This window comes from Hyperolius riggenbachi, chromosome 4 (genome assembly GCF_040937935.1).
Source record: "Hyperolius riggenbachi isolate aHypRig1 chromosome 4, aHypRig1.pri, whole genome shotgun sequence".
Lineage (NCBI taxonomy): Eukaryota > Metazoa > Chordata > Amphibia > Anura > Hyperoliidae > Hyperolius > Hyperolius riggenbachi.
In genome coordinates this window covers 174,211,463-174,272,410 of record NC_090649.1, presented here as the reverse complement: position 1 = coordinate 174,272,410, position 60,948 = coordinate 174,211,463, and the positions used below count along the sequence as shown (strand labels likewise).

The window sequence follows — 60,948 nt, the reverse complement described above, 5'->3', positions numbered from 1 at the left end:
ATGATCTACTTACTGCAAGGGACAAGGGTGATTGCTCAATTCTGATTCTTCTTGACTTGTTAGCAGCATTTGATACTGTGGATCATGAAATTCTTATCCAGCGACTGAAGAATTACTGTGGCCTAAGGGGTACTGTTCTTAGATGGTTTCAGACCTTCCTATCTGGCAGGACACAGCAAGTATGTCTTGGCACACACTACTCTAATCCAGTGCCACTTGCCTATGGAGTTCCACAGGGTTCTGTACTATCACCATTACTCTTTGCAGCCTACATGCTCCCACTGGGCAAAATAATCCAGAACTATGGCCTAGGATACCATTGTTATGCAGATGACACACAACTGTATCTGTCCTTCAAGCCTGGCACCCAAGACCCATCAGCATCCATAAATGCATGTCTAGTGGATTTACAAAATTGGATGAACACCAGCTGGCTGAGGCTGAACTCTGACAAAACAGAGGTGTTGGTGGTAGGTGGTCCACACATGATGGATAAAGTTCAAAACGCTCACCACCTCAAACTAGCAATTGGGGGAGATACTGTACAGTATAAAGACTCTGTGCGAAACCTTGGGGTGATCCTGGATGGAAATCTAAAACTCAGACAGCAGGTATCAGCTGTCGTCAAGTCTTCCTTCTTCCATCTAAGAAATATAGTGAAAATCAAACACCTTATCCCAGCTGAAGACCTACCTGCCCTGGTTCACGCATTTGTATCCTCCCGCCTAGACTACTGCAACGCCCTGTTCATCGGATCTACAGATAAGGCTCTGCGCCCCTTACAGCTAGTACAGAATGCTGCAGCCAGACTCCTAGCCAATGCCCCCCGCAGCTCACACATCACCCCAGTACTGCAAACTCTTCACTGGTTGCCAGTAAAATGGAGAATCAATTTTAAGATCTGCCTGCTGACATTCAAGGCTCTACACCACATGGGACCCAAATACATAGCGGATCTATTGGAACTTTATGCCCCTTCACGCACCCTCCGCTCTGCCAACAAGATGAAGCTGGTTATTCCCAGGATACACTTAACATTTGGTGCTCGGGCCTTTTCCTACGCAGCCCCTACTCTATGGAACTCACTTCCACAATCAGTACGAGAGGCTCCTTCTCTGGACAGCTTTAAAAAAAGGCTAAAAACTCACCTCTTTTCCCGAGCCTTTGAGACTGCATAATGCAGGGTCACAGCGCTTTGAGTCCTCAGGGAGAAAAGCGCTACATAAATATTATTGTTATTGTTACCACCGGTACTTTCCTTAAACTTTTGTATGGGGAAGAGGGCAGAGGGGGGAGCGCTAGCGGAGGGGGTGGGGGGAATTTCCGACCCCCCCCCCCCCCGCGATCGGGGCATGCTCCCCCCTTATGCCTGCGACCCCATAGGGCCCCCAAAAGCGGGATGTTCGGGGAGTTCGGGGTTTGGCCCGAACATGCCGAACATCGCGGTCATGTTCGGCGAACTTTCCCGAACCCGAACATCCAGGTGTTCGCCCAACACTAGTCCCGGCACACTTGCGGATCTGACTACGGATCTGGGTGCTCCCACATATGTGATCGCACGCCAGACAAAGAGCAAGTGAACAACCAGCAGTATATATACTCTAGGACCTTTCCAGGACCTCCCTTATTGCTGGTCCAATGGGAGCAGTGGAATTTGTCAGCTGACCCAGCTGGTCAGCCGAATCCCTTCTAACTGCTATTTAAACTCTGCCTCTGTGCTCGCGCGCGTGTAAGTCTGAATCTTGGTGGACTATCAGTCCCAGCCACACCAGTACTGTCTTGCAATGTATCCAGTGAACTGAGTGCGGGAGCCGCCTCCAATGTGGATTCCGCCGTTCCCAATGCGGATTCCGCCGCTCTGCCTAAGCGGCATGCTGTGTTTTTTCCGCGTTGTGACGCCATGCTGGACGCGCAAACAGCCGCCTCGCCTTGAGAGACAGCGGCTTTTCCGCGTTTCATCACACCTATATAATAAAACCCCTGTGCCTCTGCGTCCTGTCCCTGTGTGTGTGTGTGGGACAGGGAGGGACTGCTTCCAGAGTCCAAACTTGACAGTTTGCTGTCTGAGAACCTCATTGCATTGTGGGAAATAACAGCTTTTTCCAACTGGCAAGCAAGCAACATCTCCCTGTGTGCATATCCTTCGGACGTTGTTGGGAGTCGGGTGAGCAGGACGCATCGGTATGCGCGTTGCTGGGTTTTAGTGGCCGCGGCCTAGCGCCCGTTTTTTAATGGGCGGGCCTTTTTACTAGCACTACATAATAAGACTGATCATGACGTCAAGCAGTTGCACTTGCCATTGCCAAGACGATAACAGTTTTCCAGATGCAGGCAATATTTTCTTGCCAGATTATGACAGTTTCTAAATCATCACTGTTGCTGAGCAAAAAAAGAAGAAAAAAGAAACAGCTGTGGTGTATGGTACAAAAAGTGTCTAGGTGTCTAGTAGAAACTACTCAAGTGGCGGACTCACACAGATTTTCAACTTGAATCCCTGAGCGATCGCAATTTTGGCCATAATGGCCTCTATGTGATCACTCTGCGCAAATCGCAGAAATGCTTCAGGACTCGTAACTGTGATATGAACTAATCCACCAGTGATTCCAAAGTGTGGCTAAAAGCGCTGCAGTGGTTCCTAGCCCTTATGCTGTCTTTGGATATACCATGGCCTAGAGAAATTAGAACCATCAGAGGCAGTGGAGTGCAGGGTGATCTTTTGCAATCGAGAAAATTGTGTGAAGACTTTTTTTTTCACACAATGATCAAATACAGGTATATTTAGTAGGCAAATGCATCTTTATTTAAAACAATACAAATGCACCTCATATAAGCAAATGAAAATTCTGTAAACTGTCTACCATGGCCACAATTTTGGTTATTAACAGTAAAATTGTTTAGCAAAATTCACTCTTTACAGAGGTAACTACTGGATCGCCATTATCAAGAGGAAAGTTTGCTTCCTGAAACAAACTTTCCAACATTTACAGTACTCAGTAGAGCAATGGGTTAAAGTTTTAGTGTTTTCTTTATAAGTGTACTTAAAATGTCTTAAATGAGGGTCCTTAATGAATAATGCAATATGTCGATACTTAATTAGTGATTTAAACTCCATTTTATAAGATAGGCATGCCACTTCCAGCATGTACAGTATAAGCTGTTATTCTGTGCTGTTACTGATAGTAAACTGCAGGATGCTGCACTGTAGTTGCGTGCTAAGAGGCACTGTTTTCTAGCACAACGGGCGGGCTTCATGACTAATGTATTATATTTAATGTGAGCTAAAGCTCACCTTTAAAGGCCAAATTATAAAAGATTTTTCACCTTGCATGTATCTTGAAATGGTGGAATTGTGTTTTATTCTTGGGAGATTAGCATAGAAAGAGAGAATAATTATTGTAATTACTGTAAAAATTGGTTATACGGCATTGATTTAGTAAAAATGTAAGACAATCGAGAAGGACTGTAATTGCAAAAAGCCCTTGTTGAAGCCAGATCAATGGAAGCGGGTGTTATGATGGCCACTAATGTGCCAATCTTTTTCATCCAATTTTACCAAATCTATGTAGTATAAGGGTAAATTGAGTGGATATATTGATTGGATAATTTAGGTAGTCTCTTCTATTACATAGAAATGGTAAGATTGGATGAAAAAGATGGAGCATTAGTGGGTACCATTAGGAAGGAAACAATTCCTCTGATTCGCCAATGCTTTTCATATAAGTGACAGCGAATCAGCTTTGCTTAAATCCTCACACCATTATCCAGGGTTAGAGTTCATGACATGATGCTTATCACTTGCTTTCTCTATTCTCCAGATTGAGCTTCTGGGATGGGGAGGGAGGGACCATAAGACTACCAGAATAGGAAGCACAAGAGACCAAACTACAATTCCCAGCAGTATTGTAAAAAAGAGGTGGCCGGGGCTGGTGGCAAAGGGCAGTGAGAGATATTAAGAATGTAGCATGGAAATAATCAGTACATTTGTTTGCTTAAAGGCAACTCGGCACCCGAAAATGAAAATCTATAAAATTAATCTTCCCATAAGGGAGGTTTATAAAAGAGTGTGACCACAGGGGTGGAGAAAGTTGGGATGATCCGCATTACCTGCTTATGGGGGCTGCTCAACTGGCCACCCCCGACCTTATGGGATTTGTCTTCTTCCCCAGGGAGATACCGCAGATTCAGGCTCCTGGCAGTGTTGTACGCCTCTGACTGCTGCAATGCATGCTAGGAGATGTAGTCCATCTATTTGAGTACATTTTCAGGCCAGGAGATGTACTTACATAAATGGACTACATTATGCTATTTGATGCGCATGACACTGCCAGGTGCTTCAAAATGCTGCAGCTGCAGTATTTCCGTGTGGAAGATGGCGGATCCCATACAGACAGGAGGGCCTGAGGAGCAGCGCCCTGTAGGTAAGTAATGCCGGTCACTCCTGCTACCACCCCTCCAACAGCACGCTCTATTATGAACCTCCCTTATAGAGAAGTTCATTTTATATATTTTCATTTTAAAGTTCTTGAGTTCCTTTAACTGAACAGTTCACAGCCCAACTCATTTATATTCAGTTTTATGCACAATTTATATGTGGAAGCATGTGTTAATCATTATACTGGTACAACCTGCTGTATGTAGTTCACAGGAAGTGGGATTTCAAGACCTTACTTTTTCAACAGGAAAGTCAGCCTGTGCATCAGTATAGATACAACTCCGGGCACACAGCTATAAAACAGATTTTAACATTTGAAAATGCAGTGGCAAAAATAATTTACATTTAACAACGTGTGCTTTCAGAATTTTAGTTTTGGGTTTGGTAGGGCTTCAACAGCGACAGCAACAAAAATTCCTACTTGCCGTTCTATATCTGTCATTGTCTTTGAATAATTGCTATTCTGCAGCAAGCTTTTAGTACATCTGCTGTAAAAATATTAACTGTGGCTTTGAACAGTTAGTGACAGATGTCTTTAATAGAGCCTCAGAGGGAGGACACTGATAGTTTGTCACAGGCAGCAGCACTTGGTGCTCTTCAGAATCAATGTGACGTGCGAGTGGTAAAATCAACTCAGAAGGCTTCAGGTGCAGGTTGTCTGACTTGGGACTTTGTTTGTCTGTAACCACCATACTGACTTTTCCATCCATGGATTTCAATTCTTTTGTTCCTTCATTTCCTACAAGATGCACAAAATACAGTTTAACAATGGCTACTGAAAAAAGTTACATGTATTCTAGTTTCATAAATGGTAATCATATAGGATAGGGCTTCAAATAAGATGCAACATTTTTTTTATAAGCCACAAAAGAGGGGAAAACCATCAGAAAAAATAAAATGGAGTGTGTGCACAAATTGCCTATTCTTTTAAGATCTTTTCATCTGAGTTATTGCTTTTCCAAGATGGCTGGCGGTTAAAGCCTGTATTGAGGCTTAATCACCTCAGCTTCAGTATGAAGTAAATTATACCACTTCTAGTAATTATGACGTCACAGGTATGAAAACCCTGAGCATGTGCTAACCTTCTAAAGGTGGCCATACACTTATTGATTTTTACTGTTGATTAATCGATGGCTGATCAGGAGCAGCAGCAGATCAACTGCCCATAGTGTTGCGCTGCAATGAACAGTGCAATTCTGTGGTTTGATAAGATTTTTATTCGATTTAATGCTGAAATCTATGCCTAGTGTGTGGAATTCAAAGACCTAACAACAAAAGCTGTTTAGGTAATGGATACAGGTTTGATCCAGTTCTGTATCATGCCTGAAGAAGAAACTCAAAGTTTTTGAAAGTTTGTAAATAAATCTTGTACAGTTGGTTATTAAAGGTATTACCTAAGCAACTTTTGTTGTTATGTCTTCGGATTCTCTCCATGACTAACACCGAACCACATACAACTAATGTGAGGAAAGAATAGATCCCTCTCTTATCAGATTGGATTTTAGAGGGATCTATTTGATGGTGGCATTAACCATCTATAAGTGTATGGGAACCTTAAAGAGGGGCGGGGAAGCCTCTGGATCTTATCAGTGCTTCCCCCGTCCTGCTCCGTCCCACAGCGCCATTGTTAGAGCTCCCCGAATGGCAGGGATGTAAATATTTACCTTCCCGGCTGCAGCGCAGGCACAGTAGCGGCTCTCAGCTTGGAAATAGCCGATCCCAGTCGGGTCCGCTCTACTGAGCAGGCGCAAGTCTCCTGCGTCTGCGCAGTAGAGCGGTCCCGACTGAGATTGGCTATTTCCGCCTATTTCCGAGAGGAGAGCTGCAACAGCGCCCCTGCTGGAACAGGGAAAGGTAAATATTGCACAGCCTGACAAATTTGTCAGCTGTGCTTTCTGTGGGCCAGAGCGAGACCGCTGCGGGACGGAGGAGGACGGGGGAAGCCTTGATAGGATCCAGAGGCTTCCCCCTCTCGAGGTGAGTACCCCCAGGGGCATTTTTTCTTAGTACAGAGTCTCTTTAAGTTGTCTCATGAAATCAGTATGTCCCATCAGGTCCGTATACACACTCTTTGCTATCTAATTTCGTATTGGCCGCACCACGGGGTGGAGAAAACTTGATAAGATATGAAGTTTCCCATCAGGTAGGTGATTCTGATTAGAGGAATGATACAATGGGGAGGGTCATTTAAGATATAAATATGGAAGCGACCCACAGTCTTATAGTATGTCTTGAGCATAGTCCGAAACGCCGAGCGTTACTCTGGCTCAGCATGCTATACCATAATTTTATTCTAGATGTTGATTTAATCTTATGCATTTTTAAGGATGTTTAAATAAGCATTTAACTTTTAGGATGGCACGGGTGCCCACTGTTCCCTTATCCCTGGCAGGAAAGGTTTCATGTGAAAAATCTTACCATTGTGCATCTTCAGCTTGTGTTTTTTCAGATTTTTTATGTCTGTATAGGAATTTCCACACACTTCACAAATGAAAGGTCGTTCTCCTAAAGTCAAATAGTGTAAAAAAAAAAAAGGCAATTTTAGAAACCATAAATATAGATGGACGTCATGCCGGCATGTTTAATAGACATAACGTGGAGTGAGTGAACTCTCCTGGGTGCATTTGACTTTGTAGCCCAGAGCTTGTGTGCTTCAAGGCAAACACACTGTGTTTAGTTCTCACTTATACATGAAACTCCCCAATCCAGTGCTAATAGTTTAATGGGTCAGTAAAATTACAGCAAGAAGCAATTTACCTTGAGCTGTAAAGATTCAGCCTAAGCCCAAAAACACAAAATGACAGTTCTTGACTGTCAAAGATGATAATCTAGTAAGTACACGTCACCTGTAATCACCGACATTATCATTAGTGACTTGTTGTGTTGGATCACTAACAAGCAGCACTGGTGTTCTTCTATTATTGCCCCCACGACGAGACACCTTCTGCTTGTCTTCCACTTCCCCCTCCCAAAGAACTGAGCAGTGTGTGTGTAAGCGACTGTTCCTAAGGGCTTGAGCCCACTAACGCAGCAGTTGTCTCTGCTTTTCAGTTACACATTGATGTTACAGATGCTGAAAAGCGGACAGAAGCGGACACAACTGCGTTAGTGGGCCCAGGGCCTAATCGGTCACTCAAAAAGTTTACAAACAACAGCTTCAGGTGACAGCTATTACAGGTGACAATGCAGCTTAAAGAGGAACTTTAACTTTTCCCACGTGAAATCTTTACCTGGATCAGCCTCGGAAGAAGCACCGCTGTGCGAAACGGCTGTTAGGCTACCGTTTTTGCCCTGCACCCACCACCGCCACCTTTGATATGGTAGGACATCCTCCTCTTGCAACTGTTTGAATGCACAAGATGTTTGTACATGACGATTTTACTACAGATGATGATGTTTTGTACTTACCTTTTTGAATGTCACAATTTTTGATACAGCAATGGCGATTTTATTCACAATCTGAAGCACCATTAAATCAGTTATTACTGCAGTGCCTGATTCAACTGTTTTTCTTTTCTGATGCTGATGCAATGTGTATGTTTCGCTATTTTAGTCATGAGCACGCAGTATCTGTTATAATATCAAGGTGGCTTATAGAACATCCGTCCAACCTTTCTCCCAGTTACACGGCTAGAGACTCTGTAGTGCCGGCAACCTATCACTTTTTGATTTGATCTCAAATAGATCATCAGGAAGGTCTGTGTAGCTGATATTGTGGTGAAACCCCACCCACAGTGTGATGTCATGATCATGGTCAGTTTCCTGTCTGAGAACCTCTTGCATTGTGGGAAATAACTTTTTTTCCAACTGCCAAGCAAGCAGTATCTGTCTCTGTGCGCACACACACACACACACACACACACACACACACACACACACACACACACACACACACTTACTTCTCACTTTGTACACAATGTATTGATTTATTTTTCCCCTCTACTACTACTACTACTATCTCTTTAACCAGTTAGGCTTTCTGTGGGTAGTACATTTTGGTAAGAATTTTTTTTATTCTAAATGCATTTTAACGGGAAAAATAAGAAAATAATGGAAAAAATGTATTATTTACAATTTATTATTTCGGCCATTAGTTTTAAAATGAAACGTTCTCCTGTGGTTAAAACCAACATTTTGTTTGCCCAGTTGTCCCGATTATTAACCACTTGAGGACCTAGGGCTTTCTACCCCTTAAGGACCGGCCACTTTTTTTCCATTCAGACCACTGCAGCTTTCACGGTTTATTGCTCGCTCATACAACCTACCACCTAAATGAATTTTGGCTCCTTTTCTTGTCACTAATAAAGCTTTCTTTTGGTGCTATTTGATTGCTCCTGCGATTTTTACTTTTTATTATATTCATCAAAAAAGACATGAATTTTGGCAAAAAAATGATTTTTTTAACTTTCTGTGCTGACATTTTTCAAATAAAGTAAAATTTCTGTATACATGCAGCGCGAAAAATGTGGACAAACATGTTTTTGATAAAAAAAAACCCATTCAGTGTATATTTATTGGTTTGGGTAAAAGTTATAGCGTTTACAAACTATGGTGCAAAAAGTGAATTTTCCCATTTTCAAGCATCTCTGACTTTTCTGACCCCCTGTCATGTTTCATGAGGGGCTAGAATTCCAGGATAGTATAAATACCCCCCAAATGACCCCATTTTGGAAAGAAGACATCCCAAAGTATTCACTGAGAGGCATAGTGAGTTCATAGAAGATATTATTTTTTGTCACAAGTAAACAGAAAATGACACTTTGTGAGAAAAAAAAAAAAAAAAAAGTTTCCATTTCTTCTAACTTGCGACAAAAAAAAATGAAATCTGCCACGGACTCACCATGCCCCTCTCTGAATACCTTGAAGGGTCTACTTTCCAAAATGGGATCATTTGTGGGGTCTGTTTACTGTCCTGACATTTTGGGGGGTGCTAAATTGTAAGCACCCCTGTAAAGCCTAAAGGTGCTCATTGGACTTTGGACCCCTTAGCGCAGTTAGGCTGCAAAAAAGTGCCACACATGTGGTATTGCCGTACTCAGGAGAAGTAGTATAATGTGTTTTGGGGTGTATTTTTACACATACCCATGCTGGGTGGGAGAAATATCTCTGTAAATGACAATTTGTTAATTTTTTTTACACACAATTGTCCATTTACAGAGATATTTCTCCCACTCAGCATGGGTATGTGTAAAAATACACCACAAAACACATTAAACTACTTCTCCTGAGTACGGCGATACCACATGTGTGGCACTTTTTTGCACTCTAACTGCGCTAAAGGGCCCAAAGTCCAATGAGTACCTTTAGGATTTCACAGGTCATTTTGAGAAATTTCGTTTCAAGACTACTCCTCACGGTTTAGGGCCCCTAAAATGCCAGGGCAGTATAGGAACCCCACAAATGACCCCATTTTAGAAAGAAGACACCCCAAGGTATTCCGTTAGGAGTATGGTGAGTTCATAGAAGATTTTATTTTTTGTCAAAAGTTAGCGGAAAATGACACTTTGTGAAAAAACACAATTAAAATCAATTTCCGCTAACTTTTGACAAAAAATAAAATCTTCTATGAACTCACCATACTCCTAACGGAATACCTTGGGGTGTCTTCTTTCTAAAATGGGGTCATTTGTGGGGTTCCTATACTGCCCTGGCATTTTAGGGGCCCTAAACCGTGAGGAGTAGTCTTGAAACGAAATTTCTCAAAATGACCTGTGAAATCCTAAAGGTACTCATTGGACTTTGGGCCCTTTAGCGCAGTTAGGGTGCAAAAAAGTGCCACACATGTGGTATCGCCATACTCGGGAGAAGTAGTACAATGTGTTTTGGGGTGTATTTTTACACATACCCATGCTGGGTGGGAGAAATACCTCTGTAAATGGACAATTGTGTGTAAAAAAATCAAAAGATTGTCATTTACAGAGGTATTTCTCCCACCCAGCATGGGTATGTGTAAAAATACACCCCAAAACACATTGTACTACTTCTCCCGAGTACGGCGATACCACATGTGTGGCACTTTTTTGCACCCTAACTGCACTAAGGGGCCCAAAGTCCAATGAGTACCTTTAGGATTTCACAGGTCATTTTTGTTTCAAGACTACTCCTCACGGTTTAGGGCCCCTAAAATGCCAGGGCAGTATAGGAACCCCACTAATGACCCCATTTTAGAAAGAAGACACCCCAAGGTATTCTGTTAGGAGTATGGTGAGTTCATAGAAGATTTTATTTTTTTCTCACAAGTTAGCGGAAATTGATTTGTATTGTTTTTTTTCACAAAGTGTCATTTTCCGCTAACTTGTGACAAAAAATAAAATCTTCTATGAACTCACCATACTCCGTACGGACCGTGAGGAGTAGTCTTGAAACCAAATGTCTCAAAATGACCTGTGAAATCCTAAAGGTACTCATTGGACTTTGGGCCCCTTAGCGTACTTAGGGTGTAAAAAAGTGCCACACATGTGGTACCGCTGTACTCAGGAGAAGTAGTATAATGCGTTTTGGGGTGTATTTTTACACATACCCATGCTAAGTGGGAGAAATATCTCTGTAAATGACAATTGTTTGATTTTTTTACACACAATTGTCCATTTACATAGAAATTTCTCCCACCCAGCATGGGTATGTGTAAAAATACACCCCAAAACACATTATACTACTTTTCCTGAGTACGGCGGTACCACATGTGTGACACTTTTTTGCAGCCTAGGTGCGCTAAGGGGCCCAACGTCCTATTCACAGGTCATTTTGAAGCATTTGTTTTCTAGACTACTCCTCGCGGTTTAGGGCCCCTAAAATGCCAGGGCAGTATAGGAACCCCACAAGTGACCCCATTTTAGAAAGAAGACACCCCAAGGTATTCCGTTAGGAGTATGGTGAGTTCATAGAAGATTTTATTTTTTGTCACAAGTTAGTGAAAAATGACACTTGGTAAAAAAAACCCAATAAAAATTAATTTCCGCTAACTTTTGACAAAAAATAAAATCTTCTATGAACTCGTCATACACCTAACAGAATACCTTAGGGTGTCTTTTTTTCTAAAATGGGGTTACTTGTGGGGTTCCTATACCGCCCTGGCATTTTACAGGCCCAAAACCGTGAGTAGTCTGGAAACCAAATGTCTCAAAATGACTGTTCAGGGGTATAAGCATCTGCAAATTTTGATGACAGGTGGTCTATGAGGGGGCGAATTTTGTGGAACCGGTCATAAGCAGGGTGGCCTTTTAGATGACAGGTTGTATTGGGCCTGATCTGATGGATAGGAGTGCTAGGGGGGTGACAGGAGGTGATTGATGGGTGTCTCAGGGGGTGGTTAGAGGGGAAAATAGATGCAATCAATGCACTGGGGAGGTGATCGGAAGGGGGTCTGAGGGTTTGGCCGAGTGATCAGGAGCCCACACGGGGCAAATTGGGGCCTGATCTGATGGGTAGGTGTGCTAGGGGGTGACAGGAGGTGATTGATGGGTGTCTCAAGGTGTGATTAGAGGGGGGAATAGATGCAAGCAATGCACTGGCGAGGTGATCAGGGCTGGGGTCTGAGGGCATTCTGAGGGTGTGGGCGGGTGATTGAGTGCCCTAGGGGCAGATAGGGGTCTAATCTGATAGGTAGCAGTGACAGGTGGTGATTGATGGGTAATTAGTGGGTGTTTAGGGTAGAGAATAGATGGAAACACTGCGCTTGGGTGGTGATCTGATGTCGGATCTGCGGGCGATCTATTGGTGTGGGTGGGTGATCAGTTTGCCAGCAAGGGGCAGGTTAGGGGCTGATTGATGGGTGGCAGTGACAGCGGGTGATTGATGGGTGGCAGTGACAGGGGGTGATTGATGGGTGGCAGTGACAGGGGGTGATTGATGGGTGATTGATAGGTGATTGACAGGTAATCAGTGGGTTATTACAGGGGAGAACAGATGTAAATATTGCACTGGCGAATTGATAAGGGGGGGTCTGAGGGCAATCTGAGCGTGTAGGCGGGCGATTGGGTGCCCGCAAGGGGCAGATTAGGGTCTGATCTGATGGGTAACAGTGACAGGCAGTGATAGGGGGTGATTGATGGGTGATTGATGGGTAATTAGTGGGTGTTTAGAGGAGAGAATAGATGGAAACACTGCGCTTGGGTGGTGATCTGATGTCGGATCTGCGGGCGATCTATTGGTGTGGGTGGGTGATCAGTTTGCCCGCAAGGGGCAGGTTAGGGGCTGATTGTTGGGTGGCAGTGACAGGGGGTGATTGATGGGTGATAGGTGATTGGCAGGTGATTGACAGGTGATCAGTGGGTTATTACAGGGAAGGACATATGTAAATATTGCACTGGCGAATTGATAAAGGGGGTCTGAGGGCAATCTGAGCGTGTAGGCGGGTGATTGGGTGCCCGCAAGGGGCAGATTAGGGTCTGATCTGATAGGTAACAGTGACAGGTGGTGATAGGGAGTGATTGATGGGTAATTAGTGGGTGTTTAGAGGAGAGAATAGATGTAAACGCTGCGCTTGGGTGGTGATCTGATGTCGGATCTGCGGGCGATCTATTGGTGTGGGTGGGTGATCAGATTGCCCGCAAGGGGCAGGTTAGGGGCTGATTGTTGGGCGGCAGTGACAGGGGGTGATTGATGGGTGATAGGCAGGTGATTGACAGGTGATCAGTGGGTTATTACAGGGAAGGACAGATGTAATTAATGCACTGGCAAATTGATAAGGGGGGGTCTTAGGGCAATCTGAGCGTGTGGGCGGGTGATTGGGTGCCCGCAAGGGGCAGATTAGGGTCTGATCTGATAGGTAACAGTGACAGGTGGTGATAGGGGGTGATTGATGGGTAATTAGTGGGTGTTTAGAGAAGATAACAGATGTAAACGATACATTTGGGAGGTAATCTGACGGCGGGTTTGCGGGCGATCTAATGGTGTGGGTGGGTGATCAGATTGCCCGCAAGGGGCAGGTTAGGGGCTGATTGATGGGTGGCAGTGACAGGGGGTGACAGGGGGTGATTGATGGGTGATAGGTGATTGGCAGGTGATTGACAGGTGATCAGTGGGTTATTACAGGGAAGAACAGATGTAATTAATGCACTGGTGAATTGATAAGGGGGGGTCAGAGGGCAATCTGAGCGTGTGGGCGGGTGATTGGGTGCCCGCAAGGGGCAGATTAGGGTCTGATCTGATAGGTAAAAGTGACAGGTGGTGATAGGGGGTGATTGATGGGTAATTAGTGGGTGTTTAGAGGAGAGAATAGATGTAAACAATGGATTTGGGAGGTGATCTGATGTCGGATCTGTGGGCGATCTATTGGTGTGGGGGGGTGATCAGATTGCCCGCAAGGGGCAGGTTAGGGGCTGATTGATGGGTGGCAGTGACAGGGGGTGATTGACGGGTGATTGACAGGTGATTGACAGGTGATCAGGGGGATAGATGCATACAGTAAACAGGGGGGGGGGGGGGTCTGGGGAGAATCTGAGGGGTGGGGGGTGATCAGGAGGGGGCAGGGAGCAGGGGGGGGGATAAAAAAAAAATAGCGTTGACAGATAGTGACAGGGAGTGATTGATGGGTGATTAGGGGGGTGATTTGGTGCAAACAGGGGTCTGGGGGGTGGGCAGGGGGGGGGGTCTGATGGGTGCTGTGGGCGATCTGGGGCAGGGGGGGGGGGAGAAATCAGTGTGCTTGGGTGCAGACTAGGGTGGCTGCAGCCTGCCCTGGTGGTCCCTCGGACACTGGGACCACCAGGGCAGGAGGCAGCCTGTATAATACACTTTGTAAACATTACAAAGTGTATTATACACTTTGTATGCGGCGATCGCGGGGTTAACATCCCGCCGGCGCTTCCGTATAGCCGGCGGGATGTTGCGGCGAGCGAGCGGTGACAGGCGCCGGCGGAGGATCGCGTCAAGGATGACGCGATCGCTCCGCCCATGCCCTTAGAAGGACCGCCGCCTCTGTGGGTGAGCCGGTCCTTCAGGGCTCCACTTCCCGGCCGCCTCTGTGCGTTAGGCGGTCGGGAAGTGGTTAAACCGTTTAAATTATGTCCCTATCACAATGTATGGCGACAATATATTATGTGGAAATATAGGTGCTATTTTCCAGTTTTGTCCGGTCCATAATTACAAGCCCCTATGTAGTAAAGTTATAGTAATATTCCCTAATAAAGTATAAAAGCTAAGTCCCTAAATTACTATTTATGTATAATTTTAAAACTTTTTTTGGGGGGGGGGGGGGGGGAGGGGCGTTTTGGATGTATAAGTTATTTATTTTATTAATATTGTTTATAAGTGTATGTGTATATATGCGCCTGTATGTGTATTTTTACTTTTTGGCCACAAGATGGCGCTAGGGAACACATTTCCATTTAAAGGGAAGGTTCAGGGAGGGTGGGTTAAAAATAAAAATCAAATTCCACTTACCTGGGGCTTCCTCCAGCCCGTGGCAGGCAGGAGGTGCCCTCGCCGCCGCTCCGCAGGCTCCCGGTGGTCTCCGGTGGCCGACCCGACCTGGCCGGCTGCCAGGTCGGGCTCTTCTGCGCTCCAAGGCCCGGAACTTCTGCGTCCCACGCCGGCGCTCTGACGTCATCGGACGTCCTCCGTGCTCTACTGCGCATGCGCAGTAGTTCTGCGCATGCGCAGTAGAGCCCGGAGGACGTCCGATGACGTCAGAGCGCCGGCGTGGGACGCAGAAGTTCCGGGCCTTGGAGCGCAGAAGAGCCCGACCTGGCAGCCGGCCTGGCCAGGTCGGGCGCGCCACCGGAGACCACCGGGAGCCTGCGGAGCGGCGGCGAGGGCACCTCCTGCCTGCCACGGGCTGGAGGAAGCCCCAGGTAAGTGGAATTTGATTTTTATTTTTAACCCACCCTCCCTGAACCTTCCCTTTAATAGGAAGGGTTTACTTTTTTTTTTTTTTTTTTACATTTGGTTACACTGTGACAGCTTCCTGTTTTATGAATGGACGCGGCCACTGTTCGCGGTCACATCTATTCATTCCAGGCATTGCGATTGAGTAGAGGACCGCTCGGTCCTCTTCCCCAATTACGAAACGCGGTGATCCAATGGTAAACTGTGGCGGGAGTGGCGCGCACACGTGCGGATCGGCGGCAGGAGCGAGCGACTTATTAAAACGTCCTGTTGCCGTTAACAGGGTAAAACAGGACGGTTTAATAAGTCAGATTGCCGTTAATAGGCTGTAAATATCCAGATGCCATGTTGTCGGAATTATAGACCATTCTAGGTATTGCAGTGCTGCCATGCTTTTTTTTTTTGACAATATTACTTTGTAAATGATTTAGTCTGTGTATGCTCATTGTAAAATCTTTCCTCACCCTGAATTACATTCTAAATTTATCATCGGTGGCAACATTTTTACTGCTGGCAAGGAGCATCCCTGCTTGAGTATTCCAAAGTGAGCAGAAACACCACCTGGTCTACTATAGTGCACAAAGAGAGGAGACGGCTGCATAACTAAATAGCCTAGGCTAAATATCACAAGGAGGGCAGGGACTACATACCAATATACAGCAATATATATAGGACGTGTATCTGATGCTGAAACCAGGATAATTAATGTAAAATTGTGTACTATGCATAATTTAGTACATTCTTCTATATGTAGTTGCGGTGCCTGTTTAAATCCCCACTCTACATGAAGTAAACCAGCCTGACAAAGCTCACAAAACAAGTAATATATATTACCTGTATGAGACCGAAAATGTTTATTTAGCTCCCCAGAGGAAATGAAGCTTTTGCCACAAACTCCACAGATATAAGGCTTTTCTCCTGCATAATACAAACAAAATCATTAAGTAGGCAACAGAAAATCATACATTATTTACCATATATACAGTATATTAAAGGCCTAAAACAGAACCATGGCAACATTTTAGCTTGTAAATTTCATGTCTCTGCTTTATCGTGGAGTAGAGGTGGAGAGTCTTATGTGATGGGCAATGCAGCTCTTCTTCCAGCAGACACTATTGATTGTCCTGTGATATTTAAAAGTAACCAGGAAGATACAAGTTAGATACTCAACTATGGAGAGTGGAGGCTCTGGTTCCCACAGAACCTTCCAGGTCCTCTCTCCATCCCCTCGTTTCAGCACCAGACCCCAGGGAAGTTCTTTGACCAGTTTGGTCAAAAAACCTCTTCAGCCCTCCTCAGGCAACCTTTGGAAGTACCTGTGTCCCAGAGTACTCCCGAAGAAGAGTGGATCCATACTGCATCCCGAAGAAGAGTGGATCCATACTGCATCCCGAAGAAGAGTGGATTCATACTCCACACGCCTGAGTCTAGGCTCGCACATGCAGAGTGCAGAATTCGCACTTTTTTGGAAGAACTTGCACCCTGAGCCTGCCCATGAATCCGGAAGGCATGAATATTCAATGGGGGACAGGGGTGGATCAAGGGAAGGGAGATAGGAGAGTTATCCAGAGCCTTCCCTCTTCATAGATGAGGTTCTAATTTTTTGCAGCTTGTTTCAGTATTGCGTTAACTCAGTATCATCTGTATGGCATCTCAGTGATTAGGAGTGGAAAAAAGGCCTAAGTTAGAGGCATATATGAGGTGCCACTATTGACTTTGTTAAAGTGCTACTTTCCTAACTCTCACACTTTTCTTCTGCTTCTTCCACATCTAAATAACTGCCTGGAAAAAGGATGCAGTATTTCAGGATATCAGACTCATTCTGACCAAAACAAGCTGTACAATTGCTTCTGGTATGTGACTCCAGTTATGTACACACATTTAAATTTTGTCTCTTGAAATTATTGTTCACAAACGTCTAGCATGAGTGCAGACAGAGCTGGGACAAGGTCCTCCAGCACCCAAGGCTGAGACACCAAAGTGCGCCCCTCCACCTCTCCCACCCCAGCTGTCACACACTGATTGCTATTAGACTAAGAGGGCCACAGGGCCCACAACCTCCCAAACACCTTAATATCTAGTTATCTGGCTTGCAGTCACTGCTTTGTATCCCCTTTTCTTATTTCTTTCTGCTTCAAACACAATTAGGAATGACAGCTGAATGAATTGTGCTCCCCCTCCTACACTGCGCCCTGAGGCTGGAGCCTCTCCAGCCTATGCCTCGGCCCGGCCCTGAGTACAGATAGCACTGGCTTTCAGGGGTGCCGGATCATACTTGGTTGACTTTTAGCTTTGTCTACCACCTCTCCATAAAACAGAACAAGCTGCTCATCTTCCAATCTCAAACAAGCTTTAAAATAATCACAAGTTCACTTTAACCTTTTGCCGACCGTGTCATGCCGATGGGCGTGGCCGCAGCCCCAGGACCGCCTAACGCCAATTGGCGTAAAGTCCTGGGGCTCTGTTTTGAATGAGATCACGCGCATCTCATTTTTGGAGGGCGGAGCTCCGCCCCCTCTTCAGTCTCCAGTTAAACGGCGTAATCGCCGTCTAATTACCCGTACAGCGCTGCGATCAGCAGCAGCGCTGTACTGGGGACAGCTGTGTGACACGGCTGTCCCCTCCTGAGGCACGGAGGTGATCGGCTGTCATAGGCTGAAGCCTATGACAGCTGATCACAGGGATTGGCCGGCGGGGGGGAGGGGGTATACAGCAGGGGAAAAAACCCCACAGTTTTTATTTTAAAAAACAAGCACAAATAAACAAACAAACACTGGGGGGGGGGGGGGGGGGGAGGAGGGCGATCAGACCCCACCAACAGAGAGCTCTGTTGGTGGGGAGAAAAGGGTGGAGGAATCACTTGTGTGCTGTGTTTTGCGGTCCTACAGCTTGGCCTTAAAGCTGCAGTGGCCAATTTAATGAAAACGTGCCTGATCTTTACGGGGGTTTAACACAGCAGTCCTCAAAAGGTTAAAGAAAACCTGAGAGTTTTGCGATGGTCAGAATTAGATACTGTACTTACCTAGAGAGGTGGACGCAGCTGGGTCCTTTAGCGGCTTTCTCCATCCTCAATCAGAGCGTTCTACTGCTAAGACCGCCAAAGCAGGGCTGCACTGTGCCTGCATAGCATAGCAGCACAGACCCACTCGTGCTATGGGGGAAAAGCCGAGTTGATCGGGTCCATGCTACTATGCAGGAGGCTTGTGCATGCACAGTAGCATGGGCCTAATCGAGCTCGGCTTTTTCTGCCGAAACACGAGCGGGTACTGTGCAAGCCATCGACAAGTGGTTTTGTGGAAGGACACAGCTGGAACAGGTCAGTGAAGGAAACCTCTGGATGGTACAGAGGCTCCCCTCTCCTGAGGTAAGCACCTATTTTGGGCACTTTTTTCTCACAGGTTTGCTTTAAAAAATGCTTATGAAAAGTACCAAAACATGTAGGACAGAAGTATGAAGAAAGTTGAGTCAACTAAAAAAAAAGTTTCTATAAAAATATCAAAAGTTTTTTTTTTATTCAATATACCAATGCAAAATACAAGACAAACACACAAATTAAAAAATTGCCAGGTGGCCACCAAACGCACATTCGGCGCTGTCACAACCTTACACAACCAACAAGCTTATGAAAAGTATTCTAGAGTATTTCATGCCAACTTCTTCTCAAGACTGAATGATCAGGCCTGGCCTTGCATTATTTCCCCACCTGAATGTTTCCTTGCATGTGTAATTAGAGAACTTGATACAGCAAATGATTTCCCACACGTGTCACAGACATACGGCTTTTCTCCAGTGTGGCGGCGCACGTGGTACGTCAGTGTGCTGGCCTGTGCAAACTTCTGGCCACATCGGTCACACACATATGGCTTTTCTCCACTATGCTTCCTGTCAAGAAACAGTCATAGAGCTGCTCAGCATCACATCTTCTCAGAAAGGGCATCTATGCAACAGTTTATGCAAGGAAGCAAATTCCAGCCACAGTCCCACATTTACCATTAGAGGAAACCAGGCAGAAAACTAAATTCATCATCTATTATTTGAATTGGTCATGTTAAAAATAAGATATTATATCTTAATGCAGTGCTCACCAACACAATCATTTACATTTAATCTGCAGATTTCATGCTACAGGCAGGCAAGTTCAGAACTGCACACCAGGTAACCGCCTGACAAATGTACCTGTAGAACAGGTGGAGCCCTCCTGACAGGCAGGCATATTTCTGTGAGGTAGGTGGGTGGGATGGGGAGTATCAGGTGTATCACTGGACTATATAAATACAGTAAACTGCACTTGTACTGTCAGTTAGAAAAATGGCATGCAATCTGCAAGCAGCTTGCAACTAGGCCAATCATATACACTTCTTGTCGATCCAAAATTACTTGCATCTCATTGATACAGCCATAGAAACACATACAAAACTGACAGGACTGGACCAGAAATGTACAGATTTATGTGTGAGCACAGCCATAGAAACACATACAAAACTGATGCCACCATTGAAAAAGTGAAAGTACTCCTTTTTATGTGTGAACCAAGCCTTTTTTTTTAATCAGTTTTCTATGGATGTGTTCGCATATAAAAGGTATACATTTCTGACCCATTCAGGTAAAACTGATGCAAAACTGACAGGACAGGATTGGAGTGGAATGGAAATGTACAGATTTCTGTGTGAACCAAGCCGATGTCTTAGACAATGGCACCAACATATACTCGTTGCCTGTGAGCCTTGAGTGCTGGCTAGGGGACCAACCATTTGTGAAGTGTGATACAGATGCATCAAGACGCAAGTGCTCTTTCCGCCCACATCTCCCTGGCTCAGTAGCATCTCTTGCTCAATTAATCGGTCAGCCGTAGGTCACATGAATGCCCCTGCATTCACCCATGTGAATAGGGAACTGCTGGGGAATGCTGACAAAGCCATTGCAAAGTGTGTTTCTTTGTTTTTATAGCAATTCAGAGCTAGTGCATAAAGAGAAAAGTAATTCACATTCTTTGTGAACTAATCCCTCTGGGAAGCTGCATTCACAGGGAAGGTATAGTTGTACCTATATGGGTATATTTTACTGACCTGACATGAATCTTCAGATTGCTTGAAGTAGCGAATTGAAGATTGCACAAGTCACATTTATACGGTTTCTCTTCTCCATGATGCATTCGTCTGTGAAATATCAGCTGACATTTCTGTACAAACCCTTTATCACAGAGTTTGCACTGGTATGGCTTTTCTCCTAATAAAAAAACAAACAAACAAATAAGAACAATGTCTTCAACACAACCATTTTCTAAACGACTTGGATGTCTGATTGTATGTTAGAGCTTCAGGCTTGGAAACCCAGGTATCAGAAAAAAGGAAACAAAAAAGGGCACCAGGAGAGCCAATAGTGTACTGTAGTACAATGGGTTGCAAAAGTATTCGGCCCCCTTGAAGTTTTCCACATTTTGTCATATTACTGCCACAAACATGAATCAATTTTATTGGAATTCCACATGAAAGACCAACACAAAGTGGTGTATACGTGAGAAGTGGAACGAAAATCATACATGATTCCAAACATATTTTACAAATAAATAACTGCAAAGTGGTGTGTGCATAATTATTCGGCCCCCTTTGATCTGAGTGCAGTCAGTTGCCTATATACATTGCCTGATGAGTGCTAATGACTAAATAGAGTGCACCTGTGTGTAATCTAATGTCAGTACAAATACAGCTGCTCTGTGAGGGCCTCAGAGGTTGTCTAAGAGAATATTGGGAGCAACAACACAGTGAAGTCCAAAGAACACACAAGACAGGTCAGGGATCAAGTTATTGAGAAATTTAAAGCAGGCTTAGGCAAGAAAGTAGGAACAGTCTTACCTCAAATTAGGAGGCTGAGAATACTGAACCTTATGCTGGGTACACACTATGAGATTTTCTGGTCGATTTACTGTCAGATCGATTATTTCCAACATGTTCGATTTGCTTTTCGATCGTTTTCCGAGCATTTTCCGATCGATTTCCTATTAAAGTACACGGAAATCGATCGGAAAATGCTCGGAAAACGATCGAAAAGCAAATCGAACATGTTGGAAATAATCGATCTGACAGTAAATCAACCAGAAAATCTCATAGTGTGTACCCAGCATTATATATTATTTAGTGTCTAATAAATTCTTAATCTCCTAATTTGAGATAAAAGCAAAAATCTATTAACCCTTCGCACTCTCGCATGCAAATGTTCAAACAAATGCATTCACAGATTCACTCATCCAGGCACAACTGTTATCCCTACAGCTAAGTTAAAAGCCGGGGTTTTAGTTCACAGAAGAATGCATTCTTATGCTTTGTCACCTATACTGCGCAGAAGTACCCAGGTAAACATAGGTGTCCTAACTCTGGCCCCGTAACATGCAGGATTAGGAGCACACATCCTGACGTCCTCTCCTGGGACAGACAGTGCACCTTACCAATCGCACAAGGGAGCTAACGTTATGTGTCCATGTGCACCATGCACATACACCAGCATAAGCTGTGTGCATGCTGCCAAACACATACAGGGGAAGGAGGGAGTGCACTGAATTAGACCCTAGCCACAGGGGTTAGTAACAAGAAAAAAAATACATATATCCAGGCACATCGCCTCTAGTTAGGACATTAAATAAGTTATTAAGGAAAGGGAGGTGCTGAAGGGGATGTAGTTAGAAAACAGCAAAAATCTATTAACCCTTCGCACTCTCGCATGCAAATGTTCAAACAAATGCATTCACAGATTCACTCATCCAGGCACAACTGTTATCCCTACAGCTAAGTTAAAAGCCGGGGTTTTAGTTCACAGAAGAATGCATTCTTATGCTTAGTCACCTATACTGTGCAGAAGTACCCAGGTAAACATAGGTGTCCTAACTCTGGCCCTGTAACATGCGTAGTGCAGATACCCCCTTCAGCACTACTAGAACTAGAGGCGATGTGCCTGGACATATGTATTTTTTTTCTACTTTGAGATAAGACTGTTCCTACTTTCTTACCCCCACTCATTACACCAGTGTATCGAAAATTTGGGGTGCCTCCTCCCATCCAGCACTATCTCATCCCCTGCCACAGGGGTTGTCCCTGCGATTGAATAGAGTGGTCCTTTATTTTTTACCCACTTTGACCCCCCCAAAAAATGCTGAAATTTGTATAAGCTGCCCCCATTCCCCCATACAGAGCGTATTTGAATCAGAGTACGTCAGAAGAGTGCCTGTAATCTCTCCTGGCCCCGGCAGCAATACACGCTTCTCCCCTGCGGGATCAAACCATCAAACGTCCTGCAATGTCAGTTTATCTGCCAGTATACAAGGTCTACACTAATAGGGGAAAATCAAGCTTTTAAAAGACTATTACATGAAAATGTTTATTCACATTAAGTTGATCACCCTCTTATGTAGCATGCTTACAAAAAAACCACAAGAAAAAAAATATAGCTCTTATGAGACATATAGCTCTTTAAGACGTGGTTTACCTGTATGGGTCCGAACGTGTGTTTTCAGCTGGTTACACTGAGTGAAAGCTTTTCCACATAAATGACATACATAGGGTTTAACGCCCTTATGAATCCGCATGTGACGTCGCAGGCTGCTGGCTTCTGAGAAGATTTTACCACACATGTTGCATGTGGGTTTATTTCTGAAGAGTGTCTGCGCAGTCTCTTTCACCATGCCTTCTATTCTGTGTACATCACCAGAAGCACTTGTAATGTTAGTTATACTGTGCTCTTTCAGTCTGTTATTTTGTTTTGACTGCATGCATTTCCCCTTACCCAGTGTGGATTGTGCCATGGAATCTTGCTTTGTAAAGCTTTCACAACTTAATGCAGCTGTGGCGGATGCTAAATGATTTTCCTTAACATGGAGGGGATGTTTGGCCAAAATGTCTGCCATTTTATTTGTATCTGTGCTCAGAGCAGGAGGAGTGAATGAAGCTGGAGCCTGCTGCTCAGTTGACTTTTTAAAGCATTTTTTATAGGTCTGTAATGTCCGCTTCCATTTCTTGCTCCTAGTTGGAATCTTATTTGAAGCATTTTTATCTAAATGTGTAATTGGGATTGTTTCTGTATTGCTTGCATTCTGCGGGTGAAGAACAGCAATGTCTTCATGAGTATCCTGGCAGTGCTTAGTTACAGGAGTCTGAAGAACACAGACTGTTGTCACCATTTTAGGTTTGCATATTGATAGAGCTTCATCCACCCTCAGATATTCAGCTGCCAGACATATCTCTTCTATGTCACATCTGCACGAAATAAAATTGACTTTTAAAAAGCAACTATACTTTCTGTTTAAAAAGAATATTGCACATTTTATTGATACATAAACTTCTTGGTAATGTAACCTCTCACAACCTCAGATCAGCAGGATCCATAAACTTGGTTACTCCAAAGCCAGAGCTTTCAGCCATGCTTCCACTATCCTTTGGAATTCCCTACCCCACTCAGTAAAGACACCCCTATCCCTGGAGTTATTCAAATCCAGATTAACCCTCCTGGCGGTAACCCCGAGCTACAATGGGGTGCCTGCGGCTCTCGCGGGATCGCAGCTAGGTAACGTATAGCGGCAGCGATTGGGGGGAATCAGAAGGGTGCGGGGGGACTTGGGGAACAATGGTAGCTAGCCTAGTGCTAGCTACAAAGGCTACAACTAATTTGTTTTAAAAAATCCCTCCTGCAGACGCAGCTTTAGAAACTGCATACCGCCAGTAGGGTTAAAAAGCCATCTGTTTAGCCTGGCATTTGCGAACTTTCAGAATTCTTCCTCTGTAGCAAAATTTACTAATCAACCAAATACTAGTCTGAGCCATGCTTATGAGCGCTACGGAAGTCCTACGGGAGATAAACGCTTTACAAATGTTTGTTGTTGTTACCTTAGTCTGCTGCAAGCTGTCATTTTCTAGACTTGCTGAATTATGTTTATGTGCAGCCATGGCAGCAGTCCTCTGTTTGGTGGGTGCAACAGCTCCAGATTTGTTTATACCCATTTCCTTCTGCAGTGAGTGTTTTATTAATGTAGACTGATAACATCTCTATATTAGAATTTCCACTGCCTGTTCACAGGCCATGTAGAGGCACAACCACCTACTATTTCCTGTGCCACTAGTCAAGACAGGCAGAGGAAAGCAGACAACAGAGCTTAGAAATCTTTGCTGATATCTTGGCAGTGCCCATAGATGGCCTGAAGAGTAATGGCTGCTGCATGTAAGATCACTAGGGTGATGGTTCATGGACCCAACGCTGTATAGATGCATCGCTATGCGGTTGCCTAGCAATGTATCTGTACAACATTGGGGTCTGCAAACTATGTACCATAGCATCCAGTCGCTACAGACTGCTGATAATGGTATACTACATGCCCAACAAGTGATGGTATCTTTTTAATCAGGATGAGCCAATTGATGAATGTTGAGGTGTTTTACAACTATGGCCCTTGTCAAATTAAAATTAGGAAGGATGAAAATAAAATGCATGTAAAATTCCTGTAAAAATATTACCCAAAGAAAGCCTAGACCAGAGGTGCCCACACTTTTTCGGCTTGTGAGCTAATTTAAAAAATTAGCAAGTCAAAATGATCTACCTATGTACAATTTTAGGAGCACTTTTGTATATACAGAATGGAAAATGTAGTGGGGTCGAGATCTACCATGAAGTCCTTCACGATCTACCTAATGGGCACCTCTGGCCTAGACTGTCCTGAAAAAAGCAATAGATGTATTACTTTGGTGGCCTAAGTAATAAAAAGTTATCAGTAGCGACACAGCTGAAATGCCAAAATTGTCAGAAATCATTAGGGGTGCAAACCCAAGAATGTGGAGTGTTTAAAAACCACCTAAACTGACCCCATATCTGTGAAACTACACATGCCAATGTGTGTGGTATGGTGTCCGAATACCTACTGGTCCTCCTGTTAAAGTGAACCGAGCACCTTTTTTTCACTCAGGACATTTCTATAGCACATGAAAAATATATGCCGACTATCTGTTTCATTATTAAAATAAACTTTAATTTTACCTTGTATTTTACATTCAAAGTTGTTAAATTGGCCTGTTTGAGCAGACCTGCCGACCGTCCCCATCTGCAGAAAGTTCAGGAACCTCTAATTGTTTTATTGAGCTAATTACCAAGAGGTAAACCATGCCTTTCATCAGCAAAGAGGGTGAATAATTAGGAGTGTGTTTTCAAAGCCATGCTTTGAAAACACACTCCTAATTATTCACCCTCTTTGCTGATGAAAGGCATGGTTTACCTCTTGGTAATTAGCTCAATAAAACAATTAGAGGTTACTGAAACTTTCTGCGGATGGGGACGGTCGGCAGGTCTGCTCAAACAGGCCAATTTAACAACTTTGAATGTAAAATACAAGGTAAAATTAAAGTTTATTTTAATAATGAAACAGATAGTCGGCATACATTTTTCATGTGCTATAGAAATGTCCTGAGTGAAAAAAAGGTGCACGGTTCACTTTAAGGGATGAGCTCCCCTAAGTTGTGCTGCTCTGCCCTCCATTTGTCTTCGAGTGGGGCCAGCTGAATGGAAGATTAAAGAATGGTGCATGACACTACATGGGGCAAGGTGGCAAACAACTGATGAAAGATAGATATCAGTCATTTACCTCATTTATATTATGTAGTTTAGGCCATGGCCATCTACTTTGAAGCTACATACAGACATTATACATTTGTTCACTGAAAGAATCATCTGTGATCATTTCAACTTGAAATTCTGATGTCTGTACAGGGAAGTCACTCATGGTGTACCTGTCCTTCAACACGCCGACAAAAAACAATCAGCTTTCAGTCATTTTACATTGTACCCCAGGCACAGTGGGGAGTCTCCTCCATCCATAGGTTAGCTGAATGAGCATGCCCTTTCCCTACAGACACTTCCTTATGCTAAGTGCTTTCATACATCAGACACACAGGAAAGATCACAGACTATCAGTATATAACAGCACATATCTTACCGATCAAAGTTTAAATCACCACTATAAAAAAAGTCCAGCATTTTTTGGAATCCAACTGGTGTTGCTAACTTCTTATCCAGATGGACAGTAGAGTCCGAGGACCTATGGAACAAGGCTCTGAAATACTCACTAAAAGATGCCAATACATTTCTGTGAGCTTTGTACTGGACGTCCCCAAGCAATATAGTGCAATCACATAGGAACTCAGCCTTTCTCTGTGTGTTTAATTCATCAAGCAGCTTCTTACAGTGCTCAGACTGTGTCATGTTACCAGTATGTGCAATGCCATGCCTAGGAGAAACAAAGAGAAGAGTAGCTCAACACATAGTCACAGATCTTGTTTACATGACATCAATCAGTATGATAAAACCAAATAAAGCAGGGCATTTTTTTTTTATTTGAAAAGCTCAGCTGTTCCTTTCACAGGTGTGGAGTCCATGCAGTGCCATTGCCAGACTCCTGGATCCCAGTGTGAGGGCTGGTGCACACCGAGCGGCTTTTTGGGCGTTTTCAGATCCGCTTGCGGCTGCGGATCTGCTTGGTCAATGTATCTCAATGGGGTGGTGCACACCAGAGCGGCAGGCGTTTTGCAGAAACGAAAAATGCCTGGGTGAGGCATTTTTTGGATTTCAGATGCGTTTCTGCCTCAATGTTAAGTATAGGAAAAACGCAAACCGCTCTGAAAAACGCCTGTTCAGAGCGGTTTTGCAGGCGTTTTTGTTACAGAAGCTGTTCAGTAACAGCTTTACTGTAACAATATATGAAATCTACTATACTGAAAACCGCAGCAGCAATCCGCAAAACGCCTCATAAAAATTAAAAAAAGCGTTTAAAAATCTGCTAGCATTTTGCGGATCTGCTAGCGGGTTTTGGTGTGCACCAGCCCTGAGACTGGGAGCTAGAAAAGCTGAGGAAATCCACTTGCTGGCCAAGCAGCAGTAATCAGGTGTTGCTACTCACAGTGAAGACTTTCTGCAGGTTTCTATTGGGAGTGATAACACAGGGTTACTGTTGCTTGGCCAGCAGGTGGATTTCCTCAGAGTTGAATGTACCAGGGGCCTCTAACGGTCCCCCGCAGACGTCCTCTGCCCACGCAGCCACTCACCGATGCTCCGGTCCCCGCCTCCGGTTCACTTCTGGAATTTACAACTTTAAAGTAGGAAAACCACTGCGCCTCGCTCTTGCTGACGTCACCAGGAGCGTACTGCACAGACACAAACCATACTGGGCCTGCGCAATGCACTCCTGGTGACGTCAGCACCAGCGAGGATGCGGCCGTGCAGGCGCAGTGGTTTTCCAAATTTAGCTACTTCGGCCCCCTGGACATACTAGCTACGCCCAGGAGGCCATGTGCGCGTCCGCGCGTGCACGCGTGCTCCAGGCCCGCGGTTCGTTAGCCAGGCAATCAGTGAATTGGGCTATGGTGCCCGATCACTGATTCCTCTCCCCCGCAGAAAAAGCGACAGCTTCTCTCGGAAGCTTCGCTTTTTCTGGATGTTGCATGGGGGATGCGTCTTTCTAAGCGTACGTTACGCTTAGAGTGACTGCATGTAAACAAACTCATGGCCGCCATCTTGTGGCCAAAAAGTAAAACTACAACTAAAAGTGAAAAAATTTAAGTCAACAAACATTTAGGGCCCGTTTCCACTATCGCGAATCCGCATGCGGGCAACGCATGTGGATTCGCACAGTCAGTACAAGTGGATGGGACTGTTTCCACTTGTGCGTTTCCCCGCACGGTTTTCTGTGCAGAAAAAATCTGCAGGGTAGGGGCCTCAGAATTCGCCTGCGTGTGGAATGCAGGCGAATCGCACGCAATGTATTTAATAGGGAAATCGCATGCGTTTTCCCCATGCGGTTTTTGCCGCGATTTCGCATGCGATTTCGCATAGGTACCCATGTTAATTCACACAGGCAGTGACATGGTTAAAATCGCATCACCCTAACCTATGCGAAATCGCGGCAAAAAACGCATGAGAATCGCACCCGCATGCGATTTTCCTGCGGTGATTCGCCGGCGATTCCGCAACGCTATAGTGGAAACGGGCCCTCACTGATTAATGTAACTAGCAGCCAGAATGTGCTATTTTTGTGTACTTTGGCTTCCCTCCCTGGCCACAGCATTCACAGGGCTATACAGTAGAAATCCTTTATAGTAAACTCCAAGGGACCAAAAAAGATCTTTTATTCAGTAAATGAAAGCTCCTTGCAGCAGATGGTAAGCTAAAATAGCCCAAATCAGCCATTTTATATTTTATTGGTACCTTTTGGGTTTTCAAAAAGCTGTATTGTAAGTACCATAGATACTAGGACAGGTAATCCCTTTGTAGTTGGAGGCAAAAGAGGCATTTCCCACTATAGCTGCTCAATTTACCCTTATACTACATAGATTTGGTAAGCTTGGATGAAAAAAGATTGGATCATTAGTGGCCACCAATAGGCTACGCTCACAGTGGTGTATTGTGGTGCAGCATAATGGCCGCTTTGTAGTGCGGTTAGCGCACCACCTACACGAAGTTCACAGTGCTGCAGGTGTGTTGCGGTATAACAGCGTGTGGCATCATAAAGCACTGAATGCAGAACATGCGCATTAACAGTTACAGTGAAGCATACTTTTCATTGACTGTATGCTTCACTGTATATGACGCAACATGCAGATAACGTTCAGTGCGGCTTTCCTGATCCATTGCATTCCTGCTGTGGAAAAGGATGCAACGCAACAGTCACTGCGGAGTTAACCTTAGGTAAGTACTGTATTGTTTTCTCCTCACAGGTTTCCTTTAAGAATCTGACCCTGTGCAAAGATCGTGCGCGGTCAGTTCAGTAAAGCGGTACGTGGACCATTTTTGAAGCGATTCCGCCTCAATGGAAAGTATAGGAGAAACACACAACGCTCACAAAATCGCTTTGTGTAGCGATTGCGTTCGCGTTTTTTAAGAATAAATACATTGTATTTATTTTTTTCCGGGTCAAAGAATTCACTTCCTGATTTGCATCAGGGAGTGAATTACAAAACCGCTCTGAAAAAACACTTAGAAAACCGCCAAGCACAAAAGCGAATCGTCCACCCAAGCGCCGGTAATCAGAAAAACAATTGCCTCTAAAACAGCCCACGGACACGCGAGCCGAACACAATGTGAACAAGGCCTAACGGCCAATCCACATATACATTGGTGCAAAGCGATGCACACTGTTAGCTATTGCTACTGGCAAGCTTTATGTAAGGTGCACTGTGTATAATAGGTTTCTCCATAGCCCACTCTTGCACAACATCCCACACACATAACAACAGCAGATCTTGACCTCTGTAATGCTCGATAGAACTGTACATCTGCCATAAGTAAAGCAGTTTTACAACAATTTCCTTATGCTAGGACTCAGTTCACCTGCATACCCAACACAGGGATGGAACTAGGAAAAGTGATGCTATGGAAGTTGTGCTGGATGTGGGACTCGCAGCTGCTGCCAGCAATGCACTGAGCAGCCAGCAGGGAAGTTCTGAGCACAATCAGCGAAACTGCAATACAAGTAGAATAATAACGCTACAGATCACAGCAGCATGACTTCCCGAGTCCCCTCTATCCACATCAACAAGGAGCCAGCCCGCACCCGCCGCTCACCTCTGCTCCCTATACAGCCATTGTTGTAGGGGTGACGTCACGCGGTACGGCACGGCATGACGTCATCTCAGCTGTTCTACTCTTCGGGAATAGAAACGTGCCTTCTGACACTGTACACAAAACAGACCCATGTACAAAGGACTGACAATTCCCTCCACTAAGAAAAGCTGTTGCAAGTCATGACAAAGCAAATACATGTAGAAACCATGGCAAACAAGAAATAACTGACTTAATTATGCAGTAACATTTAATCTAAGTAAATATTAATAAAAAAAAACAAAAATGTACAAAACATGTTTCCGCCCGGTTTCGAACCGGGGACCTTTCGCGTGTTAGGCGAACGTGATAACCACTACACTACGGAAACTGCCACATACTATAACGCTGTAGCATTTGCACACATGGTTTACTTAGGGCAACCGCCCTCTAGAGACTGCATTGGATACTACAAATAAGAAAGAGGGAAGAGCTGCATGAATTATGAAGGCACAGCAGTAATGCGGTTACCCGGGGCAACCTGACGTTCACATGACGTCAGGGCTCAATATACGCAAGTGCCACACGTTGTTTAGTTCAATATCGTTTTGCCACATCCACCTATTAGCACCGGTGCTCAGATCCACATGCAAGCACTCCTCGCACACACAGACCGGTGCAACCCGTATATGTGCCCCAGCCAAGGTTACAGCGCCCCCTGCCGGACTCGCCAGCCTCTGGCTGCAGCGCTCTCTTTTCCCGCCTCATGCCGCCAAGCTTCCAATGAGGCGAGAGCGGTGACGTCACTGCCTGTATAAAGCAAAGGGGATAGGCGGGAATTGAAGCAGTGGGAAAAGGAGGACTATCATTACCTAACCCTACCTAGGTGCGCGGTGGCTCTACGTGGCCGTTGTTTTTCTGGCTGACTTTCAGCGGGCAGTAGAGCAAAGGAAGGCGAGAGCTAAAAAACGTCAGCTGAGGGTCCTCCGACGCCCATCTGGCCTGCTGTCCGCTCCCCCGGCCTCTCCCTGCAATGCTTGCGGCTTCCGTCTATGAGGCCGCGATCTGCCAATACCCCGGGCAGTCGCGAAGAGTTCGTCTCTGTCAGCCTTGGGGGCCGCAGCGGGGTGGGGGAGGCCGCGGTCGGTGGCAGGTGAGAGTAAAGTGAGCTGAGCTGCTCCGCTCTGCCTTCCCGCCCCTGAGCTGTGGGGTGAGGGAAGTGCAGCCCGGCTCCGACACACCCTCCGGGGACTCTTCACAGCCTTTCCGGGGCTCACCTCTCTCTGTAGGGCTTCTCTGCTGATGGGCTGACTGCCTATTGTATAGCTTGCTCTCCCGCAGCCTGGAGCTTCCGTCTGTGTGCATGTATTTTACCCGCGTTGTAACTGCCGCATAATTATCTCATTAGCTTCATCGTATTAGTGTTGGGAGCAGACAGGTGTGCTGATTTTCCTCTCCTTCTGCTGCTGGCCAGGACCCGGCCGCTTGGCGTGTGAATGTGGCCGTGCTGCAAGTCCTGGCTGCACCTGCACAAGAGTATGAAGCTGGCTGCACACACAGATGTCTCTTTAGCACTGCATAGATCTGCTTCAAAACAAAGAATTTACTTGGAAGTAAAGCACACACCATGTTAAAACTCGTTGTGTATAAACATTATACAAGGATGGCAATCCTATAAAGAACCCAACTATTTATAGAAGCTGTGCATGTGTGTTGATCATTAAAGGAATACTATCGAACTTAAGATTTATGCTACTGACAGAAATGTGTTATGCTAGGTACACACCATACAATTTTCTGTTAGATTTACCTACAACATGGAAAAAAAGCTAACAGAAAATTGTATGGTGTGTACCTAGCATAAGAGTTTCGATAGTATTCCTTTAATGTGATGTCCTTTAATGGTCCCATACACTGGTTGCTATCAGGCTTCAATTGACTAGCTGATCAATTTATGGCTGATTTCGATCTATCTGACTGAATGGAAGATCTAGGGCGATCTGCTGCTGGCAGCAGTTCGATGGCCATAGAGTTGCATTGGATCTAATGGTCCAATAATGCATTTAGATCGACTTTTCAATAGGTTTCCGATGAATGAAATCTGTTCCTAGTGTGTGGCACACATCAGGTAGATTCCTGGCAGATTCGACTTGACAGGCATCTGACAAATCTATCTGTTGGTTGAATCTGCTGCAAATCTATAAGTGTATGGCCACCTTTACATACTCAGTTTGCCACGCATGCAAACTTGAACAAATATTCAATTTAAAGGTGGCCATACACTGAGATTTGCAGCAGATTCAACCATCAGATTTCTGTCAGATGCCTGTCGGGTCTAATCTGACAGGAATCTTTGTGTGCCACACACTTGGAGACTCCTGAAGTCTCCTGAAAATGAGGTTTTCATTTTAAAAACCTCATTACCATTCTTCTCCCTCTTAAAATGCCACAGAACCGTGGCTGAAAACCCCCCCCTCAATCACTCCAAACTCACGGGGTACATTGTGGGCTCCTTCCGCATAGAGGCAGCACAACTCTGCCTCTGTGCGTCAATCAGCCTGGATCGCTGCCCCTCTAAGACTTCCTCACTGAGAGGAGCGGCGGAGATGCGCGCTGATTGACGTGCATAGAGGCGGCAGCAAAATCCACGACCAAGAAAGTCATGGATTTTGCCTGCCGTGTACCCCCGTGAGTTTGGGGTGATTGAGGGGGTTTCCTGCGGCAATGTTAATGAGGTTTTTAAAATAACCTGATTTTCAGGAGACTTCAGAGTCTTTCAGGGTGCGATTTCATAGATTGATTCTATAGGGGCCCATACACTGTTCGATTTCATAGATTGATTCTATAGAAATGATCGATCAGAATTCGATTGCCCATTTGATCTATCTGACAGGATGGAAAATCTAGGTCAATATGCTGCTGGCAGCAGATCGATGGCCCATAAAGTTGCATTGGATCTAATGGCCCAATAATGCATTTAGATCGATTTTTCTAATAGATTTAATTCTGAAATCTATTGGAAATCTGTTCCTAGTGTGTGGCACACATCAGATTCCTGTCAGATTGTACTTGACAGGCATCTGCCAGAAATCTATCTGATAGTTGAATCTGCTGCAAATCTATAAGTGTATGGGCACCTTAAGAACAGATTTCCAATAGATTTCAGAATTAAATCTATTGAAAATTGATCTAAATGCACTACTGCATCATTAATCCAATGCAACTCTATGGGCCATCGAAATGCTGCCAGCTGCAAATCTACCTAGATTTTCCATCCTGTCAGATCAAAGCGATCAAAATCGGCCACTTCTATAGAATTATGATTGATTCTGTAGAATCAATAGCTGAAATTGACCAGTGTATGGGTCCCTTAACGATGGCTTATACATTTTCTTGTGCATATATGAATCTGAAAGGCTGGACTGCTAAAAGTGTAAGAAACAATTAGTGCTCCTTGTCTTTTTTGCATCTTGTTAAACAAGAATTGTCCAGTCAATTGTTAACTTAGTTTTGTAAGATTTTAATCTTATGTGCGTATGCAGTAGAGATGCGAGCAGTTTGCCAGCCAATCTCTATGTGCCTGTACTACCGGGTCGCTATGACCCGTAGTAGTACGGTTGCACTGGTGGTGTGCGTCTGATTGCGTGCCTGTTGCCGGGCACTCTCTGCGCATGAGCGTGATGTCACTCATGACCAGCGCAGCAGTACTATTACTACGGTCATAGTGACCCGGAAGTAGTACAGGGTGAGGGGTTCGCCAGCGACTACATCCCTAGTATGCAGCAGTATCTGAGATTGGGCCAAATTTATACATACCGTACTTCCGCCAGCCCCTTCCGGCCTGATCGCTGTTTTCAGTTGCTGCCTGTTTTGTCTGCAATTAGCCCAGGTAAGTCATACAGTCGGTGCAGGTCAGCTGCAAATGCTTCCCAGTTGCCCTCCTGTAATCGGGAGTGTTCTGCGCCTGTGTGCGCATGCGCTATATGCCCTGGACTGTAGGACTTTCCAGGGCAACTTGTGGAGGATCTAGGTGGTGACTGAGGATGACAAGGAAGTGATCAGTCCAGAGGGGGCTGGAGGAAGCCCCAGGTATGAATACATTTTTAAATTAGCCCCATCTCAGGTTTGCTTTAAGCTACATACACCCTGAATATTGTGTGAAAAGACCGATCCATGTTTTATGTTCTACCTTTCCAGATATTCACATGATGTGAACTCTTAAAAGACTAGGGAGGATACACTAATTAACCCATTCTGGACTGATGTAGTTGCAATCTACGTCCTGCTGGTGGCTGTGCATCTAACAGGACATATTTTTCAACTATTCACTGCATCTGTGCACTCTTGCCACTGTTCTGGTGCTGCACCCACTTGCTCTGCTATCTCTGTGACAGCTTCTGTAGCTCATACACGCTCAACAAGTCTTTTAAATGCACAATTATCAAACAACTCTTTGTTTAAACAAACCAAAAAAGTTGTTTGTTTGCTATTGTTCAAACAACTGATAAGACGCAGCTCAAGTGAATCCAACAGTTCAATTGACTTGAGCTGCGGTCATATCAGTTGTTTGAACAATAGCAAACAACTTTTTTTTTTTCGGGATGGGGGGAGACCTGATTCCCACCTGAGGCAGTTATTATTGGCCGTCTCAGAGAAGTTTAGTGTGTATGTAGCTTGAAGTGGTATAAAACTGAAAATTACATTTTTGCTCTAAAATATTAAACGCCCCTAGAGGCCTGTACTTTACCCATTAGGCAAAAAAAAAGACAGCTGATTTTGGCGCAGTGTTTTGCTGATGATTTGGGCGCCACCAGAGGCCGTAATGTGACTAATTGGGCCACTTAATGAGCCGCTACAGCTCGGAGGGGGAATAGCGTTAACACCACCCCGGACTTTCAGCAGGCGCAGGGTAAGGGCCTGTACACACTGCTGCGCTTTTCAAAATCGCATGCAATTTTTAAATCGCAAGCCTTAATGAGAATAGAAAAAGCGCATCGCACCAGTGTGTACAGGTCTTCACGATTTTCATTATTTTTCAAAAGACCTTGCGATTAAAAAGCGCATGCAATTTGAAAAGCACAGCAGTGTACAGGCCCTAAGCTGTCTTTTGGCTTCACCCTGCGCCAAAATTTGGCCACTGTGATTTTAAATGTATTTGTTAACCTATTCAGGGTTAAAGGGAACCAAAGGTTAGCGGGATATAGAGGCTGCCATATTTATTTCCTTTTAACCAGTTCCAGATTTCTGCTACGTATATATACGCCCGTGTTTATCTCTAGCAGATCAGGGGCGTATATATACGCACAGTTTACTCGCTGCCGCCAATCGCGATTTCAGCGCCGTATCGCCGTTCTTCTGTGTTCAGGGCATGAGAATAATCCATTCTCAGCCCTGATCCCCGTGCCGATATGAATGGGAGAGAGAATCTCTCATTCATAACCCCTTTCGTTCCTATCTGCTGTAAACAGCAGACAATGAGCTAAGTGTAGTGCCATCTTGTGGCCAAAAAGTAAAATACATCCATATACACCCCAATATACCATAATACACTCTTACATTGACACTTATTTAAATATTTACTATTGTTAAACCCCTTCCACCCCTAACCTATAGTTACCAAAATAAAACTTGTAAATAAAAAAAAAAAATTACAACATGAAAAAAACCTATAAAAAAAAAGTGAGATAGAAAGGGCAAGTGAGTATGACCCGGTTGAGCACAAATCACAAAAAAATGAGTACTATATCAAAAAACTTTATTAATCCAAATATATAGATAGCATTTAAAAAGACAGTAACATTTAAAAATGTGCCCGCCCCGCACCCCCAACAACCTCCCCACCCGGATACTCAGCTAACTACCCTAGCCCTGCTAACTGATAAGTGATGCCATAGAAACTGATCCAAATAATGGTGGTCCCTCTATACAGCCACCCTCCTAATTGGTAGGATGCAAGGTAATATGCCCATAATTCTTAGATGCTCAAATTAGTCCTTAAACAGAACTTAAATCATTGTTAAGAGAAACAACAAGTGCTGGTCCTCTGATGGATCCAATATATAGCTTTACAGACACCACAATAGCACAACATCAGCACATCCGGTATAGTTGGTCTGTAAGGTAATGGACTGGTTAGTAGGCAGCCATGAACCTAGAGTTCCATGTGAGGCAAAGTTAGTAAGCTAAAGCAACGTGTCAGCAGCTGAAAAAGCATAGCAGGTCCAGCCTTGTGCAGGTTAGCAACAAGCAGGTCAGGTATTAATGCATTGGTGTGGTTAGTCTGTCTGGCATCAGCCTGATTCACCAACAGCGTAGTTCCATGCAAAGCCTAAAAAAAAACCTACATAAATAGTTACCTTAGGGACTTTTTAAATATGTATGTTATGTCGATATATTAATGTTGCTTTTGTAAATAAAAGCCTATAATTATGTTTATAGTATAAAAAAACACTAAACTGAAAAAATATACCTTTGTTTCCAAATAAAATATTATCGCTATATATTGTACTAGGGATGCAATTTAGGTGTTGTAATAAACGGGACAAATGGGCAAAAAAAATGTGACTGTTTTACCTACAATAGCACTTTTTTTTTTTAAAACTACAATGGCTGAAAACTAAAATGATACATTTTTGCAATTTTTCTCTTCTTCTTCCCTGTAAAATGCATATATAATAAAATAATTATTAGCAAAAAGTATTGCCCAAAGAAAGCCTAGTTTGTCCCGCAAAAAATAATATATAGATCGTTTCAGTGTGTTAAGTAGTCATAAAGTTATTGGCGAATGAATGGGAGGTGCATTATGTGAAAATTGCTGTGGTCTTGAAGTGGTAAAAACATGTGGTAGGGAAGTGGTTAACCTGCCTGGCGTTCTATTAAGATCGCCAGGCAGGCTGCGGGAGGTTTTTTTTTTAATAAAAAAAAAACTATTTCATGCAGCCAACTGAAAGTTGGCTGCATGAAAGCCCACTAGAGGGCGCTCCGGAGGCGTTCTTCCGATCGCCTCCGGCGCCCAGAATAAACAAGGAAGGCCGCAATGAGCGGCCTTCCTTGTTTTGCTTACATCGTCGCCATAGCGACGAGCGGAGTGACGTCATCGACGTCAGCCGACGTCCTGACGTCAGCCGCCTCCGATCCAGCCCTTAGCGCTGGCCGGAACTTTTTGTTCCGGCTACGCTGGGCTCAGGCGGCTGGGGGGACCCTCTTTCGCCGCTGCTCGCGGCGGATCGCCGCAGAGCGGCGGCGATCAGGCAGCACACGCGGCTGGCAAAGTGCCGGCTGCGTGTGCTGCTTTTTATTTGAGCCAAATCGGCCCAGCAGGGCCTGAGCGGCAGGATACGGCGGTACTGGACGAGCTGAGCTCGTCCAGACCGCCCAGCAGGTTAAACAATACCAGATGCGTGGCAGTCCTGAGCCTGTGTCTAATACTTTTAGCCATAGACCCTGAAGAAATATGCAGCAGATCAGGTAATCTGCTTTTACTGGATTAGCCATATGCTTGTTCCAGGGTTTTGACTGACACTGCTTATGCCAGAAAATCAACAGGGCTGCCAGGCAACTGGTGGTGTTTACAACAAAATAAATGTCTGCCTCTATATCCCTCTCACCTCAGGTTCCCTTTAAGAAAATAAACTTTATTAATAAAAGATCTGTAGTCTTTTGTTTTTTAAATGTTTCATTTAAACTTGATTGAAGAGTTTACTCCTTGTCGCTGCTTCCCATCAAACTTACTGCTGCTGCCCGTTGCTCCTTCCAGAGCGTCCCCAGCCCTGTTGGTCCCCTCCATACTGCAACTCTGCCGAGCACCCTTGGCACTATCGCTGTCCGTCCCGACAACCCATCACACCTTGATGGGACTCTGCAGCTCTCCTATACAGGAAGCCTCAGCAAAGCATCTTTAAATCTGCCGCTGGTATTCAGCGTTTGTCAACTAAACTAACCAGTAGACCTCCTCCTTTAGGAACTATTCTAATTGTTTTATACTGTGGACCAATGGGGAGCTTCAAGTGTACCTGAGATGACCTGCAAAAGAAGATGTATACATACCTGGGGCTTCCTCCAGCCCCATGCGGGCTGATCAGTCCCTCTGTGTCCTCCTCCGCTGCCTCCATTTCCTATATGGGTCCCAGTAAGTGAGTCAGTCGTACTCCACAGAATGTTCCTGGCGCCAGGGCTGCGATAGGGCAGGTGTGTGGCCGGGCCTCTCGTGCGCTCTGACTTGCTTAACAGCGGAGAAGGATGCCGAGGGACTGCTCAGCCTGCATGGGGCTGGAGGAAGTAACTGGTATGTATACATTTTCTTTTGCAAGTCGTCTTACTTTCTCTTTCCGTGGCAGATTTAAAAGTCTTGGTGTGTGATGTTAGTGCTGTAGTAGCAAGTTGTGACATTGCCAAGGATGCTCGGCAGAGCTACGGCGAGAAGTTGTGCTGGCAAAGGTGCGGTGGAAGACTAGTGGGGAGCAGCCTGGTGGTGAATCTGCAGTCATGAAAAAGACAGGAGATAGATGGGGGGAAAAAAATTGTGTTTCTTTTATTTATAAAGATATTTTTACTTTGATGAGCCAGGGATCTGTGCAGTAAGCATGGAACTGCTGTAGAGCGGGACCTACTTCTCTAGCACACAGCTATCATTTGACGCCACCAAACATCACCCGCTCCCACCCTCTCTCCAGTTCTTCTTGGACTTCCTAATGTGGGGAATGATTGGCTAGCTAGTAGGGATGATCAATGAGATGCAAATTGTTCTGAAATTATTCAAATTGTTATGCAAATATATGCAGTTTTAAAATGGACGCGTACAAGACGTTTGGAGCGCATAGAGGACTGCAGCCTTATGTGTAAGTAACCCCTTCTCTCCCAGCCGCACACCTGAGCCAATCAAGCCTCATTTTTATCATGAATTCGAGTAGCTCACTACTCGTGAGCTCATCACTACCTGGGATATTATCCACTCAACATGCATAAAAACGCAGGCCTGAACTAGGGTTTTAATGCCTTTAAGGAAGTTCTTTTCATTATCTAGATATGCCTGAACTGCTGTCGCCACTCCAACAGCACCAAACAGAAAGCCTTAATGGAGACCTGAGATGGGGTAAAATTTATACATACCTGGGGCTTTCTCCAGCCCTCTACGGCCTGATCGCTGCTTTGCCACCTTCCTCTGCTGCCTGCAGCGCATACGAGAGGAATTGGTGCAGGATATAGCCTGTATGGCTTATCCTGCTCTTTCACAAATTCCCATCAATGTTAACCTTCCTGGCGGTTTGTCAAAATCCGCCAGGGGGCAGCAAATACGTTTTTTTTTTTTTAATTTTTTTTCATGTAGCGAGACGAGGTCTCGCTACATGATAGCCGCTGCTCAGCGGCATCCCCCCAGCCCCTCCGATCGCCGGCGGGATCTCCTGGAGGGCTTCCCCCGTCGCCATGGCGACGGGGTGGGATGACGTCGTGACGTCAAAGGGGACTCCGATCCACCCCACAGCGCTGCCTGGCACTGATTGGCCAGGCAGCGCACGGGGTCTGGGGGGGGGCGATGCGGATCGGCGGGTAGCGGTTTCGGCCCAGCGGGGCCTGAGCGGTGCCTCCCGACGGCATAGCCCGTGCTCAGCTCGGGCTTACCGCCAGGGAGGTTAAATACTATTCCCCCTTCAGGCCGCCATGGATGGTCAGGAATGAAATAATTCGGCTTCCAGCAATTGCTGGAGGCCGAATAATAGTGTTTTATAAGTAACTTCAACTACGTCATCTGACGGTGCTGAAGTTACTCACTGCTGCGCCCAAGTCTCCTGCGCTGAAATAAAAGTGTTCAGCCTGCAACTGTCGCAAAGTCTTCCAGTCTGGGGCATACGGCAGCCGCCCCCTGTCGCGCTCCTGTGGCAGTGAGCTTTCTGCGCCTGCCACGGGAGCGTAACGGCAGTGCAGACTAGGCCTGAATGATAGATCGAATTTAAACAAAAAGCAGTGATTTTCATGATTATGTGATTTCCTCATGGGGGAGTTTGAAGCAGCGGATTCAAACTTCGCCAAGTCCCGGCGCGAGTGGCCTGCAGCATCGGTAGTGTTGGACATACTTTCCGCACAAGTCCAAAGCTGTCAGTCAACTCTCGCCGTCTACTGGTTCTTGTGCATAGCATTCTTCCTGGTTCCTGTATGTCACATGATGTACAGGAAGTATGCTGAGCATTAGAGCCTGCAAGAGGTAATGTAGATGGGCATCACTGGACTCTCGCTGGGGGGGGGGAGACAAAGTTTGATTGGAAGGAAATCGAATCGAAATTGATCACTTCAATTTGATCTGACTTACCTGGGCCAGTTGCGGAGGCTGCAGACATCGAAGGATGGCGGCGAGAGAGTGATCAGACCGGAGGGGGCTGGAGGAATATGTATACATTTTTTTTTTTTTTGCCCCATCTCAGGTACACTTTAACCTGCCTAGTGTTCTGGACGAGCTGAGGTCGTCCAAAGAAAACTTGCTGGAAATGTTCTGGACGAGCTCAGCTTGTCCTGCACTTTCCCCTCTCACGCAGTGATCAGCGGCGCTGCAGCAGCCTCTGCAGGCTGTGACGTCACCAAGTCTCGTAATGTAACTGTAAAGAGACGGGACTTTGCGATGGAGGAAGAAGTGCTGCCAGGCCCGGCCCTAGACTTTTTGCCGCCTGAGGCAATTTTCAAAGAAATCGCCGCCGCCCCCCCCCCCCCAAGCCGTTGTTGTGGGGGGCCGCCCGAGCTGGAGGGGATAGCGGGCAGGAAGGGGGTATTGGGCCTAGCGGCGGGGAGGGTGGTCGGACCCCCCCCTCCCTCGCCTGGGTCCCCCGTCCTCCGCTCCCCTCCAGCTTTAAAAAGGTCCGTGCTGTGGCTGCAGCTATTTGTAAGAGGCAATGGGCGGGGATTACTCACCTCTTCCTCGTTCCAGGCCAGCGTGCGCTCCACTGACGTCACTTCCTGCTACGCCGCAGGAAGTGACGTCAGTGGAGCGCACGCTGGCCTGGAACGAGGAAGAGGTGAGTAATCCCCGCCCATTGCCTCTTACAAATAGCTGCAGCCACAGCACGGACCTTTTTAAAGCTGGAGGGGAGCGGAGGACGGGGGACCCAGGCGAGGGAGGGGGGGGGTCCGACCACCCTCCCCGCCGCTAGGCCCAATACCCCCTTCCTGCCCGCTATCCCCTCCAGCTCGGGCGGCCCCCCCCCACACATGGACGGGCGGGTGCCGCCCCCCAGAAGTTCCGCCTGAGGCAAAAGTTTCACCCCGCCTCATGGGCGGGCCGGCCCTGACTGCTGCGCTGGAGAGGGCCCCTGGGTGAGTAGTTCTATTTGCTCAAAGGGCTGATACAGGGAAGGGGGGGGGGGGAAGCGAGGATGGGGGGGAGGGGTAGAGGCCACCCGCACGCCGCACAGAAGGGGGATCCCCCGCCCGCAGAGGGGGATGCCCCATCCCAAAATACCGCCGCACAGAAGGGGGATTCCCCCACCCGCAGAGGGGGATCCCCATCCCGAAATACTGCCGCACAGAAGGGGGATCCCCCCACCCACAGAGGGGGATCCCCTATCCCAAAAGTGAGGATCGAGGGGGGGAGATCGGGAGGGAGGGGACATCTGGCACCCTATACTCCTGGCTACACCTGGCACCCTATATACCTGGCTACACCTGTCATCCTATAGCTGGCTACACCTGGCACCCTATATACCTGGCTACACACTTGGCTACCCTGACATCTGGCTACCCTGACATCTGGCTACACTCCCGGCTACCCTGACATCTGGCTACCTAGACATCTGGCTAGACTCCTGGCTACACTGACATCTGGCTACATGTGGCTCCCTATACACCTGCCTTCACATCTGGGTCTTATACTCACCATTGGCGTGCTGATCCCTTGTCGCGTACCTCTAATAGCTTCCCCAGTGCCGTCTACCATGTCCGTGTACGGATTTTGCTTCTCCCTCAGCGATGACATGTCCCCTGCCGATCGGTGTTGGTGACACCAGGGTCACACAGCGTCATCAACATCTCACTGCAAACATTTTTTTTTTAAGTTGAATTCAATACAATAACCTGTATTGATTTCAATATTTTAAAAAAATTGATTGCAAAAAAAAAAAAAAAGTTGAAAATTATTGGAAATTAATTGAACCACTTTTTGCACGGAAATCCTGGGGAATCAGAACACCAGGGAGGTTAAAGTGAACCTGAGGTGAGAGTGATATGGAGGCTGCCATATCGATTTCCTTTTAAACAATACTGTGCAAGAACTCGGTTCACTTTAAAATGAGATTTGCAAAATTAGGTTATTTCCTAACAAATGAGCAATTACAAATATTTCCACCAGATGGTGCTTTATGCATGCTCTATAAAGTTGTAATCCGTCTTTTGCAGTGAATCTAAACTTGAACGTAGATTCAGGCATGTACTGCATCTACAAATGAACACCTTCCACAAAAGTCTTTAAAATGTTGCCAAAAAAGAAGCTGTATTACATTACTAATTCAGCCCATTATTATAATAATTTTTAAATTAAAGTCTTAAAGTGAATGGGAACCGCATTTTTTTAAAAAATGAAGAAAATACTTACCTAAGGAGAGGGAAGGCTCTGGGTTGTATACAGCCTTCCGTCTCCTCTCTCGGTGCTCTCTATCCTGTGCTGGCTCCCCCCCAGCTACGAGCTACTGTTTGTCCCCTATCTTATTGCCTGATGTAGCGGGCTGTGCCTGGGAAACGCTTTGCATCTTTTGGGGTACCAATAATAAATGTATTTGTTTAATTCAGACAGTATTTTGAGTCTGCTTTCCGGAGGTAAGTCCACCACTGCCTCCCAGCAAATTTTAAAACTTTTATTACCTTTTATCCTGCTGGCGCCTCTGTTCTCTTACGATAATACTGTGTCCACCCCTGGTGGAGGGGTGACCTACCCCTACTTTTCTGAGCTACAGAGAGCGACATCTTAATCCTGAGTGAGGACAGGTCTAATCTCCTCACCTGCATCTACAGTGGTTGCCTAAGAGGTAACCCATGTTTGTGAGTATATATTCATCTCACACTTACATTTATCCACGGTTTCCAATACATACTACACTATATTGGGCTCTCGGTGTTTCTTATTTATCGCTCACCTTATCCTAGTCAGTCCATACTCCTCAACAGCCGGCCGCTGCCTACCTGTCCGATCTCTACATGTCACCTGTAATTATGCAACATGCAGGAAGTAGAATGTGTGGCCGGCTGCCAAGGAGCATGCCATGAACGCATTGGGATCAGGTGAGATTCACTCATGAGCCGCACTACTGCACCCTACTCTCCAGGGGCACACAGGAGGGGGGCCCATAGAGAGGAAGGGAGGAATGATGTTGGCCAGCCTCCCCTGACTACCCAATGCCAATTGGTCCTGTCAACTGGAGCCTCGTTTGCTTCTGCCCAGGTGTCACCCCTATCTGGTTGACACCCCCCCCCCCTTCCCCACACCCCGCTTAGGACACCACTACTGGCAAGCCAACAATTCATCTGGTTTTAAGCTATCAGATCAGTAGGTAATGCACCTTATCAACTCGACTTAGTAATAGCTAATACTGGTAATGTGGTTTTGATTCCACCGAGAATTATCCCTTCTTACCAATAATATTACATTGCAGCAACCTTTGTGTTTGTCTATTCAGATAATTTAGCACATCTGAGCTGCGTTTGAACCATGATTGCATTATGTTGTGTTCCACTATGGCATAACAGCAGCAAAGTCTATTCTGGCGTGTTTGGGAAACCACAGTAGCATTGCAGTACAAGCTTGTGTGTATTAGCATACTGTGTTTTCAGTGTGCTTGTTCCACATTTTGTATATGTTACGCCCAAAACCAGAAATCGGCCAATTCTAGAATTGGTCGGCCGTTTCTAGAACTGGCTGATTTGACGTCGGCCAAAGTCCAAAATGCTGGGAATTTCTGACATTGGCCGGCCAGTTCTAGAAACGGCCAAAGCCAGTTGGCCAAAGTCCAAAACGCACAAATCCCAGAACATCCCGGGTCCTGTCCAGCACCATGAATGGCACTCCAAACTTCCTCTCTGCTCTGAAAGATACAGCATAATAATCTTTTTTTAAAGAAAAGCATTTCTTAGTTACAGCTGATACAAATCCTGCAATAAATTTGCAGTGTGTCTACATCCTGCTTTCTTTGGAGCAGACATATTGTTAACATACTGTGCTTTTAAATTAGCTGCTCTGCTGTGGCAGTCAGGTGACACAGGGGAGAGATCAAATTACAGTGGTGATTAGTCACAGATGAGGGGGGATGCATGGCTGGGGAGTGCTTTGCATGGCTCGGAGGCTTTTCTGGGTGCTTTGCTTTGCTGGGCACTTTGCATGGCTGGGGGGCTTTTCTGGGTGCTTTGCTGGGGGGCTGTGCATGGCTGCGGGTGCTTTGCTGGGGGGCTGTGCATGGCTGCGGGTGCTTTGCTGGGGGGCTGTGCATGGCTGTGGGTGCTTTGCTGGGGGGCTGTGCATGGCTGCGGGTGCTTTGCTGGGGGGCTGTGCATGGCTATGGGTGCTTTGCTGGGGGGCTGTGCTTTGCTGGGGGGCTGTGCATGGCTGCGGGTGCTTTGCTGGGGGGCTGTGCATGACTGCGGGTGCTTTGCTAGGGGGCTGTGCATGGCTGCGGAGAGGAGAGGTGTGAGGAGGACTTTGTTGAAGGCAGCAGCAGGGACACCACGGGGAGAAATTGAAGAAGGAAGGCGGCGGTGAAATGAGCTGCAGCCGGCAGCATATAGGCAGCCCTGGGTCCTCACAGACGAAGGTCCTCGAACGGAGAACAGGGGCCAGTGGGACATGGAGCGGAGGACAGCGCGACATGGAGCTGAGGACAGCGGGACATGGAGCGGAGGACAGCGGGACATGGAGCGTAGGACAGCGGGACATGGAGCTGAGGACAGCGGGACATGGAGCGGAGGACAGCGGGACATGGAGCGTAGGACAGCGGGACATGGAGCTGAGGACAGCGGGACATGGAGCGTAGGACAGCGGGACATGGAGCGTAGGACAGCGGGACATGGAGCGGAGGACAGCGGGACATGGAGCAGGGGACAGCGGCACAGCACTACATAGGTGAGCTTTGGGACTTGGCCGGCCACATGTAGTCAGAACGCGTTCTGGCCGGCCAAAGTCCGAAATTGAGGAGCATTTTGTACATTGGCATCAGCCGGCCACTTCGCGTTTTGACTTACCAGAAACCGAAGTGGCCAGACTTCGGGTTCTGGCCGTAACATATATACAGGTATTAGTGACCTTCCCCTCTACCATTCATCTCCTTGAGGCTCCTTTTACACTTGCCTTGCAAGTGTGCGTTGCGTTAGCGTGTTCTACTGCAGGGTAATGCAAGGCAATGTGGCCTAGCACACTTACCGCACCGCGCTGCGCCGGAGGTTCCCAATCAGCCACCGAGCTGCCCCAAAGTCAGCAGCATGTTACCATAGGACTTCTGCGGCAACGGAATTAATGTCAATGGGCGACACAAAAAATGTAAATATGGTGAAGCGGTGCACATGCGTGGAAAGACGTAAATACAGTGGGGAATCCCAGAAATCCCAGTGACATACTTCCTGTCTAGCAGGGAGTACATTACAGGGCAAGAGGCTGCAATAAGCATGCGGGGCGGCGCTATGCATATATGACCCTGTTGATGCACTCTGCCGCAGGGTCGTGACGTCATTGCAGTGCAATGGGCAGGTGTAAAACCGACCTGAAGGTATTTGGGTAGCACATGCATGTTTAAAATGAACCTAAGAGTGATATGTGGACACTGCTACATGTATTTCCTTTTAAATAATACTAATTGCTTGGCTTTCCTGTTGATATTTATGGTCAGTAGTGTCTGACTCACACACCTGAAACGAGCATGGAGCTAATCTTGACATATTTTTATCAGAAACATCTGATCTGTATGCTAGTTAAGGGTATATGGCTAAAAGTATTAGAGGCAGTGGATCAGCTGGATAGCCAGGCAATGTGCATCATTTAAAAGAAAATAAACAAAGCAGCCTCCATATGTCTCCCACCAGTGGCGTAGCTAAGGAGCTGTGGGCCCCGATGCAAGTTTTGCAATGGGGCCCCCCAAGCACTCTATACATAACAATTGATACGGCGCACCACAATCTGCCAATGGCAACCACAGTGTCAGAGGTGCAAGAAGGGGATGGGAAACAGTTTGTTAATGATTACCACTATTCAAAGCATCTATAGAAGTGATTATTATATGCACTGGAGCAATAGAGAGCTAAAACTGTAGTTGAGGGAAGGCTCTTTGGGGCCCCTCTGGCCCAAGGGCCCCGATGCGGTCGCAACCTCTGCAACCCCTATTGCTACGCCCCTGTCTCCCACCTCAGGTTCCCTTGAAGGCCTGGAACCCACTAGCAATACATTACTAAGCAGCTGTGATTTGAAAAGCTCTTGCTAATGTAATGCTATGGGTGTGATCCCACTTGAGTGATGTAATTTTATAAAAATCCCCCATAGCATTGCATTAGCAAGAGCTTTTTCAGATCACTAGCACTTAGAAAAGGCTGCTAGTTTGTTTGAGCCCTAAGTGTGATGACATTGTTATGCATGGCACTCAGGACACCTAGGATTGACAAATTGTCTGTTTGCAGAAGTACCGTCGTGACAAAAAGGGCACAGCTAAGAGGACAAGAAGATATGCTGTATGCAGGCCCGGATTAACCTCACAGTAGCCTATAAGCCAGGGGCGTAGCAATAGGGGTTGCAGAGGTTGTGACCGCATTGGGGCCCTTGGGCCAGAGGGGCCCCAAAAGGCCCTCCCTCAACTGCAGTATCAGCTCTCTATTGGTCCTGTGCTCATAATAATTACTTCTATAGATACTTTGAAAAGTGGTAATCATTAACTAACTGTTCCCCATCTCCTTCTTGCACCTCTGACACTGTAGTTGCCATTGGCAGGTTTTGGTGCGCCGTATCAATTGTTATTTATAGAATGCTTGGGGGGCCCCATTGCAAAACTTGCATCGGGGCCCCCAGCTCCTTAGCTACGCCACTGCTATAAGCACAGATGTCCTGTCACTCTAGAATTCACTCTTCATGAACTTACAAACACCAAACCGCACTGCTAGTGTGCTGTCCTAGCTGTCAGGTCTCTCTTACTTCCCTTGCCTGTCATAGGTAGCTCCAGGTGCCCCTTAGTATTAGGTAGCCAGAGCTATCCTCAATATTAGGTAGCTAGAGATGCCCCCGGCTGAAGGGAGATCTCGTCAGTGGAATGTTGAGAGCAGGGTGAGTAACCTCTCATTTACACTTTCATCAGGACTCTGCATAGGGAAGGAGGGAGAGAGGCTCTTAAAGGATATGGATTTTTCCTTTTAAAATAATACTAGTTGCCTGACTCTCCTGCTGATCCTGTGTCTCTAATATGTTTAGCCACAGCCCCTGAACAAGCATGCGGATCAGGTGCTCTGACTGAAGTCAGACTGGATTAGCTGCATGCTTGTTTCAGGTGTGTGATTCAGCCAAAGAGATCAGCAGGACTGCCAGGCAACTGGTATTGTTTAAAAGGAAACAAGCATATCCCTCTCAGTTAAGGTTCCCATTAAGGAGGGGAGTGAGCCGCTTTTCCATCATCTTGCACCTGTAGGCACGTGCCTACCGTGCCTTATGGGAAATCCGGCCCTGACTGTATGACATCTAATGGTGCCCAAACACGGTACAATAAAAACTTTCTATTTTTTTTTTGTTTATTCAACCAAAACAATCAAATCGAATAAAAGTTGAAAATAAAAAAATGTTTTTCAGTCAAGAAAACGAACGATTTTCCTATTTTCAGACATGTTGGAAAAATCTTTTCTTTTTGGTATCTTTTTTCTGGATTTTCTTACAAATTGCATGTTCATGTATGGTACCTGGAAAACGACTATGCAAAATTCTTTTTTGATCTAATGGAATAATGAAATGAAATTATCTAATAAAAAAATTGTACCATGTATGGGCACCATAAGTACGCTTTCTTTAATGTGAACATTGTCCCCCCTTCCAGCATCATCAGTGTCCTATTCTGGCCACAATTGAACATGCCCTGTAAACAGTGAGGCACTTATCTTCTAAGGCAAGGGATTACACATTGCCTTTCCTTACCTTAATGCTACTGCAATCACCTAAACCAGTAATCTGCAAACTTGGCTCTCCAGCTGTTAAACTACAAGTCCCACAATGCATTGCAGGAGTCTGACAGCCACAGTCATGATTCATAAAGGTAAATGCATTGTGGGACTTGTAGTTCCTTAGGCCCGGTTCACATTAGCGTTCGCTATCCGGATTTTCCGGATCTGATCCGGACCGCATACTGTACAAACGGAACGTACGTTCCGCATAGCAATGCAAAGTCTATGCGGACGTTCACACGTGTCCGTTCCGTACAGTGCGGAGCCGGATCGGATCCGGACTCTTTTCCAACATGCGCTATTTTTTGGGTCCGGCTCTCCGGCCCACGCACCCGGACCGGAGCCGGACCTGAGCCTGACAGCACCATCAGGAACACAGAAACCAATGGGGAACGGAAGGCACAGAACACACTGCCTACAAAAACCTGACGTTCTACCCCACTTCCTATGCGTATCCAAGCGGCCATTTCGGATGGGGACACATGGGCCAAGCATGTCTGGAGTGGAGCAGCAGTGACAGACGTGCTGGAGCTGTTTGGCAGAATGTCGGAGGTGGAGGTGAGGCCTACAGCGGAGGAACCTGATTCTACAGGTGCACCAGGTGCACCTTCTGCTGACCCCAACATTTTTTTTTTTAATTTCGCTATTTTTTGCCCACGGATCCGGATGGCAGCCTGATGCATGCCTGATACAAACGGACCAGATCCGGATCGGAACCGTATGGTTCTGATCAGGTCAGGATCCGGTCCGTTTATTTGCCAAAACGCAAGTGTGAACGGGGCCTTAGTAGCTGGAGAGCCAAGTTTGCAGATCACTGAGCTAAACATTAGGGGAAAAGCCTCAGAAGCTCAGTGAAGTAGTTCATGGTTTTGCACAGCTCCCTGTAACATCACTGTGCATTGTCAAGGCCAGATGGCAACATGCCCATTCACTTATCAGGTAGCTGCACTGTGGCTTAGCAGTATGGTAGACAGAGGTGCTACTATGCAGAGTGTCCTGTGTTATTCCAAGGTGCTCATCCCATCATGTGGTTAGGGATGTGAGTATAACTTCCCCACACATGGGGGCAGGCCGTGGGATGGATTCAGGATGGAATCTGGGAGGTAAAGGGGTCATTTGTGATGCCCTACCTAGAATTGTAGTAAAAATAATGTAGTAAATAAAATGTATTTATTTTTTTACAATATTCACTTGGCTACTGGTTAGGGGTTCAGTCCTGGGCTAAAGTTACTCTTGAAAGTTTTTTTTTTAGTTAAAGTTTTAGTTAAAATTAGACATAAAAACAGGGATACTTATTGTATTACAATGAATAGTCTCCTTTTTTTCTCTGTATTCTACTTTTCTCATCTCTAAACTTGTTTCTTCCCATTCATATACTTCTTTCTTCTGTATACTTTTATGTTCTTCTTTCTACTTCTATCATCTTTCTGTATATTTCTTGCTTTCCACTTTATTTTGTTGTCTATGCCTCTAGTTCTTCTACTCTTCTATTCTTTGATTATATTGATAGGAAATTGCTGCTATTCCTGACACAATACTAACTAGGAGATACTTCAGCGGTTCATTTGAACTCATCACTGCTGCTTCCTAATGGTACAGGAATACTCAACAGCAAATTCAAATATCCAATTTCCTGCCGGGGGCTTCTTTGAATTCTCCTGCTGAATTCCTACTAGTCCATGTCGTAGACCAATAGGAAGCCCTGGCAGGAAATTCTAATAAGTTGCTGACATATTGCTAATCCATAGAATAATGAATGGACAGAAGAAGATAGAACAGGAGGGCCTGAAGAAAAAAAAGGACATCAGAATACAGAAGGTGAATGAGTTGCAAATGCTTTTGCCATGTATACAAATTCCATGCAAATTGTATGCAGCTTAAAATTGTGGCAATGAAATGTATTTCCTGTTGATTTGAACTCCAATTTGCCTTCAAGGCAGAATTATTTGCATCTTGACTATATTTACTAAAGAACAGTGAAAAAGAAAGAAGTGTCCAAAAGAAGAAGCATGTAGAAGATGATTACATCAGTAGACAAAAGGATACAAAAGAACAAAGCATTATTTATTTATGTATTGTATTTATAAAGCGCCAACATATTACGCAGCGCTGAACAACAGATACTCCTATACAGCACTGAATAATGTTAGCGATTTATAAATAATAATAATAGTAATAATAATAGTGAAAATGGAAAAAAAGAAAATGATTTTTTTTTACATTTTTAATAGAATATTTATTATTAGAAAAAGGTTAACTATTAAATTGATACTGAAGCGAAAAAACCTTATGATATAATGAATTGTATGTGTAATACGGATAATTAATAGAACATTAGTCGCAATGAAAAGAGTCTCATATTTTTATTTTTTTTTATATAGGTTTTTTTTTAGCCTAACATTCTATCATATTTGCAATTACAAACCACAAACTGTATTTTAAACTATGAAACAGAGCAGAGCTAATGACCCTTTGAACTTCCCTGCAGTAAAAGCTTATCTGAAGCTGCCTCTCACTGTTTCTTTGATATACAAGTGCCTCAGAAAATAGCACTGTCTCCGACCCAAGTTAGGTCGGAGAGTTCAGAGAAGCTCTTTTGCCTAGGTAACATGTGAAATTTCTTAACTCTTCCTGTACTGGAAAACATTAGATTTTCTTCTTTGCTACTAATGCTATATTTCTTAGCTGTACTACACATACAAGTCATTATATCAAGTTTATTTTAAGTTCAGATTCCCTTTAAGCCTTTACTATAAATAGGTGGGGGATGAAAAATGACCACTTTTACAAACTACCTGGTAATAGGCAGACATCTAAGGGTCCTCTAATTATCAAAAGGAGCTCCAAGGTCCACCATGAATCCCACCCCAGGGCCTATCCCCACATGTGTTTGGTGTAGTTAGCCCAATATCTCTAAGCATAAGGTGGGCAGGAGTCCCTTTTTGTTTTTTTACAGTGTGTGCCTCAATGTCATGGACTATGTAGCTTGTATTGCTGGGCAGAAAGTCTGTGGGTTACCGTATATACTCGCAAGCAAGCCGACCCGCATATAAGCCAACCCCCCCCCCTCCCCCCCAACTTTTACCTGAAAAAACAGGAAAATATAATATACCTTCATATTAGCCGGGGGTAGAAAATGCTGGCCGCGTGATCCCCCCCCAGTGTGTCCCAGTATAGCTAGTATAGTGCCCTGTATAGCTAGTATAGTGCCCAGTATAGCTAGTATAGTGCCCAGTATAGCTAATATAGTGCCCCAGTATAGCTAGTATAGTGCCCCATTATAGCTAGTATAGTGCACAGTATAGCTAGTATACAGTGGTGTGAAAAACTATTTGCCTCCTTCCTGATTTCTTATTCTTTTGCGTGTTTGTCACACCTAAATGTTTCTGCTCATCAAAAACCGTTAACTATGAGTCAAAGATAACATAATTGAACACAAAATGCAGTTTTAAATGATGGATTTTATTATTTAGTGAGAAAAAAACCTCAAAACCTACATGGCCCTGTGTGAAAAAGAAATTGCCCCCTCAACCTAATAACTGGTTGGGCCACCCTTAGCAGCAATAACTGCAATCAAGCGTTTGCAATAACTTGCAACAAGTCTTTTACAGCGCTCTGGAGGAATTTTGGCCCACTCATCTTTGCAGAATTGTTGTAATTCAGCTTTATTTGAGGGTTTTCTAGCATGAACCGACTTTTTAAGGTCATGCCACAACATCTTAATAGAATTCAGGTCAGGACTTTGACTAGGCCACTCCAAAGTCTTCATTTTGTTTTTCTTCAGCCATTCAGAGGTGGATTTGCTGGTGTGTTTTGGGTCATTGTCCTGCTGCAGCACCCAAGATCGCTTCAGCTTGAGTTGACGAACAGATGGCTGGACATTCTCTTTCAGGATTTTTTGGTAGACAGTAGAATTCGTGGTTCCATCTATCACAGCAAGCCTTCCAGGTCCAGAAGCAGCAAAACAACCCCAGACCATCACACTACCACCACCATATTTTACTGTTGGTATGATGTTCTTTTGCTGAAATGCTGTGTTACTTCTACGCCAGATGTAATGGGACACGCACCTTCTAAAAAGTTCAACCTTTGTCTCGTCGGTCAACAAGGTATTTTCCAAAAAGTCTTGGCAATCATTGAGATGTTTTTTAGCAAAATTGAGACTAGTCTTAATGTTCTTTTTGCTTAAAAGGGGTTTGCGCCTTGGATATCTGCCATGCAGGCCGTTTTTGCCCAGTCTCTTTCTTATGGTGGAGTCGTGAACACTGACCTTAATTGAGACAAGTGAGGCCTGCAGCTCTTTAGATGTTGTCCTGGGGTCTTTTGCGGCCTCTCGGATGAGTTTTCTCTGCGCTCTTGGGGTAATTTTGGTCGGCTGGCCACTCCTGGGGAGGTTCTTCACTGTTCCATGTTTTTGCCATTTGTGGCTAATGGCTCTCACTGTGGTTCGCTGGAGTCCCAAAGCTTTAGAAATGGCTTTATAACCTTTACCAGACTGATAGATCTCAATTACAGTACTTTTGTTCTCATTTGTTCCTGAATTTCTTTGGATCTTGGCATGATGTCTAGCTTTTGAGGTGCTACTTCTCTGTGTCAGATATCTCCTATTTAAAGCGGAATATAACCCTGCATTTCAACTTTGCTCTAAAACATTATTTACAGCATATTATATGCAAAAAGCATTTTTTTTTACTAGACCAGCATTGGAAGGGTTAAACACAGACGTTTCAAGTTCCGTGGAGAGATATGCAGAAGTTCAGATTGTTACATTCTATGTATCTATTGATAAACAGTTACACACTCTTTGGCTGTCCTCCAAGCTCCTTCTCAGTGAGAGAGATGAGTCACATTCAACACTTAGATACATTTATGTAAACAAAATGTATCTTTTTCAGGTTCGGATGCGTCTGCAGAAATCTCAAGGAACTTTAAAGCCCTGTGTAACCCTTCCAATGCTGGTCTAGTAAAAAAAAAAATGCTGGTTGCATATAATATACTGTAAATAATGTTTTAGAGCAAAGTTGAAATGCAGGGTTATATTCCGCTTTAAGTGATTTCTTGATTGAAACAGGTGTGGCAGTAATCAGGCCTGGGGCTGACTACAGAAATTGAACTCAGGTGTGATAAACCACAGTTAAGTTATTTTTTAACAAGGGGGGCAATCACTTTTTCACACAGGGCCATGTAGGTTTTTAGGTTTTTTTTCTCACTAAATAATAAAAAACATCATTTAAAACTGTATTTTGTGTTTAATTATGTTATCTTTGACTAATACTTAACGGTTTTTGATGAGCAGAAACATTTAAGTGTGACAAACATGCAAAAGAATAAGAAATCAGGAAGGGGGCAAATAGTTTTTCACACCACTGTAGGCGCGGACCACAGGTGACTCGTAAGCAAGCCGACACCCCAACTTTTGACCCCCTTTTTGGGGGTCAAAAATTCGGTTTGCTTGTGAGTATATACGGTATACCAGCCTGCATAGGAAACAAAGAGTTAGTAGGGCTTACAGAGTTGTGGAGGAAGGCACACTTAAAAAAAAAAAATTACTTTAATCACTTTTTGTAATTTATTTAAAGACCTAATTTTAATTGAAAAAAAAAAATAAACCATTGTGAATCCATTCCAGGGAAAACTAAGTGCATCAGCTCAGCAGCCTTGCCTGCTATTTATCAGGCGGCCATTGCACCATTGCTTATAAAGGTAGTTCCCAGTTAACAAACAAGATAGGGACTGTAGGTTAATTCTTAACCTGAATCTGTTCTTAAGTCAGAACACTGTGCTGTCCCCTGTGCAGAGTGTCCCCCTCTGTATCACCTCTGTCCCCCTTGTGCGTTCAGTGGCCCCCCCCGTACCACCTCTACCACCTCACTGTGCCACATCTGTACCACCTCTTCCCCCCCCCCCCCCCCCCGTACCTCCTTCTGTCCCCCTTTGTGCCGCCTTCTATACTAGTGGTGATTGCAATGTGCTAATTTCACTTATGCAAAATTTCATGAAAAGTTTTGCAGTTATGGCTACACATAATTAAAATTTTGAAATTAAATTGATTTCACGTAATCCGTGCAAACTTCCAGAGGGTCCCAGCACTGGATCACAGGTTTGCTTGAAAAAGGTATAAAATATGTATGCAGAATTCACTATATAGTGTACCGCAGCAAAATGTCATTTTACCGCGTTTAAAAAACATTTCTTCTTTGATTTTTTTATTTTTTTTGTAAATCAATTTTCTCAAAAACTACAGTGGCCTCGATTCATAAAGCATTCCCGCATTCGGAAATGCAGAAAACCGCTCACTTTACCGACCACACAACAAAATATGTATTCATAAAGGCTTTTTCCGCATGAAAAGCCGACATTCGCGAGCAGAGTGATCAATCACCGCCTTGCGCGGTGATTATCATAGCAAAAGTAACAAATGTCAATTCATAAAGATTAGAGGTAGCGGTATGCGGACGGGTATTACCGCTACCTCTGATGTGGCGAGAAGCATGCGGAATACAGTGCAGTGAATGGGACAGACCTCCCAAGCAGCTGCAGAGAGAACACCGCACGGAGGGACTCCGCCTGCTTCTCCTGTTTCCGCATGTCTCCCGACAGCCTAACGCCTGCCTACAGCGGAATATCTCCGCACGCCTGTCACAAGTAGCAAAATTTTTATGAATTACCACCCTGAAGGCGGAAATACCGACAGCGGTGTTTCCCCGCTCGACGTTACCTTCCCGACAGCACTTTTATGAATCGAGGCCAAAGTCTTTTTGAAAATCTTTTTTTGGCTTGCTCCCATTTTCGGGCCGTTCATATCGGTGGGTTGTTCGTATTTTATGTGTCTTGTTTTGCTTATGGGTGGGATTGAGTTAGTGGATTCCCATAAAGACATCACAGAATGATCCTGATGCATGAAACGGTGCTGAGATTGCCATGCGCAGGCAGCACCTGGCTGTAATGCCAGCCGTGTACTGCGCATTGCACAATTACCGGGACCAGCAGTTCACCTGTCATCTGGTTTGTGGTCCAAAACAAATTCCTTAGATGGTCCCAAGCGTCACTGGACACACAATGTCGCAATCATATTACCCCAGTTGACAGAGGGTATATAAGAAGGTAGGCAGGAAAAAGGGTCTAAGAGTAGACTGTTTTATTATGCTAATGAAAACAAAGTGAAGGATAAAATAATGTAAAACTCTCATACAGGGCCCTGTCACATAGGGAACCCCAGAGAAAAGATCCGCTCTATATACGGGTAAAATCCCAGCAGGGAAGAGGTAATGGGGATACCTGTCTGATCTGCATGTGAAAAAAAAACTAAACCAGCAAACATATTTCAACATGTTTCAACCCAAAAAGAGCTTTATCAAAGGTAAATGATATCCTAATGCAAGACTGTAGCAGTGAGGTCTGGTGCACACAAATCTGTAGCTTTTTCTATGTTAAATGACTTTCCTGTATAATAACGATGTAGACATCTGCCTGGGGACATGTCTATATTTCTGTCTCCTCGATTTGAGTGACTGGCCCTCTATTCCTTCAGCCTAATAATCAGTTAGAATAATAGTTGTGCTTTATATCGGAGAACACTAGTGATGTTCTAATGTAGTGTTTATGTAACGATTGTGGAATTATTTCCGTGGCCAGCGCACAAGATGCGCGCTGACACTGCGGAAATCCCCCACAAGCGTATAAAATAACAGAACCCAGCTGTGGTGCAATGCACCTGTAGAGGGGAATTCCCACCAGCAGATGGAGCTGTGGAGTGCAGAGGAACACAGTCTCTGCACTGCCACAGATGCCAGATGGGAATTGTACGAGTTGAAGCAATGCAGGGCAAGATAGCCCTTAGAGAGAGAGAGCACAGGGACAGAATGTATGCGTGTCCACCAATCCAGTCGCCACCCGGCGATGGTGAACACACAACAACGGAAAACAAGTGGGAACGCAATCGCAAAAGTGGCGATTGCCAATAGTGACACAAGACCGACTAAAGACAGAGCACAAGTGTAGCAAGAAAGACACAGCAAATAACAATGATCAGAACGCCAAGGAAAATAACAAACGCACTCGCTAAGCGCGGTCACTGCACGAAAAGCGCAACAGTGACAAAGCACGCGAAGCGCAACAGAGACAAAAACGCACCAACACTAACCAATGAAACACAAAAACGAATAGAGAACGTGAATGCTTGCTAAAAGGTTACCTAACCGGGCCTACAGCAAGCGTTCGATCCAGACAAGCCAGACTGAAGGAGCAACCAGTAGCAACCGCAGCTCTGGCCTACACTCCCAGACAGTGCAAATTTGGACAGAGGCGCCAGGCAGGTTAAAATGATCTAAAAACAACTAAAAAGGAGGAGTACAGGTGGACTTACCTCCTGAAATGATGGACAATCGAGATTGTTCAAATCGCAAATAACAATTTATTTTGGCACTCCGCAACGCGTTTCGCAGGTATAACCCGCTTCATCAGGCAAGGAGTGCAAGCTCAAAAAGGTCCAATAGTGGCAATGCGCCTCTAGGTTACAGAGGCGCATTGCCACTATTGGACCTTTTGAGCTTGCACTCCGTGCCTGATGAAGCAGGTTATACCTGCAAAACGCATTGCGGAGTGCCAAAATAAATTGTTTTTTGCGATTTGAACAATCTCGATTGTCCATCAATTCAGGAGGTAAGTCCACCTGTACTCCTCCTTTTTAGTTGTTTTTAGATCATTTTAACCTGCCTGGCGCCTCTGTCCAAATTTGCACAGTATATAGTCCACCTTGGGTGGAGGGGACTCTCCCCTTCTTTCTATCTACAGAGAGCGACTACTTAAACCTGAGTGGGGTCAGGTTCTAATGCTCCCCACCTGCATTTCAAGTGGTTGCCTATGGGGTAACCCGTGTTTGTGAGTATATCCACATCTGTTAATTATTTTGCCAGCAATTGCTAGACTTACTGCACCATATTGGGCTCTCGGTTTTTCTTTTTTTGTTTCAAGTGCTCCCAGACAGAGTAAAGAATAGAGAACTTGAACGCTTGCTAAACGGTTACCTCACCGAGCCTACAGCAAGCGTTCATTCCAGACAAGACAGGCAGAAGGAGCAACCAGTAGCAACCGCAGCTCTGGCCTACACTCCCAGACAGAGTACAGAAGGAACCACCGCCACTACCACTAGGGCGGACGCGATCCAGACAGACAGACAGATGGAGCAACCAGTAGCAACCGCTGCTCTGGCTTGCACCCCTAAGAGAGAGAGTACAGAAGGAACCACTACTGCTAGGGCGAATGCGATCCCAACAGACAGAACGATTTCCTGTCGACCGCCGCTGGCAACAAGACAATCGCAACAGATAGACAGCACAAAGCAAAACAGATAATACAACCTGACTACGCTAAATAGGAGTGCAAGGAGCACTCCCAAGGGTAACTACTCTAAGCTAGCAATAATAGCCTACTATGAGCAGAGCGCTGAGACTTCCAGGCAAGTTAGCAGGAACAAACCATCATGACCAGCAAGGGATTCTGGGAGAAAATGGTATTTATACTGCAAGCCATCAAAGGAAGCAGCTGAGCAATTTGCATGCCAAGTGGATGCAAATTCCTCACCAAAACAGCAGCTCAGCAAGTTGCAGAGTGAAGACAGGTCTCCTTCCCAGAGACCTGCAACGCTCAGAGCTACAAAATGGTCAAAAAGCTGTCTGCCTGTGCAGACAGCAGAGCAGATCATTACAGTTTACATCCGAAGTAAAACGTGTAATGTTCTACAGGGAAGCTTGGGTATATTAATCAGTATATGCTATTTCCCTGCTACTGTCACTTGCTCCTTTAGCTATCATTTTTTAAAGAATCCAAAAAAAGGAAAGTCCACCACTAAACAGTTGACGACAAGATTGTTGAATTAGCCACTATAGACCACCTGTCTGATTGAATTTCGCCTGTTTAACTGGGGGAAACTATTTTGAAATGTCTAATTCCAGTAATAAAAATGGTTTAGTAGAGTTTTCTTTAGCTTTACTAAACTGAAATTATATAAACTATTATTATTTTAAAACATGCCAATGCATGGTTCAAAATACAATGTATCCATTAACGGTCCTGTGCTTTCTGACCCCATATCCCATATATAAGGTACTCTCTGAATACAGCAAGTCAGAGGAACATAAATTTTGGATTCTTTTTGTCTGATTGGATTATTTATAATTTCCCCTCTGTTGGTGGGCCCAATTGATAATTTCTAATCTATTGCAAAAACTGGATTAGATGGTTGATTTTTTGGGAAATTGGATCGTCTTTGGGCACCTTAAAGTGGATCCGAGGTGAACTTTTACTCATTGCATAATTGTGTTCCTTTCCTATTGTTTATAGGGCATTCCTCAAGCCAAATACTTTTTTGTTTTTGTTTTAATACTCTAATTCCCTATAAACTAAATAAACCACGCCCACAGGTTTTCAGAGAGCCTTGGCTCATGGGAGCTCAGTCTGGGCAGGAGGAGAAGGAGGTATTACTAGCCATTGATTTCAGAGGCAGAGGGGAGGAGGGAGGAGGGGGGATTAGGTTTTTTCACAGGCTTAGTGATCAAGATACAGATAAGCCTGCCTCTGTGTAATGTTTACAAACAACATGGCTGCTGTCATTGTATCACAGGAAGAAATAATCATTTTCTATTAAAGCTGTTTGCAGCTAGATTTGCTGTGTAAACTATCTAAACTTTAGACTATATATAGACAAGTTACTTGTTATAGTTCGTTTTTTATCTCGGATCCGCTTTAAAAGATATCTGAGTTAAAACTTTTATCACAAATGAAGTTCATACATACTTTAGGTAATGTCTAAACACCAGCAAACTGCGCATGCACAGAAGACTATCTGGTTTAAATGTCACCGACCATTGGTGTTTGGGGCCTCGTCTGCGAAACTGAGTCTGGCCGAGGGAAACACAGACAGCGATCTTGGTGTGAAGACATTCTTAAAATATGTGTGGACTTCTTTTGTGGCAAAACTTTCAACTAGGATAGACGACACTAAGAAACCATGAAATGTTCTGATGCTGTAAGTCTAGGTAGGGCATGGAGACTCAATAGGCTCCTCTCCTGCCTATACTGAAAGTTGTGGTGAAACCCTCCAGCAGCACATAGGGTTGAGGGTCGAATAACTGATCCAGTTTTCCCATTCTTGCCCATTTTCACATATGCGTGTGAACAACTCTGCTGGTCTTTTGGGTTGCTGCAGATATGTGATTGTTTTAATATGGTGTATAGAGACCTTTTTCCCCCAAGAAACTCTATTTCTGCCTTTCAGGCTCCTACAGGCCAAGAACTCCCTGCGGAGCTAAATTCCAACTTTTTTTCATCATGTTAATATAGTGTTGGAGTGCGGTGTCTTGGGATTTAATGTACTTTGAGCAGCTCCATGTTTCTACTCTGTGACGATTACATTTTTCATCGCAGGAAACAGCTTGAAATGCTCTCTAAAACAACAGTGTAACTTCTAGCTCAATTGTTTCACAGACTGGTGTCTTCCATAAGCGAAGGCGAGAATGCTGAAAAGCATAATCAGAGCCTGACCCTAAATCTGATCAGGCGCAATGACAGATTTCCTTAACTTTTGTCACTTTTCAGACTTATCTCCGTCTCGAGGGTGCATACCTTTTGTCATCAGCTTTTCCCAGAAAAGTTCTCAGTTACCAGCATGCTGATATTCAGCACGATATGATCTTTTTATATGCTAGTCCACCTCTTCCTTTGGGGCAAAGTGCAGTTATACAAACACTTCCATTCTTCTGTGTTAATCTGAGAACCGTTTTCCCCCTCATACTGTCAGAATGGGAAAGCAGGAAGTTATTATAGATTGCAACAGGGCATTACAAGTTATAAGCATTGTCTGAATATTATCACAGTTTCTTTCTTTAGTATAATGTGATATTGCTGGCAGGGTGAAATAGTTATCACTGCTAGACAAAATAGGCAAAGACTTTGTCAGAAAATAGGGAAAGTTTTGCTTCAAGCTGTGTTTAAAGAATAAATGCCATAAAAAGAAACTATTATGTTGTTCCTAAGGGCTCGCACTCACAAGTTAGCTTGCTCAAAATGATCCTTATAGTTGATTTGAGCACCTTTTTAAAAGTGTGCATAGGTGTCCTCTTTGTGTACATATGAAAGCATCTCATGTAGAAACCTGGCGCAAAACAACAGTAAAAGAATACCAGTAATGTTACTGATATTCTATTATCCACTATAGTAAAATATCAGTAATTTTGTGAATATTTTTCTACTGGTATGTCCTAACCTAACCCTATTCTCACAAAGAACTCCCCCTGGTGGGTGACTAACCTTAACCCCCCCGCCACACCTAACCACTTCAGACCCCATCCCTCGGGCACCACCACAGGTGCCCATTAAAACATTGGTTATGAGGGTAAATTTGGGTGCAAGACTTGCCCGATAAAATATCAGGCGGCGGAACTCACCCGATAAAATATTAGGCGTCAGCTCCACCTGCACTGCAAATTGTGTTTCTAAATAGTGGGCACTCTGGCGCCCAAATGTAGCAGTGCAGATCGAGCTGAAGTGTACATGATCCTCCCCTGTGATCCTCCTCCCCTGCTCGCCCTAATGACGTGTCTGGCTGACAGTACAGTGTACTGGTTCGCACACCCTGGTGAGGTCACGTCTGAGTTCAATAGATATTTTTCACTTGCTCTGAGCATGTGAAAGGTTCTTGCCCATGTTTGATGGGAAGCATAGCTCCCAGCACTTGCAATCTGCAGTTGCATAGGGGGAAAAGAACTCGCTGGATGATTCTGTTGTCCGAGCAACTTATTTTCCACCCAGGTAGTGCTACATAGAATTGAATTAGTCAATGGGACTTTCAACTAATTTTTTAGTTTTTAGAATATCGTTAAGGAATTGCATAAGGCCTAAAGGCCTAATTCCTTGTACACACCATGCAATTTCCTGGCAGATAGACTTGTAGAATGGATTATTTCTGACAGGTCCCATCTGATTTCTGA

At 45.0% G+C, this 60,948-nt stretch overlaps 1 protein-coding gene and 1 non-coding gene across 4 annotated transcripts; both read right to left on the bottom strand.

Moving 5' to 3' along the window:
- Positions 1–2,803: 2,803 nt before the first annotated feature.
- On the bottom strand, positions 2,804–31,263 carry MYNN (myoneurin). 3 transcript variants are annotated; one of them, XM_068280973.1, is made up of 8 exons: positions 31,096–31,263; positions 26,223–26,513; positions 22,736–23,502; positions 20,326–20,485; positions 18,963–19,141; positions 16,094–16,177; positions 6,851–6,937; positions 2,804–5,171 (listed from the first exon to the last, which is right to left on the bottom strand). In XM_068280973.1, the coding sequence occupies exons 2-8, from the start codon at positions 26,486–26,488 to the stop codon at positions 4,909–4,911; spliced, it is 1,806 nt and encodes a 601-aa protein (XP_068137074.1). In that variant the 5' UTR covers positions 26,489–26,513; positions 31,096–31,263; the 3' UTR covers positions 2,804–4,908. The 3 variants fall into 3 exon arrangements, with proteins under 3 accessions (XP_068137074.1, XP_068137075.1, XP_068137076.1); XM_068280974.1 differs by lacking the exon at positions 31,096–31,263 and adding an exon at positions 30,701–31,058; XM_068280975.1 differs by lacking the exon at positions 31,096–31,263 and adding an exon at positions 29,843–29,936.
- TRNAV-AAC (transfer RNA valine (anticodon AAC)) lies at positions 30,137–30,209 on the bottom strand. Its single transcript has one exon. It is a non-coding gene; the product is annotated as a tRNA-Val (tRNA).
- Positions 31,264–60,948: the final 29,685 nt, after the last annotated feature.

What these genes read in the sequence shown, in the direction of transcription:
- MYNN (XM_068280973.1), bottom strand. Translation starts at nt 26,488, where the DNA reads ATGACACAGTCTGAGCACTGTAAGAAGCTGCTTGATGAATTAAACACA. An exon ending in ACACGTTCGGACCCATACAG is followed by an intron (nt 20,486 to 22,735) that starts GTAAACCACGTC and finishes TTTTTTTATTAG; the next exon opens with GAGAAAAGCCATACCAGTGC. An exon ending in AATCTGAAGATTCATGTCAG is followed by an intron (nt 19,142 to 20,325) that starts GTCAGTAAAATA and finishes GTTTCTTGACAG; the next exon opens with GAAGCATAGTGGAGAAAAGC.